This window comes from Galleria mellonella, unplaced genomic scaffold (assembly GCF_026898425.1).
Source record: "Galleria mellonella isolate WM207_F2 unplaced genomic scaffold, CSIRO_AGI_GalMel_v1 utg789, whole genome shotgun sequence".
NCBI lineage: Eukaryota > Metazoa > Arthropoda > Insecta > Lepidoptera > Pyralidae > Galleria > Galleria mellonella.
In genome coordinates, this window is record NW_026442155.1 from 1 (window position 1) to 58,011 (window position 58,011).

At 34.6% G+C, this 58,011-nt stretch overlaps 1 protein-coding gene and 1 pseudogene across 1 annotated transcript; both read left to right on the top strand.

Moving 5' to 3' along the window:
- The first annotated feature begins 15,611 nt into the window (after nt 1–15,611).
- On the top strand, nt 15,612–23,744 carry LOC128202218 (fatty-acid amide hydrolase 2-B-like; annotated as a pseudogene).
- A 5,632-nt stretch (nt 23,745–29,376) lies between these two features.
- LOC128202222 (G protein alpha q subunit-like) lies at nt 29,377–36,638 on the top strand. The gene is made up of 3 exons (XM_052901724.1): nt 29,377–29,623; nt 29,685–29,885; nt 36,455–36,638. Exons 1-3 carry the CDS (start codon nt 29,598–29,600, stop codon nt 36,636–36,638), a joined length of 411 nt encoding a protein of 136 aa, XP_052757684.1. The 5' UTR covers nt 29,377–29,597.
- Nucleotides 36,639–58,011: the final 21,373 nt, after the last annotated feature.

Genomic DNA, 58,011 nt, shown 5'->3' on the forward strand with positions numbered 1-58,011 from the left:
AATTTGATAGGATATTAGTAGCGCATGGGTTGTTAGTCCCCATTACTAATAATTCTTCCTTTCTCCTTCCTTCCTATATGACATAAATATATAAGTGTTACACTCAACTCAAATAATGCCTATTCACTCGTTTGAAAGACCACGTCTTAAAATAATAATCTGTTAATACAAGACACAACAAAACAAACGCAGACATTTAATTAAAATTTAATTTTTACAGTTATAATAAAAGGGAATCCATCCTTACACATTAGAACCAGAATGGTCACGCACAGTGCGGTTTCAGAGAAGCTTCCCTGGTGAGTCTGACATCCCTGGTGTAACAAGCGTCCATTGGTTACGTAACCCTGCTTACTATCCGACGAGCTGTATACCTGTTTGCCACCATAGTAGTGTATAATAAAAAATTGAGCGACTTTAAATTTCTAGACTGAGCGAAATAAAAAATAGCTTACGCCTTTCTCCATCTGTGTATATATATTGATGAAGCCACCCCTGTGTCAATTGGTTTAGCAGTTAAAAAGCGTTAAAAGGTAACAAACAAACTCACATACATCTGACAGTGTATATCAATCAATACATATAATAAAATCGTAATCCGTCACTGTCTGTACATGGAAGATATGTAAGAAAAACTGTTATGAGGGGCTTTATGAACGCAATAGAACCCAAAACAATATTTTAGAATTTTTTATCTGTTTGTCTGTACGTTTATACACGCTAATCTCAGAAACGGCTTTGAAAAATTTTGAATGCGGTTTTCACTAATGTGCTGCGGTTTGCTCCATTTAACATACATAGTGTTTGTTTTATTACAGTCGGTTCATAAATAAAAAAAGTATATCAATCTGAACAATCACATATAAAATGCTATAAAATAACCGATCATTTGAATTGATTGGAACTTTATGAAGGTATTAGGTACATTATTGTCATTTAAGCATGTAATACAATGAGGAGTTATTATGAGCTTAGAGATCATAGCGCTAATGCAAGTTAAGCAACCCCGGCCGTGGTTCGAACTAGGATGGGTGATCACAAATGACACAAAATATATCAAGTAGCTCAGTAATATCTGTTTGCAGAATTGATCATCGCCAAGCGCGACCTGTATAAACGGTGGCTGTTACGCTTTCACGCCTTAGCTACAAACAAATAATAAATTTGGATGTCTGATATACATAGAAGCACATAGGGTGTCTTATGTCCCTTAAAAGTTATGCACCTGAGAGATTTACTCTGCAAAGTTAATATATTGTAGTAAGCCCAACTAAAAAGTTTTCTGTGCTGTTTAGTTCAAGGCCAATTCCTATGAGTGATAGGAATTTAAATGTTTTTGTAGAAATATCAGGATATAAAGTGTATTTTCTAAAGGACTTACTGACCGACTCGAGCCACTGCCGCGTAGAGATGTTACATCTCTGTACATCTTCTACCGAATTTATGATTAATAAAATTAGTTATTGATGACAATGTCTCTGAGAAATTGTTCTACCTGATACCTGCTGCTAATTTTCACCACCGTACAACTTGCCACAAACTAAAGTTTCATCCCAATCATCTGGACGAGTGGCGGCCTTCCACCGTGCGTTTTTCAAGGCACTTTCTTCCACGCACAACTACTCTTTGGAATCAACTTCCAGCAGCAGTATTTCCGAACCGATACGACAACATAACCTTCAAAAAAAGAGCATAATATTCCTTTTTTAAAGGCCGGCAGCACACCTGCAATGCCACTGGTGTTGTGGGTGATCATGGGCGGCGGTAGCTTACCGTCAGGTGAGCCGTTTGCCCCCTGTGTTGTAAAAATAACTGCTGTCTGAAATAAATTCCAGCAGCTATATTTCCGAACTGATACGACATCATAACCTTCAAGTTTTATAAAAAATCTAAAGGAGATATCGTTTATCAGAGTGGGCTACAGCCACAAATTTATTTCACCTATAGAAAGTTATATTATAAAGCGAGTAACTATGTGGGCTATATATTACTTACAGTACCCTATCTATCCATGCAAAGCCGGGCGGGATCGCTAGTAATATATATGTATATGTATATATCAATAATTTATAGAGCACCGGTTAAGGTCACTGCTGTTACTGGTGCATTGACTGTAATATTTTGTAAACAAATTGTATCAAAAGTAATATTGATAATCGAATTTAAATAATCTATCAAAGTAATGTTCTTTACGAAACTGTATTTGTTATCAAATAAAATATGAATTTAATAAAACAAGAGCATTCGGGGCAAAATATTAAGCGAATACGAGTATATGAGTTGGTAATTTATATTTAATCTATTAGAATTACAAAATACACAAAACAATTTTATTTTAAGCAATTCATATATATTCAACATATAGGATTATTGAATAAATAATATATATAATTAACATATTTTTACATAAACATAATTTTGTATCATGAATAAAAATTACTGCTTTAACGTTTTTCATTCATTTATTTACGCAATACTTTAGAGTAAACTTACAAGAATAAGAAAATCGAGTCTCAATATTACGTACGCATTTTCTACTCGGAATCCAGACAGGTTGGTACTCGCTTATGGACAAATGACAAAAAATTACAAAATAAACAAGTCAGCTGAGTTGGTCAGTTAATTTCGTATATCGTATTCAGTCCATTGTCCAAATTATTCCTTTAAAAGACAATATAGGTGGTATCTACTATAAAAGTTTACGTAAGTATACGTTAGTAAAACTTTAAATTTGCCAGTCTTAAGATTTACTAATACAAATTGATTTTGTAGTAAAAAATACTCATGATCCGAAACAGGATTTTTTAGTTGATGATAATGAAACGATAATAGATGACGATAAAAGCAAGTCAGCCAATCGTGACGAATTCCACAAGGATTAACCACGATGGTTTCCAAGGGGAACCGCGGAAGACGACCTGGATAAAGCAGGTTGCTGGCAATGAGGCTAATAGATCTAATTCCTAACAACCCCTTTCTCCTCAGAATTAGGTTGAAAACCAGATATTGCTCAGTAAACAATCATCATTAAAATATAATTCGGGATCTCACTCGGCTCGAGTTTACGAATAGCACGATTTGTCATACGATATATAAAGCCGAACGATAGAGTCCCTGGATACATCAAAATTGATAATATTCAATTTGTCCATCAAATTTATCGATTCGACAGTCAAGTTGATCACCCGAGTTGGTCAGTTAAGTACCCAAATCAGCTGAATTAGTTAATTGGTTTATTGTTATCATATGGAAATGTATATCTTAGACGTTAGGGTATACACGAGAAAGAATATGAATCCGAATTTTGCCATCCTGTTCTCTCTCATGCATACAGTGGCAATAACATATCTATCGATACATCTGTTTGTCACTTATCTAGGAAAGCTGTATCATTGGCATATATGGACAGCTTAATATTTTTTTTTGGGTAGTTTTGAGATGCGGTTGAAGATTTACTTTCATTCTTCGCTTATTAATAGTAATTATTTTTTTTATTCATAACATTTCAGTGTCAGAATAAAATTTACAAATTTCCATTGAATGAAAATATTTTGTCTGTATTACGTAAGTTATATAATTGTAATTAATTTATAATAATTCTTTGCGAATGTGTGAGAATTACGTTTACAAAAACCATGACTATATTTATAAATTCAGTAGATATCTATATTTATACTGTTCGTTTCGTATGGGCCCATGAAAGTCCTTATCATTTTGTGGAAAGCAAAATTGCGTTACGACACTGGTGACGCTGACTAAAATTGTTTCTATTAAAGACAAATATATAATTTAAGTACTGCAAAAGCTTATTTAATAACATAAATTGATAAATGTATGGATTTTATAAAAAAAAATATGATATTTTTTAGGGCTTTCATCAAACCAAAGCTAACCTAACCTCACTTTTGGACCACAACATCAGCACCACTGACTAAACATATCTTAATTTTATGTTTATTTTGTCACATTTACAACGTTTCTGATGTCATCATCATATTATATTAGCCGCCAACTGTTCACTGCTGGACATAGGCCCCCCCAATAGAAGGTTTTGCCAGCATGCTTGGCACAGATTGACAATAGGCACGTCAGGTTTTAGTGATATTTTAAGAAGGACGATGCTACCATTCCTTGTCCATAAGTTCCTTTAATTGCCTCTTACGACACTCACGAGACGGGGTAGCCCATTCTATGCCGGGACCACACAGCACTCTGATGTGAATATAGAAATTTGTAGATTCACAGGAGTTCGAGTTTTTACAGTATACATAATTTTACATAATATTTAAACATATTAAGGACAGTAACATAAATACTCAGCAAATAATATCTAGTAATGTACCACAATAATAACAATTTAATTAATTGGCAATAAAGAGGATCTTTCATTTAGATATCTTTAGATTTGCAAGGTAAAATGGAGACGATCGGTTGAGAAATAGACAGGATCAACCAGTTTTACTTGGAATAGCCTGAACTTGTTGCATAAGATCATTATAAAAGGAAGATCCTTTATTAACCAGTCCCATATCCTTAATGAGGATAATAAACACACATATATATATATATATATATATATATATATATATATATATATATATATATATATATATATATATATATATATATATATATATATATATATATATATATATATATATATATATATATATATATATATATATATATATATGACAGAAAATAGATTCTGAGATTCATTTCTCTATATTTAATTCTAAAATTAAATTTTAATTTGATATCACAGTGAAGTGTTTATCGTAAGGGCCAATATGAACTAATATTCTAATAGATTTAAGTCAAAATTATTATAAATTGTTTATACGCAAATATTCACAAAAAATAATAATTTTGCACGAAACTATCGAATTAAAATAATACATTAGAAGATAAATTTATAAAAAAATGGCGCCACAGAATAGACCCCAATATCAGTCGTCATAAAATGAATATATAATCGAATCGGGATTAAACCAAACTCTGATAATTAGTTCAAATTTCGTAACAAAATCACAAAAACAAATTATACACAAATTGAGAAACTCCTTCATTTTGAAGTGTTGATACCGCTGAAATTGAGGACGGATTGTTGAAATTATCTTGACTTTCACCTATTTCGTACAATTGACAAGTAATAATAATAAGAGTTATCTATATTTAAAATATATACTTAAAAAAATACGCTAAACATTCCAAATACTCTTAGTAGATTATCCAGCATAATAAACTTTTGCTAACGGATACTAATACAGCTATCCGCAATACCACTATCTACTTTCTTAAAGGCGGACTTGAACGCAATCTGTAATAAACCCGGCCAGAAGCCGTAAGTCGATCGCGCAATTATAGCGTGGGAGCGCACGCTATCGCACCGTTACATTACGATCGCATAATTTTAAGTGCACGGTGAACAGTGTTCAATCGTTTGACCGGTAACCTGTAAATATGTAAGTAATTATCATGTCTTACGAGATAATAAGATAATTATATAATTAAAGTTTGTTATAACAAAATTAATTTTAAAATAGATTAACGTATTGTTTTTAAATCATTTATCTATAAAGCTTTAGAGTAAGTATAGATCAAGAATAGTACCATAAAGGTATATCAAGCTATGTCTCTCAATTAATATTTGAATTGATAATTTTTGGAAAATTAGTTTTATATAGATCCCATAACAAATTTATAATATTGACATAAATCTATTAGCGATTTAGATTGAAAATTTCACTGTAAAATAATATAATTTTAATTTTAGACATTGCTCTAGAAAAATAGCACTTTAGAATCGATCCAGCTGTTCATATCCATATATGTCTGTAATAAATTACTAAAAAAAATCTGTCATATGTATCGCTCTATTAAATTAAGATTTAATATAAATACTTGGAAAAATAACAATTTAGGCCATTTTAACTGTACCTATTTTTAACTGTATACAAATAATTGAATTAATAATAAAACAGTATTATAAAAAAATCATGTGAAATTTGCTAGTATAAATTCTGCACTTATTTTACATATTTTAAACAAATTATCATTAAACAAAATTTTAATCATCAGATAATTAAACCTTACTATTTAAATACTTAACTACATAATATTAATTTATAATATTCTCTTTCATTAGAGATTTATTAACAAAATTAGTACTAAATGCCTACATAAACCCTTATATTCCACTTGTAAAAATATTCCAAAAGATTTACATACATATTCAAGTATAAGTAAAATAAATAGGGTAACAAAAGTGTAGATAATTACCTCCACACATCATCAGATCAGAAAGTATGTAAGAGTCGCACGCCGAACAGAAAGTTCGATGTTTCACGAATCGTGATACGACACTTCGACCATTTCACTTACTCGTAAATAAATACCTACTTGTCGCCAACTAAAACCATGACTAAACCGAAACAGTGGTAACAATATCACCGTCCAAGTCATTCATAGGCTATAATGACCTTTACGATTACGATTAACTATCTTACTACAAAATAATTTAAAACACCTTTTATTTAAAAACATGTTCAACAAACCAATATCCAAATCATTGATTGATAGTAGATTTTTTTAAGTTTTATTAATTCGGATTTACTTCTGCAAATAATGTCTAATGTATGTTTTTTTTTTTTTTTGCAGTAAGACCATGGGTATTCATTGACCATATAATTATCTCTTACAAGAGCAACATTTACGATTTTTCACAATATTGAGTTGGTTTGAATCGCTCAGTTTCGTAATAATTAGTTAGGTACTTAAAAATGCCGGTTAATGTTCCAACCTGAATAAAAATTTAATTGACGCCTAATTAACTATCTGACGTCGCAGTTATGCGACTGAATTTAGAATGCAAATCTCATGAAATATTGTTGCAAAGGAGGAATTCCTTTGACATTATTGGATATGTAAGGGTAATATATAGCAATATCTATGTTTTTTTATACAACTTGTAATGGCAAACAAGCTGACGGCCCACCTGATGGAAAGTGGTAACCGTCGCCTATAGACATGATGATCGCCCATGGACATAACAGAGTATACTGTTTCTCCCATGATACTCCCCATGCGTTGCCATTCCTGAGGACTCAGGTGTTATTCCTCTGTACCCAGTAAATTCACGCCATATCCCACCCTTCAAACCGAAACACAGCCATGCAAACACAACTGCTTCACGGTTGAAACAGCCGGGACAGAGGCACCCAAGCACCGACTTTTGTACAGTTACAATATCTATATACATATATGCCCAATAACGATATATAAAATATATAAAAACAAATCCAATATATAATATTAAAGTGCAGCCGATCAAAATTAGACATATCCAACCAATGTAAACGATGTTAATGATGACCTGTTTTCCATCATCAATGTCTAAAGAAATCCAATATATAGATATCAGAGCGGTAATTATATTATCCATGCCTAGTATTTATAATTGTTACTCAATATTTTAAAGTATTCTAATGCATAAACTCAAAACTAGTATTTAAGCGATTTTAAAAATTCTTTTACCTATAGAAAGCTATAATTATTAGTGAGTAATTTAGGCTGTATATTATATTTTTGAAAAGTGTATCTACCTGTATGAAGCCGGGACGGATCACTAGTGTTACAATAAACTATTAAACGAAATATAATGTATAGTCTAAAGTTCACATTATTCTTGTTCAGGAAAATATATCTACATATATAACGTCAGTGAAACGAAATATAATTTATTTATTTGTGAAAGAAAAATCTAAGGTTTATTAAAAATAGTAACAGTTTTTATGAAAAAGTAGTATAATAGTACTCATAATAGTACTATAAAAATCACTCCTGCCGATTCAATGAGGTCCGGCCTCTGCCTCCATAAAAAAATAAAAACAATAATTTTCAGCATAAAAATTAAATCGTACACAACTTATTAAAAAAAAATTACATTCATCTTTATTGTTAATGAATGATAACTGTATTTGCTTTCATTTGTGAATTTATCTGTGGACAATAAGAGATCAATTTCACTTACACACTTAGCTAGTCGAGCGTAAGAGGATGTAAACACTATTTACTAATGGAACCCTATTGTAGTGCCAACCATGTCTGTCTCTTTGTTTGTCACGGGCTCCTAGTAATTGCCGGACCAATCTAAAGGCGACTTTAAATTCACAGGATTATAACGCACAATACTCTGACCCAATGCTGAAGAAAGTAAGAAAATCTTACTAAATCGGTCAAGTGTTAGTGAAACTAGTGTCTAGAGGGTTCTGTACCGTTGAGAATTTAAAATTATTAATATAAAATAAAAAAATTAAATGTAACTTGCGATTTTCTCTTGTTGAAATAAAATAACCTGTAGATTTACAATGAATGCTTAGAACATACATAAATAGTATTAGTAAAACCTTTTTTTATAATTTTAACAGGATTTTTTATTTTATTTCCACAAATATCTGACTTTTTTTTTATTTATCACATCAACATATCATAACATAATGTAAAAATATAAGCTTAAAAAATAAATTTGAAGAACGTTCAGATACTATTCACGATCCTTAACTAATATTATAAATGCGAAAGTGAGTTTGTTTATTTGTTTATTACGCTTTCACTTTTAAACCTAACTAATGAATTTGGTATAGTGATACTGGTCAGTGTCGCGCGTAAAAGCTAGTTTTTTTTATTATAAAGTTAGCAACATTGTATGTTATGATACCTACCTATATTATGAACATGACTTTACATGTATTTGTATAACTTAAATAAAATTATTAATTAACGCTATCTTTTATTGGTGAGTAGGTATATAAACTTTAACCCGTTGAAATAAATAAAATTACACATTCTATAAAATCGAGAGTTTGTCAAGCAAATTTTTATTAATTTCCAAGACTAGTGATATTATATATATTTTTTAATGTATGATGATGGAATGGTAACTCGGCCTGTGCTAACGGTATACACTGGAAAGGCATCAGTGAGGGATGATAGCTGAAATGAAAAGAACAAGCCAGTTAGTCCATTGTGATGTATTGAGACCTGGAATTCAAAAATAATGTTTTTTCAGAGGAGGCCACGTGGAGGTTGACCTGACTGGGTATATAACAATGCAACTAGTATACTGCATTACAAACAATTCCGCCCCTATTCTCATACTAGTACTAATTGAGATTTAATGGTTCATAAGACAATAATAGTTAGAATCGTGTTCAACAAAAAATCACTTCTATTGTGGCAAAACCAGTTATTTTAATTTAAAACTAAACGACTGAACAAATTTTGATGAAAATTTCTATAGGATCATTTCTGTAAGTAAATTCTTTTAGATAAAAAAAATCCAAATCGGTTTCCTACTAACGGAGATGTGAAGTAACAACATTAAAAAAGAACAACCGAATTGCGAACCTACATTTTTGAAGTTGGTTGAAAACATGATGCTACGTAGTTTTTTAGATATGATACAAAATGTGAGTAAGAAGTCATTTCCTTCCTTTATCTCCAAAGTTTTTGAAACAAAAAATATGAAATAATTACAATTTATAAAAGTATATGTTAATATTACTAAATAAATAAAAAGATATTTCTAACAAGCACAGTTTTTGAGAAATTATTAAAACCTTCAAAAACAAACTTATTTATTTATTTAACTATTTATTACACCAGAAACATAAAAATATACAATGACAATTAAACAATTCAAGTGAAATACAGTAACATAAATTACAGATTAAAGCTATATATATGTACAAGTTGTACAAAAAGGCGCTCTTATCGCTAGGGGTAATCACTTTCAGACAACCTTTAGTTACGCGATCCAGTTTTTAACCACATTTATGTCCAAAATAAAGATTTAATTAATTGTAGTATCATTAATAATAGCTAGAAGTATTTCATTACAAGAAATGCATTAAAAGTAACATTTATGCTATATTTATATACTTATGTACGGAAGTTAAACTTGCACCCGACCAATTTTTACTAGGTAAGTTTAGCTAAGTTTTTCTATTTACTAGGTAGGTATCAGTTCATATATATAACGAAATTTAAAGCATCCTTTTTGTCCTTTTTTTATGGAGGTGTTCTATCAGGAAATAGAAATAGATCGAAAAAATGACAAGAAAATGTTATACACTCGTACACAACACATTTACGAGCAATTTCATTAAGACAAAACATCCTTTTAAATTAATGCTAATTATTTCAATTTCATAACTAGACTAGATTTCTAGACAATTTTTAATATTTAATTCAGTGGTGTTGTATGCAAAAGTATTTTGGTAATGTTACAGCCTTTACAATAAAAGATTGTTTCGTGTTATTTTGTATTGGCGAGGTCAGTACGTATTACTTTTCGCATACGGATCTCATCGTTCATTATAAAGAGATGTCACAGGGGATTGAACAGTTATTTTTAAGTGTAAATAACGTATATGGTAAAACAAGGTAAAAGAGGATCTATGGGTAGAGAACCCATGATTATCTTTATCAATTATTATTAGGTAGCAAGTACTAATTACTAAGTAATATCATAAATAGACATCCCTGCAGATATACAGTATGAAAATAACATCTGAGTCCCCAATAATAGGGATTCCTATAAAAAAATATAGATGTCCTGGTACAAAAAAATAATTTGCTTTCCAATGGGATTATTTAAATAATTCGATTTTAATTTGGACTGCGTTTTCTTCTGTGTAGTCTGCATCTAGAGACTATTTGAAAATACGAAACTGGCTGTAATTATATTAAGTGCATTTGATTTTTTTTTAATTAGATAAGGATATTAATTTCATCCGATAAATTAGCATCCTCTGGCAAAATTAAATGTCAGCTCATTACAATGCCTGTTTTTTATAATTGCCTTTCTCTTTTTTCTATTCATATGTTATCTTATTAAATATTAATAACATCAAATACAGAGTTACAGAAAATTAAGTTTCATTACTTAATACGTATACGCAGTAGATCCCTAATGCAATAGTACACCTAATACTATATAGAAATCAATCAGTAAAGCGTGTTTGCTATATTTACTATCAGTAATTAACTGTTGAAATCGCATTAATTTACGTAATATATGTAGTATAAAATTTATTGGTGGCGGGAAATATGGCAAAACGGTTTCAAGGATATAAATCGCATGACCTTGAGTAGTGCACATAACAATATCGCGGCGTGACCATACAGAATTTAAAATATGGACAACAACCCATTTAATATAAGATACTACCTGGTATTGAGTGAGTGATTAGTAATGAAGGTCTAAAAACCCCCATATAATATACCCTATCAGGTCGACCGCAAGCACTTGAACGCATGATTAATTATTATTATATTCATTACGATAAGTCAACTGACCTGCTTTCATCCAGCACCGATGCCCTGGCCAGGAGCACACCAATAGCACGGGCAGAGTTGTCATTCTATTTTCACCCTTTAAAAAATACCTGACTTCGTCCGTAAGCGGGATATGTCATAGTGGATCGAGACAAAAAGTAACATACCATTTCCATACCATATACCAAGCAACTGTACTATATGTACCTATATCAAATTTAAAAAAATGCGGATACAAGAATTATACTTTTTGTTCATTATCAAAATGGTATGAAAAATTCATAAGTTTTTTTAAAGGATGCTTTTTATTAGGGAATCCTAAAAAATCAAACATTAATAAGCAATTAAGACCAGGAAAGTAAGAGAAATTATAAAGTAATAACATAGATCTAGGATATACATTTTAACTTTAGTTTACGGTGTTTAAGGCCTCTCATAAAAGCATCCTGGTCCTTAATACGACATGTCTTAGCTATGCTTAATTTTATGGCGATTGGTTGACGTTAAAATGTAACTAAACAAACTAATAAGCTCGCAGGTTTATAATATTATTAAAGAAGGATTAGTGGACTAATATATAAGAATAAGTATATATCTAAGGTGTTTTTATATTATATATAAAATTTTAAATTCTATGCTCGTGCAATACATATATTACATAGTCACCTGCGTACGTACCACATAGATATATGTACTATATTATATCACAATGGACTTACAATCCTAAATACTTACTTGTGTATGCTATCAACAAACCAAGAATCTGGCTTCAAAACTTCAAGTAAGTCGAGAAACGCCACAGGTGGCGCAATTGTCATCTTGAATAACCAAAGGTTCTATTGCCACACAGCCAACAAACTTCGTAACATACCTATCTACTTATTTCCATCCACACGGTACAATGGCCATGGAGGAATGCTATGTACCTACGCTTACTTCTACTTAAATAAACCACAAGACTATATTGTATACTAGTTTTTACCGCAACTTCGTCCTCGTGACTGGGATATTGTTTGATCGAGACGAAAATAGTCAAACATTACGTATATTTAATTACATTATGATTGGTCTATAGGTTAGGTCGAGAGGTGAACAAACAAAATGACTTTTAGATTATGAATATGAGTAAAAAGTAAGAATTGTTTTATTAGCTAAAGTAATAACGAGGACAAAGAATATAGGTACACAGTTAATACTCTATATTGTTTATTCCAAAAAATTACAATAGTATTTTAATTTTATTAAGATAGGAATACAAAAAAAAATCAAGAAGTCACACTAAGAAAACAATGGGCGGCCTTACCACTAAAAGCGATCTTATCCAGGAAACTTTTAAATCCAAATATCCAAACTCTCGAAACCTACTAATAGTATTCGTTAAACTAAACACCTTTCCCAAGAAACTGAATAGGATGACAATTTTTTTTTATTATTTATTAAAATAAACAGGTAGGTAATACAAACATTACCAGACTTTATACTCGTACCTTTTGTACAATACCTAGTGGCAATTTGTCTATTTAATGCACTGTTATTCAAGCAAAGCCGATATTCCAAGATTTAACGCAAAATACATATAATACTGTCACTTTCTTTGAAAATCATACTTAATAATTCAACAAGTCCGTGCACTGTTATCATAATATCAAATTACTTTTAAAGTGACCAAATGGCTATTTCTTTATCATCACGTACAAAAGTATGGTAAGTAAAGAATAACATTATCTATACCCTTAAAAATAAATCATACCTAATTATCTATACAGAAATTGATATCATATATACCTATATCGTGTATCAGAGATTAGAGGTAAAATTAGATACTGATCTAAAACAATACAAAAATGTTTAAGAATATTTTCAATGCATATCTCTGTATTCGAAAATCTAGTAATAAGTAAGTATTCAATTGAATAATTTTACCGACAGTTCGAACCGATACTTCCGATGGGATTTTTTTAATGGATGATAATGGAATGATAACCCTGCGCTAACGATACGTTGGCGGAGCACCAATGAGGGATGATAGTAGAGACAGGGCGGCAAATGGGGTTAGCTTACCGTGAATACACACCAATACAATTGAAATTCAGCACGATGGTTTGTATGGACCACGTGGGAGTTCGACCTGATAGGGTATATTGCTAGCAAATGGGACTGATAGTCCGTACTAATTAAAATCCCTTCCCCCGCCCTTCCCATGGGATTCAAACCCACATCTCTCAGCTATCCGGGTTTACGATCGAGTCTTAAGATCGATAATCATCCTAAATTAATAAATAAATCACCACTAAATTTTTTTTCAGGTTTTACGACTTAAGAATAAGAACTTGTTATATTGTTCCATTGCCTAATTTGGACGTCTAGACCGGGTTATTTTAAATATATTTAAATTAATTGACTTTAAAATAATCGCCGAGACCTCGCGAAGTAAAGTACCCCAAAACCTCATAAGGCCACTATTATTACGAAAACATAGGTATGTTAATTATAGTAGTCAGGTACGTTCCGTTCTACATTATAAACTTTAACGTATAAAAGTTATCATTATTATACAACGTAAAAAAGTAGACGTGTCTAATAAAATACGTTTGTTATCATCATTATTTTCAGAAATGTGTATTATTTAAAATACATACATTATAAATGCAGATACAAATGCAAAATACTCATTTCTATTTTGCATTTTTAAATACTTTTTAAATGTTATTTTTCCAATTTATTTATGTAAATTAATGTGTACTATAAGTATATAAAATCCAGTAATACTTTATATAAATATCCAGTATTTGTAAACGTAAAATGGTTTTGTAAATTTTTTAAATCATCCTCACTAATATTATAAATGTGAAAGTGAATTTCTTGTTACCTTATAGCGCCTAACCGCTTTGCCAATCAATATAAAATATAGCTACCTTTGATCCCGGTCAGTAAATATTTTGATCACAACGAAGTTACAGGTAAAAGCTTCAAATTTACTTCATGTAATGAATGTTGGCATTATTGTCGCATGGCAGCAGGTAGAAATATAATGCCTTGGTATTTATGGCAAGCAGGTAGAAAATCAAGAGTAGTAAACAATCACAGCACAGAGATGGAACATGAAAAATGACCTATTTGAACATATATTAATTTTAAACAATGAAATAAGAATGAGGTACCTATTTTAATTTGCATTTTTTGTACTGAAACTAACTAAAAAAATCAATATATAAAATGGTTTTAAAAGAAAACCATTTTATATATTGATTTTTTTAGTTAAAATTAACCAAGCTTTTATATTTTAAATTAAAAATATTTTTAATAAAACTATTTTGCACATCTTTGACCTTACCTTTTCATAATTATTATTACCAATCTAAATTGGTTATGTTAAACTATAAAAAAAGGTATAAATTCTGTTCTTATATATTCATACATACTTAAAATAAACTAAAAATTGTATTTGTATAAAATCGTGTTTCTTGACCTAACAGTATTTTCTTAATAAATCAGTCAAAATTTATTTTATCATTTATAATTACGAAGTACTTATTTATTATAGACTGTTTTCAGTTACTGTGTGACTAATTGTTAATTATCATAAAAATTTAACTACGGTTGCCATCTTGCCCGCCAAATGCCATGAAGTACTGCGTGGCAACTACTACTACTACAAAACTGCCCAAAAGAGGTCTATGTTCACATTAAACAATTAATGGCTAATATAATGATGTAATGTTTCGTTACTTCAGCCACACAAAACCAGTTAATCTTTTCTGCTGTTGCACGCTGAAGTATTATATAATATATATACATATATATATATATATATATTTTTTAGGCTTCGAATCATCTACTGAATAAAACCGGCTTCTTATTAAACTATTGTTTTCATTAAACTTAGTGTCAATAGGAGAATATAATAAATAAAATTAAAAGCCTAAATACTGTATATGAACACAGCATCCTATAGAAATTAACACAAACACAAAGTATTTCCATTGCTATAAACAATGGAACTGAAACTAATATTTATCTCCGATAATAATGTAGAATACCTATGTAATTATTTCTATATTATTATCATTTGTTTAAGTAAACTATTTTAAATCTCCATTTTATCTGTTTGACCCTCCTACAGTGAATTCTAAACGTCATATCGACGGGATCTCAGTTCACTGTCCTAATGGAAAGATATGGACGCAAACTCGTTTATAATTAAATTGCTCATAATAACTAACAAAATGGATTAATAAAATATTTAATTATTTTAATGCAAGTGTCAATATATGCACACGGGCTGTATTAATAATTATAAGGCAATTATATATCAAACGTTTGTTATAGCCATGTTTTTTATAGTTTCAATTTAGTCTACCCGCCGTATTTAGCGAAACCTATTGTATTGATGCAGTCTACAGTTATCGACATCCTGAAATGTATATTAAGTATATTAGCCTATGAGGTAAATATTATAAGTTTAAAAAATAAGAAAGTTAACTGCATGAATAATAACGATAAGAGAATGAATGACTATACTTTATTTAATTAGTATACAATGTAATGAGTAAAAGTACATAAACAAGATGCTTGATAATCGAAGCTAGAGTTGCTTATAAAATTGAAATTGGTAACTATGTAACAGTGATAGAGCTTGTAATGATGCGGTTACTTTTGATAACGAAAGTGTTGTTACTTATACACACATGCCTAACAGCTGGCTTAATAATTTTGAATGTGAATTTGAGAAAGTAAGATATAGGACCCAACTACTCACTGACACAGTTTTCTTTTGTTGCGGGCTCAAAATCTACTCGATGTTTAAAAGGAAGCGGTTCTAATACAGCTCCATTATGTTCTGTATGTGACCCGATATCTTCACAAATTGTGGACAGATTACGTTTTGGCCACGTACAATGATTAACCAAAAAAACTCGATTACTGTAAAAACTCAAAATATAGGAAAAAATCTTAATTCAGCGTTAATAGATAAATTAATTCAAAACTATACCTTATTGGAGTTGTCAGAAACAATACGATGCCCTTCAATTCTTATTATTATTATTACTTTGATACTCACTTTCTCATTATACTATCGACAGCGAGTACACCGACGTTCGAATCAAGCAACCTTTATAACCAGTTTATAAGACAAACCATGAAAAGAGTTTAAGTAAGGACAGTAAAAAATTTAGATCATTACTAATTAATGTTTATTTTTTTATAAATCAATTACTTTATTATTGTACCTAGAGCATCCACGACGTCGTCTATGTGACTAGAATATATTCATTGGCATATCAATCTTAGAGGTAACAAACCAACTAATTTCATATTTATGATATCGGTAAAGATACTAATGAGAGTGGTAATTATAGGATTGAGTTCTTTGTATTTATTTATCCATATGTGCTCCGTTTACCTATACGTCTAAAATATCTTAAAAATGTACACTGAGTAAAATGAGATATTAAAATTTGTCATATATTTATTTCCAGACAGCCATGATGAACGGCTTCGTAAGAAGACTGGTTTATGGTGTCTCTATTGGCGATCATAGTATATCCACTAACATTTTTCGTAAATATCAAAACGGACTAGAAAATGCCCACCACCTGTAATCCTATACTGTTCAAGTCGGCTACAACCTTAACTATGATGATCAGGAATAAAGAGGTAATTATTCAATATAATATCATAATGTATAAATAATTTGTAGTATATCAAGAATATTATCTATCTATTATTCTATCAATTATTTTTAATATGCCAATATAAGTGCGTTGAAACAGCGCTGTAAGCGCTATAGGAATGCTTAAATTAATTTGTTCTCGCTCAAATTAGCGACCCACTAAAATGAGTGTACACATATTTACAAGTCTAAACATTTAATGTTTACACATCATCTGATGATATCGGTAAAGTGGACGATTATTAAGGTAAATACAATAACGTAAACTATTAGAGATGTAATACAGAACCTATAGCGTAACTGATAGAATCTGTATTAAAAAAAGAATTGAAATGCTGACTGACTGAAATAAAAATAATAGCGCAAAAATCTTAAAATTTATATATAATGCAAATATGTAATGAAGAAGGTTTTTAACGTCTGTGTGGTCCCGGCATAGAATAGGCGACCCCTTCCTTTCCTTAGGTGTCATAAGAAAATGACTAAAGGAACTTAATGCAAGAGATGGGCAACAGCATCCCTCATAATATTTCTAAAAGCCCAATTGCGGTTGCCAACCCGCCTGTCAAATGTGGCAACTACTAATAAAACTCCCCTTCTTTTACGACATGTTTATGTTCAGCAGTGAACAGTTAACGACCGTAATGATGAAGGTTCTGAAACGTAATTTCACTTTCCTTAATTTTATTTTCTTTATTTTAATAATAAGGGTTTTTAATGGGTGTAAATAGATCGGTAATTTCGCCCAGGCTAATGACTATTTGGATGCAACTATCGGTATACGATGACGAGGCACTAATATGATAGGTGAGGATGAGTTCAGACCATCGTAATAAATTATCACATGATATTTATGGGTGATAACGATAGTTTCCAGAAGATCCACATGAAAGTCGACAATATGACAAGGTGTATTACTAGCAATGAGACTATTAGATCTCAGAAAAACCTTAGAAATAAACAGGTTAGTTTACACAAGCAAATACTTCTATTAAATAAATAAAAGTATTCAGATATATTTGAAGCAACAAACAAATTTTATTTCAGATCACATCAGAAGAAATAGTAGCGGGCTTACATAGAAAGATGCAAAGAAGTCAATCCATAGAACGCTATAGTGGAGCCTCGGTATGAAGCGGCGATACGAGAAGCTCGAAGCATAGACAAAATGATAGCTTCAACAGACAAATCCGCCGAGGAATTAGCCAAGGAATATCCCCTAGGCTTACCCATGACTGTAAAAGAAAGCATTGCAGTAGAAGGTAATTCAAATAAAAGAATACTTATTCATCAATTTAATAAGTATTATTTTTCAATTAACGTACTTACTAAATGGTGGTTTGATTGGAATATAAAAGACTGGCTTGAAATTTAGAATTTTAAGTCATATTCTCTATTAGTTTTAAAAAGAATGACACTGTAATTTAATAGAGTCAAAAAGCATAAGGCCTGTGAAAGTATCTATTAAGACTGTTTAATTGCCTAATAAACAATTTCAACTTGAACTGAGAGAAAGCCTTTAGTAGTAGACTGTGTATCACGTTTAATGAAATTTCCTAGAAATTGTGATGATTATCATCACTGTTTATTTTAAGTATAATATAAAAAAAGAACTCATATTAGACATGTCACCAGGTATAAATTAATCTTAATTATCTCTTATGGGATATACAGTCCTACAGTTGTAGCAAGATGATTTTTCTTAAACATTAACCATGAAAAACGCATATAATTTGATATAGTAGTATTTGCGTAATACTGGAATAAACATATTTATAAACAGATAGACATTTCTAAAAAATATTGAGTTAACTTATGAAATATAAGTAAGAAAAAAATCCTATTCTTACGTATAGGTAAATACGTACAATACTGTTATGCTACGTAGGTAAGTACAACTTACGAATCATTATCACGTAAGAATAGAAACTACAATCATAAAACACTGCGTAATTTTAGAAAATGCTCATTTTGTATAATTAACTGTGGCTGCTGGCCGCATCCAGTTGAATGCCAATTAATTAATCAGGATAGCTGCCATGTAACTATTTAAGGCACCTGATTTTTATTACATTCATTCATTTTACACTGTGTGTTGTTGATATAAGTTATTAAATATTTCGCAGTTACATTTGAAGTTTGCGTCTTGCTCCTTCATTCAGACAGTAATTTTGATGTATATATACCTTGTATTATAAATGCATATTTCAATTATTAGAAGTTTGAAAACAGGTCCATCTTGTAGAATGTAATATTTATAATCTTTAAACAAACTGATGATGAAAATTAGTAGCCCTTACCATTCTTCTGGAGGTGATTAATATATTGTCTCTAAGATCTTAGAAATATAAATTATACTCCCATTAAGTTAATTTAGTACCTTTATATGTAAGTATTTCTGGACTGCAATTCTTGGATGGCTCTCTAAAACAGATCACAGGCTGCCCAGTAACCACCAATTCTGTAGAATCTCAAATACACGTTAATTTCAGGAGCGGGATATGGTACAGTACTATTTAATTACTGATATCTATATAGTCCATGGCAAGGTGCTGTCATATTTGTTGTTACAAAATTTTTTCCATTGCGACATATATAAAAAAAACACACAATACATGGTACTTTTTAAAGAGCGTCTCATGTCGATGCACCACTAAATACAATAAATCAATTATACACATTTTATTGCTTACATCTTTTTTATTCTAGTATTATTTCAATTACAGGTATGAGTAATGATTGGTGGCACGGTATACCCATACAGGAACCCAAAGCAAATCAGACGCATGACAGGTAAATTGGCGCGATGCCGAGCTATTCCTATTGCTGTAACAAACACTCCACAACTCTGCATGAACTGGGAGACATATAATAATGTATTAGGACTAACTACCAACCCTTATGATCAACAACGAACAACAGGTGGATCATCTGGTGGCGAAGTAGTAATCTTTTTATAATTTATATAATACTATTAAAATGAGGTGTAGATATTATTAGAATGAATGTTCATAGCCGACGGTTACCACTTTCCATCAGGTGAGCCGTCAGCTTGCTATTCCTTCTAAGTTGCGTTAAAAATATATAAACTTAACAGACACTCATCTTTTTTTATACCTGAAACAATACATATATTTTATAATGCTAATATTTCAAAAAAAGAAAGATCTTTGCTTTTTAAACTTATTACAATCACGCTCACACTAGCTATTCTCCTTTTTTTAATTAAATTTTAAAATGGTTGATCGAATTTGAAATGTTTACGGTAAAGATAAACATTACAATGAACACAGATTATCTTTTAACTTATTTCACGTGACAATTGTGGGCTGTCAGTAGTCCAATAAATAGCAATTTAGCGGATAGCTTGCATTTATTTATTAAATAAATGTTATAGGTAATAAATAATTGCTGCATTTTTCTAGATTGAATTGATACTGTAATTAGTGGTGTTTATACCTAATGTTACATACATTACTGATAGATACATATTACCGATGTTTTAATTAACTACAAGATGAACATTTACAAAGTCATCTCAAGATCTATGTCAAGAAGCAAATATTTCTACCTCACATCCATGTCGAAAACTATATATTATTTTGTTTGTAATTTCGATTTATAGTAATTAATCGTTTCTATCAGCTACATTTTGTCATTTTGTACGAATAATTGAATATATATTTTATAACCACAAATACAAATATCGGTAATAAAAATGTGATATAGGGTAAAATCTAAAAATAACGGACTCCTATTATATTATGATAATAATTTTCTTAATTGATTTAATCAATCAAAAACCAAATGATGACTTGTTGATACAAACATAAATAAAACAGACTGAAATGTTACTATTTTTAATTTCATAGTTGAATTACAAACGATAATTAGCGGAACTATGTGTTAATTTATTCATAATATTAGTAGCTGATTATATGTTAATTACTTTATTAGTAGTGAGATATTTCAAATTACAATTACTGTTTATCTTCTTTACAGAGTACGACAGCTGCTATGCTTAACAACAACTTAACTAAAGTTGCTGTTTAGCAACTGATATGTATTTTAATCACATTCTATTAGGATCCCTTTTAATTTTTCTAGGCGGCATTGATCTCGTCAGGTTCTCCAGTCATGGGAGTCGGTTCGGATATTGCTGGATCACTAAGACTTCCTCCCATGTTCACTGGAATATTTGGTCATAAGCCCACACCTAAACTGTGGTCAGTAGCAGGTAAATATTTTTTGTTATCATCTGTAGCAGGTAAATGTTTTTTTGTTAGTCATCTGTATTGGAAGTTTAGCAAAATGAGTATGTTATTTTGCAGTTAACTCACCTAGTGGGGACAAGGTTACTTTGGTTTCCAATAATCTGGACGAGTAACCGAATGTTCGTTCACAAAAATGGAATGAAACCATTAACAGATATTAAACTGTTGCAGTATTTTTAATTAAGTATTCTACATAGCAGGTATATTTGTGATTTATTAAGCATGAAACTAATTGAGAATGTTCAGTCATTTTTGTCAAGTTTGCTCAATAGGAGGGATTTTAGTTATTTTTCTAAAAGTTTCTGACACAAACTGGGTACACTTACTTGACATTTTTACTGCTACTTAACAGTAAAAAAGCTGTATGTAATGTTATATACTATATCAGCCGTTAACTGTCCACTAATAACTTAGCCACCTCCTTGGGGGGTTTGCCAGTAGTTGCCAAGCTTGACTGACAGATTGGCAACCGCCATCAAGCATTGATGATGTTTTAAGAGGAACACTACTGCCCATTCCTCTACCATATTTAGGTTACCTTAGTCGTCTCTTACAGAAAAGAACGGGTAGCTAAGACATCTAATATAACTGTGCTTAATAAATGTTTAATTGAAAATTTCTTAATTTTAATTCCAGGTCATGTACCCGATTGCTTAGATCCAGATTTCGAAGAGTATTTTACACTTGGTCCTATAGCTACGCTGAGGACTTATCTTACTTTAAAGTATTGAAACAGCCTGGAGCCCTGATGCACTATCTGATAAACCTGTAAGCTTAAAAATATATTCATAAAAATATCTTATTGATTCATTCTTTCTTTCCTTTGAGTGTCGTAAAAGGCGACCAAGAAAATTTAATGGTCAGAGGATGGGCAGCAATGCCCTTCTTAAACTCCTCCAAACCTTACTGTGGTTGCTAAATCGCCTGCCAAGCGTGGTACTGGCAAAACCTCCCAAGAAGGAGGCCTATGTTCAGTAGTGGACAGTTAATGGCTGATATGATGATGATGATGAATCATTATGTACTGATAATGTACTGTTGATTAATAATTTCGTTTACAAATTCATGATTTGTAAGAAACAGGAATTAATGCGATCTTTAGGTAAACTACGGTAATTTACCTAAGTTATCTCGACGTTTCGACCAGAGTGCATTGGCCAGCAATGGGACAACATAAGATAAATAATAATTTAAATTTATTGTTATAGGTAGACATAACAAAACTAAAATTTTACTACATGGAAGGTGATGGAAGTAATGTATCGAATTCTATTGGATCCGATGTTAAGAACGCAATGAACAGAGCTAAAAAGTTATATAAAGAATACATACAAACATTGAAGTTCAAGAGGCAATGTTAAATAATAGAAGAAAGGTGCTGGGCACAATATGACGACGAAAATACTAAATACCTACTGAATTAACATCTTTTAATTTGAATAGTATGAGAATTGAATTACATTTTTTGTAAATGCTACTGCTATCACATTTTATAAGTGTATATAATTTTTTCCAGCTTAAAATTAAGAACATCGAACATATGTGGGAAATAGAATCAGAGTCCTCTTGAACATTAGAGATGTTCGTAATATTTACACGGATCCAGAGAACCGGAAAAATGGATATCAATGTGGCCTGACGTTCTAAAGAAATGTCTGGATTATCCAATCATAACTTTTTGGCGTAGCATACGGCCCACTGAAAAATTTTCGATGCTTTGCCAAAGAGTTATTACAAAAATTTACTTACCATTTTTGATGAAATTAAAAGTGAATTTGAGGTAAATATATATTGTACATATTCTAGTTTTATAAGTTGTTTGATTTAAAAAAAAACATTGTGTCTTTTTACTTTATTCACATTTCAATCTATCTTTACGTCTCATAACTGCAAACTCATTTTTCCTTCATGAAATAAAAAAATGAACTGAAACTAATATAAAAGCATATATTATAAAAATCGAAAGTTCGTAACAAAATTTTAATTATTCATGTATTCTATCTTATTTTTTATCTTTAAAAAATATTTTGTATTTTATAGACCATTTTATCTTATTTTTCTGTGTATTTTTACAGAAAAGCTCTATCAGACAACGCAGTACTATTATTCCCGACGTTTCCATATCCAGCTCACAAGCACTACAGAATATATTACAAATTTTAAATTGTGGCTATTTAACAATATTTAGTGCACATGCACGAAGACTGCTTGTCCGTAGAATTAACAAATAAGGGACTACCAGTTGGAATACAAATTGTAGCAAATAAATGTAATGATCATTTGACGATAGCTGTTGCTAAAGAATTTGAAAAGGCATTCGGTGGATGGGTACCGCCAAATAAAGAACTTGAAGGTTACATCAAGACTGCTTAGGGTTTAATTAAGTAATTAAATAGATACGATTAATTTATTATATAAGTCGAGTATGTATTATATTTATGTTGACATTTTTATATATAGGGTTTAATTTTGATGTTTCTAGCTAAGAATGTAGGTACTTACATAATTATATTAATACTTCTGTGAATCTGTACAAGATGTTATAATAAAGCGACATTTTTTTGTATCATTATCTCGCCATCAATAAAAAAAGATAAAAATTGCATTGTAGATCTTTATTAATATGATTTTATTACGACTTCATTTAAATACTAAACTATAAATTCCAAACATCATGCTAAAAAATAATGTATAAAGAGCTATAATAAATTCAATAATACCATTTGGTTTTAACATGTGTAAATGCTAATTACTGTACAAATAGTTGATTCTATCATTAATAATACCTGAGGAATTTAACACTTGTACCAAAGAGTTTTGTGATGTAGTGAAATTCCGATGTATTGTAGAGGAGCTTGATTCCTAGATGTTCCCAAACAATAAGTCCTATAGCTTGTTCAGGTCTAGAACCTTTTGAGGTAGTCTTAACCTAAAGATAAATATAGCTATCAGACATAAATAAAGCTTAAGGGACTCTTTGTATTTCAGACCTGACTTACCAATATAGTGTTCAATAATGATCCATATTCATTAAAGATCTAGCGTTCAATTGAAATATTAATAAATTAAATAAAGGTATCACTGTAAATAATTAAATAATTATTTAAATAGAAACAGGAGGTAATCGAGGCATATATTTAGAAATATGTAATTTCGATGTATGATGTAAAATCCTAATGTTGTATGTTATGTAAATTTTGTACTTTATCACATTAATGGGTTATTATTATGTAAAATACACTGTGTAACTATTAATTTAAAATCTCTTATTCGTATTACAATGACAAAGTACTAAAATATTAGGTTATTATTATTTATTTATTAAAAATAGTAAACTATTTTTAATAAACAAATATATTTAATAAACTTAACCGTTATTGCATCTAACATTTCGTCCAAAATCTTATTTTACAATTTACTTAGATAAAATATTTGATGACCATATATAATTAAATACTCTAACGTTAGTAATAGGTACATATGTATACACCTAGAAAAATTGCTGTTAGTCCTATTTTTTAATTCATAACTAATGAAGCCATATGCGGTTTTTTCAAAATAATCATATTCCATCCCACCTTATTTTTGGAAACAACAATCTGAATATTTTATTCCAGGCAATTTAGCAAGATATTATGACATGACTAATTAAAAATTGTGATAATTGAGCATATGCCAATATAATTTTATTTTTAATATGTACTGATAGTTTTATTTTATCTAGACTCGTTCCAAATATGTAGTCAATTAATTACATATAAATATACAGCAACGTCCCCCTTAAAACTTCACCGAAGCCTAGCTACGGTTGCCAACCCGCCTGTTAAGAGTGGCAACTACTAGCAAAAACGGGGTTCAGGCGGGAGATCTATGTCCAGCAGTGGACAGTTAACGGCTGATATGATGATTATGATATAAATATATATCTATAACGAGACTGTTCTCCAAAGAATATAAAGTAGCAGTCTAGTCACTGAACAGTACAATACTAGGCTCAATAGCGATCGAGTTATGGTCTGATAATGCTTCATTTAGAAGCGAAACGTATGGCAGACTAATAATATATAAAGATAAGCGTATACTGAATAACGGTCAGAAATTGGATAGCTAAAAGGTGGTAACCTATAGTCTCCACAAATAGTGGTCAAACTATAAATGTTGGTTTTTTTTTGATACGTGAAAATGGTATGGTAACCCTCTGCCTGCGCTAACGGATACGCTGGCGGGCATCACAGAAGGGTGATCGATGAGAATGAAAACAGGCCAGTTAGCCCATCATGGTGAATTCATCAGAATTAACCACATAGTTTCCAACCGCGAGAAGATCAACCTGGTTGGGTATATTAGCAATGGATTCACAGTCTCCATTACTAACAACTTTTCCTCTATAAATGTTGGTAGTAGCGCGCGTACTAATGACAGTGAGACTTAAAATATCTTCCCAATCAACTAACCATATCACTAGTTGGACTTCCTCAAAATAACACCTTATTCAGTAAAATATAAAAAATACACAAAAATATTTAAAACCAGAAAATGCTGTAAATTGCTGTACCTGTAACACTGTAACAATGTGGTATAAAAAATAAAATTCGCAACTTATAATCACATAACTCAGGAGAAATCCAGGGTTATCGAATAATTCAGGATGAAATATTATGTTCTGAATGAATGAATAATCTACTTACAAGAACATGCAAGAAAACTGTTAATTTTTTTCAAACAAATGTTGAGTTCTAAAAAAAAAAATTAAAAAAAAACAGATTACATTTAATGAGTATCACATACGTCGTATTCATAAATCTTTGCAAAGCTAATGAAAATAGCGTACTTAAACAGACCAATCAATGTAACAGAGGAGCTGTGCCCATCTTGTTAAACACAATTCAACCATATTATAGGAATTTCAAAGATCAAAAATAACCACGCCGCCACTCAATCTGGACATTATACAGGTGACTTACTTCATGGTATCTACACAACTGCTTATACTTCCAGCTAACTTACGGATAATGAAATATCATTAACTTAATTTAACTGAATTATTCCAACAGGACTGCATACATCTTCGATCACGTTAAATTCAAATATGTCTGGAAAATATTCACATCAGCATAGTAAAATTAATACTTATATTTGATTTCAGTCATAGTAAGTATGGTTTCAAGTTTGGTTACAACACTACTATAATACTTTTTTCAAGGCTAATCCCATGTCTAGGACATGCACGCGACATTGTACGGTTCAACTTGAATGGTTTCCCATACCTAATTATAAATACCTAAGCTATTATATAAATTAAATAACTTGCACATATCAACAGTCTCTGCTTTTTTCACCGATGATTACTCGATACAAGCATACTACATGCTCATCTGTGATGTATCATATCATCAGCTGGTGTTTCTCTACATGTCGTCATCATTTATCATTTCAGCTATTAACTGTGTCTACCGTCACCTATGAACACCTGCAATACCAGAGGTATTACGTGCATAACCCTGAAGAAACCTCTTTACCCTAAACTAGATGAAGAGATCATTTCAAATATGTTGCTGGAATTAATGAATGTAGGCGGACGAAGTCTTTAAGAGATAAACTTGTGTTAAACAACAGACAATTAACAGTTGAAAAGATACATACTTCAGTGCAAGATCTCACTGCAAAAAACAATGTATTATCCCAAATAAGAGAACTTACGCCCTTAGAAACAGATCCAAAGTTTTATCTCGAAATAGACTCAAACTGAAGTCTACAAATACCTACATTAATGAAAAAATTAATACTATGTTCACGTATTAGTAATAAAATAATAATATTCATAAAAGAAAATTTTTCAAATTGATATCACGTACTAAAAATATCTCATTGCCGTAATAGAGTAAATATAAAGCATCCACTATTACTAGATACTAGTATAGTATTATATGGTATTACTAATTAAACTATAATATCGGCTGTACTATTATATTAATAATATCGGCTGTGAAAATTATCAACCCATCTTGACAAATGAGGGCCTACTGTGAAATGTTTTGGGAAATTTTGTCGCCAAATGAAAAACAAATTAATTTTTTTATTACATAAATTATTTACATATTAAATCTGTTAAAATATCATTCATTTGGACTTTTATGATAGAATTTATGACGAACAAAATGTTAAGGTCCATTTACTGGACCGATTTCGGCATGAACGAAAACACGAAATTCAGTCGAGAATACAGAATTTTATTTCATGGTAAACACCCCCTCCTTTTTAACCCCGGATTTAACCGATTGTACCGCGCGGGGGTGAATTTGACAGGTATATTGCGAGCAATGGAACTACTAATCAGTCATTGTGTGGAAGATTGATATAATTTTAACCCAGACCCATATTACCAAGAGAAGCAGAGGGGCACACACATTGCTAGCAATATACCCTGGCAGATCGACCCCCAAGTGATACCCCCTGGAAACTATCGTGCTGAATTCTAGGTGTATTCATCACGATGGGCCAACTGGACCTGTCTTTCATTTTCACCTATCGTCCCACACTGGTGCTCCGCCAGCTTATACCGTTATCATTAGAAAAAAACTTAGATTATGAAGTATATACGCTATACTAAGTCTATGAGTCTCCATTGCTAACAATTTTTTAGCAATCCCATTGCTAGCAATGTAGCCTAAAAGGTCAACCTTCATGCGGTCCCCCCAGAAAATCATTTTGGTAAATTAATACCTGGGCGAATTAATCACGATATTTTCAAATGTTATTCCTTATATTTAACGTAGTTTTGCAGGTTTTATGGTTTCGTTTGCCATAGGTATCTCACTAATGACAGGCTATGTTGGGTTTAAAACATAAGCGTGCTTATATTTGGATTTTAATATATATATGTTTTGGTCAACACAGCTGTTTAATGACACATGAATGGAACCAAAAACACTTTAAAGTACATAATTTTAATACAAAGTTAATTTGGTTATATAAAAAATAAAAATATTGCAATTGAAAGTTTTTCATTAGAATACCAAACAGTTGCGATAACAAAATTATACTATGATGTCAATCTCTATTTTTAAAATGTTTTATATGGTTTTATGTTACATACGAGCAACCATTGATGCTGTCTCTCCAGAGCAATTAAGGAACTTAAATTACTATTTCAATCAATTTATCTAGTGATTAGAAAACCATGTTATATAAAACAATTTTTTTTTAATAATTAGCAATCATACACGACTGTTCACGCGTTTCATGTTATGGGAAATCACACAATAAATAGTTTAATCTTTGAACTAATTCATAAGTTTCATTACAGTAAGTACAAGCCATAGTGATACAGTATTCTTAGTCTACGAAAATAACCATGTAGGGATACAACCCTACAACCAGCACCATAAACAATATAAAGGTTTTTTTAAATATTTCTTGAACAATGTTATCTCGCTATCAGCCATAATTTAATAAAAGTATACAGATATTTCAAAGCAATATATCAATGTGAATGGGAGTATTCATATTACTGTCTAATAATTCAAAAATATATGTTTATACATGCAACTGTAAATGCAACTATCCAATATAGTAATTATTTGCAACGGACTTCTCGTTTTTGGTTGAATGACAAGACAACTGACAGCTCAAAACTGTCATTTATTTTATGAACATGAAAATTAAATTTGATGCTATTTTCATATTTGATTAGTTAAATTTGGTACTTAATTATTACTTTATAATTTTATCTGTTTTATAAAGCCACACACAATTTCGGTTAATTTTTTTTTTTATTTGCTAAAACTCGTATAACGCACGCGCAGAACATCCATCGCCCGAAATCTCCCAGCGCCATATTGAGAGGCGGACGTTGTATGACTTGAGTGATTAATCGTGGTTAGTGCAATAAATTGAGGCGGAACCGTTGATCGTGCCCTATGGATATACATTTGGGTACGTAACAGGTTAAAAATGTAACTACAGTGCCTGTTTTTTGGTGTAATGAGCCTGACAAATCCATCGTAACCTAGACATAGGCCGTTCTAGTTATCAGTAGATTACCTAGGTATCATCAATCCGCTGTTTGCTCACAGTTTTAATCTTATTAATAAACACGTGTGTGGTGAATAGCCATAGGTTTCTTGAATCTAGTTACTTTAACAAGATTATACGATCACTTTGCAAGGTTCCACGGTCGTATATAAGCGGATTCCGAAGTGTTTATGTCGGCAGTTGACAGAAGCGTTTATGTATATGACCGATCATAAGTCACCACACCCAGTGACCGCCGGATTGTCGGTTTTAGTATTTAACAGTTTCTAGTTCGGATGATTGTTCGCGCGTCGTCGCGTTGGTACGTGATACAGTGAATTATATCGTGAACTATCGTGAAATGTGAGTACACACGCCAACAGGAGTGGTGTGCCTCGGCTGAAAGGCCTGCCGAAAGGACAGGGCTCCGCGCTCGAGGACAGTTTGCGGCCCTCCGCTCTGAGAATCATGGAGTGCCGCATGTCAGAAGAAGCCAAAGAACAGAAAAGAATCAATCAAGAGATAGAGCGGCAACCCGAAAGGACAAAAGAGATGCTAGAGAGAACTCAAACTGCTCCTGCTCGGTAAGTTTACACCACCTTTCTATGCATTTAAGCTTTACATATATATATAACCTCCATATTAATGTTCTAATGTCAGTGAGAGGTTAGTAACAACTTTATAAAATGTTACCCTATGAAATATTTCTATTTAATTGAAGATGGTTTATCTGATTGACAACTTTTATTAAGAAATAGTTTTGCCATTGATAAGATAGTAATATGTATTATATATCTATATCTTAAATAGTATCAGATTTATTTTATTCTTGATAAGAAAGATAAGCATCTCATTAAATATCCAATTGGTTCCATTATATTCTGATTTAAAATATACAACAAATACTATATATATATATAGTTACTATCTCATAAATAATTAAAATTTTGGTGTGGTTCAGACCTCTGTTTATTGATATTAATGGGAATATCAATGTGAATTTTTATTTATTTATATTGAGAATACCAAAAAAGTTGACCATTTACTTGCACCCTAATACAATTTATTTATATATTGTATTATCATAAATATGGATATAAATAGATGCTGCAACTGTAGTGAGTAATATTGTTAGTAGAAATATATTTTAGGGATGCTCATGGAAATTATTAACTGTCTAAATATCTAGACATATAGATAAACAATATCACAGACAGACATTAAATATAAATATATATTCCAATAATATTTGATATTTCTGAAGAGTAGTGTGTATTACATATCCTTCAGACAGACTCACATCATGGCTCACATATTCTTTCTTCATAGCAAAATAGATAAGACATTAGTTAAGTGATCATAAAAATTCTTTATAAACTTTACATTATGACTAGTCTAAAACTGGTCAGATAACTATATGAGACAGATAAAAGAAACACTAGGTGTCTTATCGAATAAGGAGGTTAAGGATATGGCCTGGGGATAGAACTGGTTGGAGGAAGATGCATGAATTAGTTGCACCGACAAGAGGGAAACTCTTAAATGAAAAGAAGACTCTTCAGTCATAAACTAACCAAACTTTAACCTAACTGCCCCCAGTGACAATATATTATTTAGTAAAATTTATTTGGCAATGCAGTAAAGGGATACGAAGATTTGCATAGATTTGATAACATTGCCTTGCATTGTTTGAAATTTAACAATATTCAAAATTAAAATTAATAGCTTAAAGATATTTTATTTATTATTACCATTTATTAGAATGCATATTGATTTAACACATCTAGGTTCTATAGAGCATCTAGATATTTCATGAATATTACTTTCCATGATTTGTAAGAGATGAAATTTAATGTAATAATTTTCAATAAACTATGATAATTTTCCTTGATTCTCTTGATGTTTGGATCAGTTTACACTAGCTATGGTCATGAGTACTAATCATAAATAAACCATGCAATGCGAAAGTCTAAAAGTTAATACTCCTCATTGTCCATGTACTTGTATATATCTTAATGTAATTGTTTTTTTTTATATATATAATTGTATGAATATAAATAAATTTGCTATTTATATTATTTTATGTTTTTTTATTTTTATTAAATGAAAAAAAAATATAAAGAGAGATATAATATGCCTTATTTTCTGCACATATAATGCTTTGGTATTTAAACCATATCATAATGTAACCAAATTTAATATGAATGGTTTGAAAATTATTTTCAATCTCCCAAGAAAGTTTTTCAATTGCATGAATGAATATTAACTAGTACATATTTGTATATAGTGTTTTAAACCATTTTTGACAACTATTGATTGATGTTAGAGGAACAACAATCAACAATTGTACAGTACAGTACAATAGAAACTGCTCTGTAGGTAGGTACTAATTTCTAATAATATTATGAGTGTGAAAGTTTGAATTTACATAGCAGTGAGAAAGTGTTAGAAGCTGCCACATATTTGGTGGATTTAAATTTGTCCAGTGAAATTTAGACAAACCAAATCCCATGTTAACCAAAATGTTAACAATCTTCCCAATGTCTCTGCCTACCTCACCTAAGAATATAATTGTAAGCATTTTCTATATTTATAAATGAAATACATGTGAAAAGATCAATAACATATTCTATGGTGATAAAATATTTTTATCATTTCGTATGATAAATTTAAAACAATATATGTTCTAAAATTAATATTTATTGTTGTCACTTTTTAATTTGATAGAGTTCATTGTTTTATGTGTACATAAAATTCAAACACTGTAACATAACATAAACAGTAAGATTATTTTTATTTATTATATTTATTTTTTTGATTTATTATTTTTATAGTTTAGTATATATTTATTTATGTATATTTTAATACAAGTACATGGAATGTGTAAAAAATTATAATCATATATTATTTTTCTATGTAATAAATACCCTTATTATTTACATTACTTCACTATGCACTACAATTAACACTAAACCAATTAATCTTTGCAGATTTTGCCAAATGAATGAAAAAATTACCACTCTACTTTGTATGTTCTTATATTCCATTCGAGCACAATAAAATATCTCCCTTTAAGAATACACATTAAAAAAAAATGTTTTTTATTCAAGTAAACTTAATAGTAACCATAAACATTTTTGAATCGTCTTTTTTATGAATCTACCATTTAGTTCGGAATACATTTCAGCTGTGAGAATGGGCAAGGAATACACTCTTCATCATAAGCAGATAAACAGCATTCTTTAATTTTTATCTGCCGGTAAAAAAGTCCGCCTTTCAATTATCCTAAAATTTCTAACAAGACTACAGATCTACAGGTTGTGATAATAGTCAAAGATATATATAAAATAAACACATGTTCACACAGAGGTGGCATATGCGCATGCCTTGTCTTGTATAGTTATGCCGCAATCCTCACTTCGTTTTTAAAGACAACCATTTCGGACTTGCGCAATAGACAAGCGCAATGATACCAAGCACTAGGCCGTGTATAAATCTACATACCACGCGTTAAAACTCACACAAACTCGTATAATTCTCATGGATATCTCCATAAACACTTTCTATATATATCCAGATTTTTGAATCGTTGCAACTTCCGTACAGTTTCAATGTTTCCTTCCGTCTACCGTGTTACCATACAGAGTAAGGAACAAATGGTAGAAAGCGTTTTTAGTGGTATTTTGTTAGCATTGAGATCAACTGGTAAAAATGCCTTTTGTAGCATTTTGTACAGTTTATATGAGTGTATATGACCTTTATTCTGCATTTTCATAAAATTATTTGAAATTTGAAAAAATATAACGCATGAAACGAAACAGAATCAGTCATTAAAAGAATGAGGTCCCCGTCTTCAGTTTTCCGTTTACTATATAATATATATTATCAAAAAATGTACCAGAAACATTTAAAAGTTCGGTAACGCACAAGCAACTCCTCTTGTATTGCAGATGTTCATGGCGGGCGACTGTAGTCCTTTTTCATCAGGTAGACCGTCTGCTCATTTGCCCGTCTAACAATAAAAAAGAAAATTCATACAAAAAATATAATGATATATTTTCAACTTACTAAACAAATTTTGTTTTTTTTTTTCTTTTTCTCTGAAAACCTTCAACGGATTATTATGGCATTTAAAAAATAATATGAAAACAATGTAACAGTTTTCGTTTCTTTGTTCAACGAATAGTTTTTTTTGTCCTTTTAGGCCACATTGGGTTATAGTGTATTATATGGATTTACATACATCTGAAAATATAGAAGAAATTAGCTTTTTGCTCACTACTTCGTACGCGTGTATTTCGGAAGTAGGAAAACCAATGAAATCTGTATAAAACATTAGTCTACTTCTAGGTGCCCGATTAAAATGAAACATACACCATATTTTAAATTAGACCTTCAGGGACACAACTATAAAAGCTGCATTAAATTTGGTCTATTCGATTTTTGCATGAAACCGGAAAAAAAAAAACACAGAGACAGACAAAATTTCTAAAAAATATTGTTTTAACATCTAATTGTCTTATTAAGGCCCCTCATATTATTTTTTCTTAAATATCTTCCATATAACTACAATATCTGTGTCTTGTTTCAATTTTATTACGTTAGTAAAATAGAAGCAGGAAGATTGGTTACGCTTTTTGTTTTACAACTGTCTGCAATCAACTCTTATTGAAATCCCGAATTTTTAGAATTCTTCATCTATTAATCATTTTGATTCATATCAAATTATTAATAGAGAGATCGGATTATACTTTGATAGTTTAGCTAATTAGGTTTCATCAATTTCAATCCTACGCTTTCAGCAAAGCTCAAGCTGGTAAACAAGGTTTATCTTCATAGCTATCCATACTCAGGTAACATTTGAAATTGTGATCTATCAACTTTACGTATGGGAATTTGTCACTTCGTAATGTGCACGTACTTAAATACATGCTTGCATAGGAACTTGATAAGAGTGATGAAATTGTCACAGTGACATATTCTACGTGCGTGCTAGCTCTGTAGATTTAACACGCAACGTACCTATTATGGTAAATATTCCATATGACACTAGCTGCAATTCATCTAAGTTTAATCGTGAACGTGAACTAGCAGCGAGTGTTGCCACTAAAAGTACACTTTTGAACAATGGACAAATCAAAGAACCGAATCAACCTGTTATATTCTGGCAACTATCACGCATTGCTGCCATAACTGACACCAAACTTGTGATGAGCATAATTAATAAATAAATATAATATAGTATCGTACATTTTTATGCATAACTGATTAGTTTCTCCAATAATTTGTCTAATCTATAAACCTGTTATCGACCCTAGGAGCACGTATGGTTCCTTCTAGTTTGTATTGCTTTTTGGATAGCGTCCTGATCCTAACTGTATGAGTCACTTCCGTGTGTACTTATCAATTTCTAAAATTGGAATTTTCTACCGACCGATAATAAACGTTTTACATAAGAGCGCAGATTTATAATCATATTCGTACTGTTTCTGTACCTTCTTGTGATAAATAATGAATATTTAATATGTACCTTATACCCATCATTAGGTATCTCATCTATACACATTTCTACAGGATAAACATGGAAACATAGATTACACTGTCGCCTCCTATTCATGTATCGCTACGCCCAAAGATTATCTTCTGTGGATATCCTCTAATTTCCACCTCATAATCCTTTCCATGCATGTGGTCCCGGTATAGAATGCTTATTAGTAATAATAATATTCCTTTCCCGTGGGTGTTGAAAGAGGCAACTAAGGGAATATAATGTTCGAGGGATGGGCAACAGCGTCTCCTCTTAAGACATCACCAAAACCTAACTGCGGTTGCCAACCTGCCTGCCACGCCTGTCTGCCTGCAGCGTAGCAACTACTGGCAAAACAGTTAACGCCTTATATGGTGATGATGATAAATCATATCCTTACAATTGAAACACAGTTATACAAATACATTTGCTTGAAGCTGGGCAAGAACTAACATAGGCCAAAGTTCATTTGTTTATAAAACTGGAAGAACTGGAAACTAAAGAAAATTTTTTTTTTGTTTGATACTTTATAACTCCGTGGGGTTGTAAACCGATTTGGAAAATTATTTTTTTATCTGAAGGATATACTTACAGATTGTTCCTTTTTCATCAAACTAATTTCATCAAATCCAGATCGGTATTTAGTTTTGAAATCAAAGTAACTTGTTTTGCCATAAATGAAGTTCATTTTTTGTAGAACACAGTTGCAATTTTATATTACTAAAGTGATAAACAAGCATACTGCCCATATGTTGGATATACATGTATATTTTAAAATTTTTGCTTCAATTTTACTACCAGCTAGTTTTATTTTAAATTTATTTATTATTTAATATTTGCAGATAAACTAATACTAATAAAACTGTCATAGTTGCTAAATAAAAATATATTATTTAGGAGGGGTAGAGAATAAAATAGAGGAAAATATAAACCAGTAATACCTGAATATTTTTGGTTCACAAATTATATTTTATTCAATAGAAAAAAGTCAAATGCTGTCTTCTCCATAACACCAATATTAAGTAATGCATATTGTTTTATTTCCGTACGGTCCCGACATGAAATGGACCACCCTATTCTTTCCCGTGGGCGTCGTAAAAGGCGATTATGAGAACTAAATAGTCGAAGGATGGGTGCAACTTCCCCTCTTAAAACATCGCCAGTAAAACCAAACTGCGGTTTACCAATCCGCCTGCCATACGTGATAACTACTGGCAAAACCTCTCAGTGGCATATGGATAAGGCCTATGTTCAGCAGTGATCAATTAACAGCTAATGATGATGATTGTTTTACTTATTAAGTAGGTACTTACTGAACTCACCACATAAACTCGTTATTGAACAAAATAGAATTGTCTACCTATTTCCTGCCATGTCATCTCAATTCGAACATAGTTTCCGTTAGCTTACTCAACAGTAGATAACTATTACATTTTAAACTATTAATGGGCAAAGCATACGGCCCGTACAATGGTAATCGATTACCGTAGACTGTATACGCCTGCAACACCACTGATTGTCAACTGTATTACGCCCTTTTTAATGGATTCCATGCTGTAGTCTCTAGGGGAAAACTTGGTAGGAAGTTCATTCCGCATTTGTTTATGATTCAATTCTATTCAATAGGTACTGGCGAGTCAGGCAAGTCAACATTTATCAAGCAGATGAGAATCATCCACGGCTCGGCTACAGCGACGATGACAAGCGTGGATTTATCAGTCGTCTATCAGAACATCTTTATGGCGGCGGTTATGATATGATACGCGCTGTGGATCTGCCAAAATACAATACGGGAATCCGTCCAATGTAGTGAGTATTTATATCACATTCTAATATAATTTTATACATCGCGCTCTTGCGGTTTAATAATATAAATACTATATTATCCTATGTTTTAAGACCCCTAATGGTTGCCAGCTCCAATCTGTCTAACACTGAAAATAAAGACTTAATCAGTTTACCGTTATATTTAACTCTCCATTTATGATAAACAGCGTTAACATACCTAATTAATCCGAGAATAAACCTCACCTTTTTTTACTTGCGAATATATTTGTATCAAAATACAAATATATTCATCAGAATGCAAAGTAAATCATAAGCATTTTAATTCATCTTTTTAACTTTATAAAAATATTTGGCAAAACACAGTAGTAAAATCTAAAACAAAAGTATTGTAAAAACCATCGCAACTCATCATATATCAATAACAAACCCAAATCCAGCTCTCAAAAAATGTAAATATCAAAATGTTATGGTCGTAGTCACCCGGAAATCGGCCAAATACGAGTAAAAGTATGAACACGCTCATGATCCATATAATTCCTACAAAGCAGATGTTTACAAAATATATGATGCCCTGACTAAGATGTACAGTGTATAGTAAACACTAGTAAATTAATAAACCTATAATATGTGTTTATTTGCATATCACAATGTCACATTAATAGCCACGTGCATTAAAGTTATCAACGGTTAAATTTGTGGTTAAGATCAAAATTGTGATGTTTCTACTTTTAACTGTTAACAGTTAATTTTACAGAAAAAGATAATTTTTGACTAGTCACATTATGTGTTAAATTACATTATTACCAGTTAGTGTAACTGTTAACTGTCAAAATTGTTGTAGATTTGATTCACTCAGCTATTAGAATCTAAGCTACTGAGACGGTTACTGCTATTATTTATTGTAATTGAAAATTTAATCTTCTCATTTCTTTTCTTGAAATTTTTATAATTTTATCGATATGTATGTGTAAATCGTGAAAGTACTTGGTCCCAAGTCTATTAAGGTGGCCTGCCCATTGTACCCACAACGGTGGATTCGCGCTTGATCAATGCTAAATCTAGTTTTGAGCATTTACTTATATATATATATATATATATATATATATATATATATATTGGAACGGTGTGGACTGCCGTTGGTGAGCGTGGACTGTAGGGGCGTTGGTTCAGGCTGTGAAACACGGGGATTACTATTCACAAACCTCCGGTACCGTCTGAAGAGAAAGTATTTTTTTTTCTTGTCCTATTTCTTCTCGAGTGTAGTGCGTCGCTGCCCGGAAGCGAATGCCGCTCGACGAGAGGCGGCCTATCTTTATACCCGCCCGCTCGCACGATAACGTTTCCAACTCGCGATAGCGATCTGTGCGAGCGGGACGGGGCGAAAATGAACGAGACGCGTGTCTCTTCAGATCGGTACTCTATAGCGTCTATTTATTTATTTTATTTCAATTTACAATTTCTTAATTCGGTTTATTGTTACAATTTCCTATTCGTAGGTAATAATGACAACACGCAAAGAATATTTTATTTAACTTACACTATCTTAAATCTATGTAAATCTATATAAAATAACAGAATACAGAAACGATTAACTAGGGACTTAACAACTATAAATTACGATATATACAAATAATGTCGCGAACATAATCTCCCGCCGCAGCTCTCGTAGCTGGAGTTAACTCGTGTTCGCGTCGCTCGATGTCGATGTGGGCAGTATGATCAGCTTCTTAGTGGGTCGCCGTAGGATGCCCTTGTTCGTCCGCACGTCGACTGCTCGGATCTCGCCGTCTGGTCCAGGGTAGGTCGCCACCACCACGCGTCGCGGCCACGTGTTGCGAGGCAAGGTCCCATCAGCTATCAGGACCAGGTCGTCCATTTTGTGGCTCCGTGTGTAGCTCGGGCTCCCGCCGGTGTTGCAACTCGGGTAGGTACTCCTTCACCCACCGGTTCCAGAAGCAATCAGCTAGCCTCTGGCTGGCACGCCACTCCTTGTGTCCCGCCGCGTCGCTCTCTGTGAAGCTGCCTGGCAGTGGGACGCGCGATGGACCGCCCAATATGAAGTGATTGGGGGTTAGGGCGCTGTCGTCGTCTGCCGATGTTGACACGTGGGTTAGCGGTCGACTATTGAGGGTGTGCTCGACCTCGACCAGCAGAGTGTGGAGGACCTCTTCCTTGGGAGCCGCTCGTTCAACGTGGCGGCTAGTGCGGTCTTCACGCTACGCACCAACCGTTCCCACGCACCTCCCATGAAGGGTGCGCTCGGGGAATGTAGCGCCACCGGATGAAATGAACTGATGACTCTTCTTGGATGGCTTCCTCGGCTGCTTTCTTCAGTTCGACGTCAGCACCTTTGAGGTTGGTGCCTTGGTCGGACCATAGCTCAGTGGGACACCCTGCGGCTTATGAAGCGCCGCAGGGCCATTATGGCGGAGTCCGTGCTGAGGCTGCCGGCGATTTCTAGGTGGACTGCGCGTCGTTAGGCAGGTGAAGAGCACTCCGTATCGTTTCTGGTGAGTGCGGCCCACTGTCACGGTCATAGGCCCGAAGTAGTCTAGGCCGGTGAACGTGAACGGTCGTTGATGATGCGCCAACCTGCTCTGTGGATGGTTGCCCGTTGACGGCTGCGCCGGTCTTGCTCTTCGTAGGCGGCACAGCTGACACCTCTTCAGTTCACTGCGGACGGCGTGTCGTAGGCGCAACACCCACAAGTGTTGTCGCACCTCGTTCGTGGTGATCTCGAAGCCGCCGTGGTGAAGTTTCCGATGCACCCATGCGATGTATAGGCGCACCCAGGCGTGGTTTCCGTCGACGATGGGGGCTCTCGTTGCTCGGCTGACAGATCGGCGGCGGCCGCTATTCTCGATCGAAGTCGCAGAATGTCGTCGTTGTCTATGACGACCGACAGCTGTATGAGTCGACTGGATGACGGCAGCTGTTTTCCTTGTTTCAATACTGCGATTTCGTCGCCGAACGCCTCTTGTTGTATCGCGCGAATCCATAGCCGTCGCGCGCGATCTAGGTAGTGTGTGTCTATGGGGATGAAACACACAGATGGACTATTGCTGTTCTTGATTTTCATCTTCGTCTTCTCTCTATCGACTTTCTTCGTGCGGGTCCAAGTGGGGTCGGCGCTCTCTTTCTTCTTGTTTCTTTTTCGGATGGCGGTACAGCGTTGACTGGTCGGTCGCAGGAGGTCGATGAACTGCAACACCCGTGCTGAACTGCGAACAAGTTTCAACCAATTAGAAAAACGTGACGGATCGGGCAATGCTATAGACAACTGCGTCGCGTTCTGTAGCTTGTGTACGCGTTCTTCTCCCGTTTCCGCTTGACTATCGTCGCTCGAACTATCTTCACGCGGCCACTGTTCTTCGTTTTTGTCGAATTTCCTTTCGACCGGTCGGAGACGTCGCATCGTCGAGTCGTAGTTGTCCGGCGGCACAGGGTCGTCCTTCTTCCATAATAACCCCGTCTCGTATCCTCCCGCCGGTAACGGACAAGTTTTCTCCTCTAAAATGCGTAGGGCGCGACGTTCTTCTTCGTTGTAGGACCTCTTCGGTGCGATCCCCAGCGATTCGAGCGCGAAATGTTGCTTCATCATTTCTTCCATCGATTGTTCCTCTTCATGTGTCGTCACTATGTGGCTGATTCTGTGCACCTGCTGTCTTGTCCTGCCGCGACTCGTACCGTGCAGTACCCATCCCAGGTCGGTGAGTGATGCGACCGGCTGCGTGTCGGATCCTCTTCTGACTTCGTGGGCCAGCAGTAGGTGCCAGTTGTCTTGCCCCAGCAGTACCGTCGGTTTGCCCTCTTCGTAGACCAAGTCCCTCTCTCTGTCCCGCAGATGTGGACAGCCCTTGATGACGCTGCGCGGTACCGACTGCGGTGATAACTGCAGTCTGTCCATCGTCCGTGCCCCCACTGTGTATTCTTGTGAATTCCGCCCGCGGATCTTGAAGTGAACACGCGTCGATTGAGCTGCGTTGATCCGTGCCCCGGCCACACCTTCCATGTAGAATGGTGCGGGGGGACCCGTAGCACCGATTCGCTCCGCCACCGTCGTCTCGATGATGGTGCAAGTCGACCCGTCGTCCAGTAGCGCGTAGGTGTCGCACGTTCCCGTGGGACCGGTGACTCGTATCGGCAGGATCTTCAGGAACGCGATCTTGTCGTTTTCCCTTGCCGATGCGGTGACTGCGGCGGACTTGTCCTCGACGACGTGTGTTGTTACTTCATTCTCCGGCTGTTGTCGCGTGGTGTGCAGCAGAGGGTGATGAGTCTGCGTGCACTCATCTACTCCACATCTCTTGCTCTTGCAGGCGTGGCGAAATCTTCTTACTTTGAGGCAGCGGAAACACAGCCTATGAGTCTTCGCTAACTCCCATCTCGCCGATGTGTCTGCTTCCTTCATCGTCTTGCAGTCCGATGGAGCGTGTCCCTCTCGTCGACACATCGGGCACGGTGGTGTAGCGGGTTTCTCCTGCGTCGTGTATGTCTTCGCCGTCTTCCTAGGAGCGGACTCCCGCCGGTCTTCGGACGGTATCTCCTCGGCGGGGGCGAAGTTTCCACATCGTGCGGCGGTCCTTTGCAGGAACTGAGAGAGTGTTATGAGGTCCGGTTGTCCCTCCGGTTGGTCGTTGGCGAAATCGTAGTACTTGAAGCGTAGTACCGACGGCATCTTCTCTGTGACGTTTCTCACTATTTCTTCGTTGTAGAGGTAGTGGCTCTTGTTCAGCGCTCGTATCGTGGCGACGACGTTCTGCACCTTGCTTGCGAAGAGGCAGACGTCTCTTGCGTTGTCCGAGAGTCGTGGTAGCGCGCGGAGTTTGTTCAGTTCGGCTGTGACGAGTGCTCCAGGGCGGCCGAACCTCGCGGCTAACATCTTCATTACTTCTTCTGCGGTCGTAGACCCGACGAATAGGGAGCGTGCCGCGTCCTTTGCGGCCCCCTTCAAGCTTCTGCGCAGTCTTGCTAGGTTCTCTTGTTCTGTGAGTTGACTTGCGCTCTCTTCATAGGCCATCTTCCATGGTAACCACTCGCTCGACGATCCATTGAAGACTGGCAACTCGGTGACTCTTGACGCTGTGGAGGGCAGTATGTTGCGAGCGGCCATCTGCATGGCGATCGCAAACTCATTGCAATCGATGCCCACCTTCAGCACCGGTTCTTCCTTCTTCATCGACTGCATCGCTGCTGCTATCGTAGGCATGGCGGCATGTGGGTCAACGTGGCGTGCGTGGTCCCGGTGAAGTGCGTCGCTGCTCGGCTGTGGCGGCGGCGCTCTCGAATCCTCTTCAACGGGTCTCGATGGGACGAACCCCTGACGCTTGCCGGTGACTTCTTCTATCTCTGGTACATGCGGCTCCATCGTGAGTGCCAGCGTGCTTCGATGAACCCAATCTGACGTTCGTTCTCTTCTGACGGTAGCGTCGTCGTCTTCTATTTCCTCGTCGTCCTCTGATTCGGCTTCCAGGGCGGCGACACGTGCGGCGGCCAATTCCACCTCCTTTCGAAGTAGCTCCTCCCGTGCCTTGGCCAGAGCCTTCTTCTTCTGCGAGGCCGTGGTGCGAACCGTGCGTGCCGTGCGTGCTTCGGTTCCTTCTTCCTTGCTGTCTCCTCTGTCGTTCCTGTGGCTTCGGTAGTCTCCGTGGCTCCTGTGGTCGTCGTATCGCCGGACGTGTTCGTAGTCGATGTGGTGGCGGCGGTAGACGACGTGGCAGCGACAGAAGGCATTCTGACAGCCGCAGACGACGTGGTGGCAGCAACGGACGGCGTGGCAGCGACGGACAGCGTTCCGGCGGCCGTAGTCGATGTGGTGGCGGCGGACGTTGTGGCTTCGGTGACGGCGATTTTTTGTTGCGACGACTTCATGTTTCTCGTAGTCGGCATTTCAGCGATCCGGCTTCAGAATGGTCTTCCTCCAGCGATCCGGCTTCTCGATGTACCAACGGTGTTCCTCCAGCAATCCGGCTTCTCGAAGGACCACGATGAACGGTGTGGACTGCCGTACGGTGAGCGTGGACTGTAGGGGCGTTGGTTCAGGCTGGAGTGAAACACAGCGATTACTATTCTGAAGCCTCCGGTACCGTCTGAAGAGAGTATTTTTTCTTCTTGTCCTATTTCTTCTCGAGTGTAGTGCGTCGCTGCCCGGAAGCGAATGCCGCTCGACGAGAGGCGGCCTATCTTTATACCCGCCCGCTCGCACGATAACGTTTCCAACTCGCGATAGCGATCTGTGCGAGCGGGACGGGGCGAAAATGAACGAGACGCGTGTCTCTTCAGATCGGTACTCTATAGCGTCTATTTATTTATTTTATTTCAATTTACAATTTCTTAATTCTATTTATTGTTACAATTTCTATTCGTAGGTAATAATGACAACACGCAAAGGAATACTTTATTTAACTTACACTATCTTAAATCTATGTAAATCTATATAAAATAACAGAATACAGAAACGATTAACTAGGGACTTAACAACTATAAATTACGATATATACAAATAATGTCGCGAACAATTGTGTTGAATATTTTTTATACATAACAAGAAGATATCATAAAATATATTTTTTTTTTACAACACAGGGGGCAAACGAGCACGCGGCTCACCTGATGGTAAGTGACTACCGCCGCCCATGATCACTCATAACACCAGCGGCATTGCAGGTGTGCTGCCGGCCTTTTAAAAAGGAATATGCTTTACAATAAAACAGAAAAAGTATGAAGTAACAAAATAATCAATAATAATCCTAAAATAAAAAAAAAATTAAACAAATGTCATTAGTAAGGCATAGTGCATATTAAAACTGCGTGTTCACGCTATGTTTGAAGGATTCGAGGTCCAATCAATTACATGACATAAAGATAGAATTTAAATAGTGTACATGTATGTAGGTACTGCCCATGTCTATAAGCGACGGTTACCACTTTCCATCAGGTGGGCCGTCAGCTTGTTTGTCATTCTAAGTTGTATAAAAAAAAAATTTATGTGACTAATCGCACGTAGCCCACACGTAAGCTATTGGCCAATGAGATAAGATCATCCAAATTTTTATTTATTATAAAACAAATTATCAAACTGATAAAATTATATTGTAAATTGTAAAAATTGTATGAATTAATTAATTGATACTGTTCGCAAACAATGATATGAGTAAAAATTGACAACATTAGTTCCTTCCACAGATAATAAAATCAATTAATCATTCTCATCTATAAATATATAAAAATTAATGCCACTTTTCGTTGTAATTTTATACAAACCGCTTACCATCAGGTGGGCCGTACAGTTGTTACCTGAGTGGTATAAAAAATAATTTGAACGATTGGGATTAAAAGTCTCCTTTCTCATCCCAAAGCTCGCTTTTAGTTTTATAATATTACTAGCTTTTACCTGCAACTTGGACCGCGTGATAGAGATATGTTTACTGCCCGGGACAAAAAGAGATCTCCTTCTCCACCTCATATAGTACATGTAAGAAATTTTAGGGGGAAGGGGGAAAGAGATTGTTAGTAATGGGTCTTACTTTGCTAGCACTATACCCTATCAGGTCGACCTCCACGCGGTCCCCCGTGGAAACCATCGTGGTTAATTCCTGTTGGATTCTTCACGATGGGCCAACTGACCTGCCTTTATCCTCATCTATCATCCCGCACTGGTGCTTCGCCAGCGTATACCGATAGCGCAGGTGAGGTTACCATTCCATTTTCATCCATTAAAAAAGAACTTAGTTGCAGCTGAGAACAACCAATCCGAGCGCATTATGTTTCATTTAAACCAAGTTTCATTAAAAAGATTTTTACATGCAGAATGCAGCGGCGGGATTTTAAACTAAAGGATCACAGAGTATTCCCTACTTCTCCACATTCAGTTTTCGAACTCTTATGGTTTTATTTTAAAGATGAGGCGAGAAGCTGCCCCGCAAACCTCTGACGGCCCCCTGAAGAAGACTTCCGCTTGAAGTCGAAGCAATCGTCGAAATTTTATAAATCAAAAGCAATAACATCAACATACATATGTATTAATAATTTATATACATTTAAATTATTAATTGATTGACTAATTTATTGATTAAAATCACAAAAACACAGTGAGTTTATTAATTTCCCATATATTTTTTTATAACAAAGGGGGCAAACGAGCACGCGGCTCACCTGATGGTAAGTGACTACCGCTGCCCACGATCACCCACAGCACTAACGGCATTGCAGGTGTGCTGCCGGCCTTTAAAAAAGAAATATGCTCTTTTCTTGAAGGTTATGTTGTCGTATCGGTTCGGAAGTACTGCTGCTGGAAGTTGATTCCAAAGAGTGGTTGTGCGTGGAAGAAAGTGCCTTGAAAAACGCACAGTGGAAGACCGTCACCTCATCCAGATGGTTGGGATGGAACTTTAGTTTGTTTTTTTATGCAACTTAGAATAGCAAACAAGCCGACTACCCACCTGATGGAAAGTTGTAACCGTTGCCTATAGACATGAGCAGTACCATGGACATAACAGAGTATACTGTTTCGCCCATGATACTCCCAATACGTTCCCATTCCTGGGGACTCAAGTATCCTGTAAATTCACTGCCATATCCCGTCCTTCAAACTGAAACACAGCAATGTAAACACAACTGCTTCACGGTAGAAACACGAATGAGACAGAGGTGCCCAAGCAAACGACTTTTATACAAAATCTCCCTCTGGTAAAATTTAATTTAATTAAATTAAAATTGTGGTGGGTTGTACGGTAGTGAAATGTATATATGTATATAAATGTATTTAGACTCTTATGGTTTGTTTTTAACAGTACAGCTAATTATACACACATGGTCAGACCCTTCATACAAGCCCCCCTCCCCAATAATCCGATATTTAAATTTAAGAGCAATTACGCACAAATGTTAGGCTCTCCCTATTGGTCGAACAAACAGCTATGCACTTAAAGCACAGTTCAATAACTGACCCGAAGAGCTATTGAATTAACTGCTTCCGATAGTGGCGTATGATATCGATATACTATAATCGAATCGATATTTCTATCAATATATCTCTCATTGGAATATTTTATTAACTTAATTATTAATAATAATAATAAATAAATTCTTTAATAAGGTATTAAATAAGTATGATAATTATTGTAGGTAAGAAACCGGCTGTATTATTTAATTATTTATACGTGAGAAATAAAGAATGTTATTCACCAAATTAATAATGGCTAAAAAAGAGAAAAGAAATAGGTACAAAGCAGTGCACATTTTTAATACCTACTTTTTTTCCTACTAAAATTTTTCATTTAAATATTTTTTTTTACAACACAGGGGCAAACGAGCATGTGTCTCACCTGGTGGTAAGTGACTACCGCCACCCATGATCACCCACAACACTAACGGCATTGCAGGTGTGCTGCCGGCCTTTCAAAAAGGAATATGTTTTTTTCTTGTAAGGAAATACTGCTGCTGGAAGTTGATTCCAAAGAGTGGTTATGCGTGGAAGAAAGTGCCTTGAAAAACGCACGGTGGAGGACCGCCACTCGTCCAGATGGTTGGGATGAAACTTTAGTTTGTGGCGGGTTGTACGATGGTGAAAATCAGCAGCAGGTATCAATCCGAACAATTCCTCAGAGCACTCCCCATGATAAATTCGGTAGAAGATGCACAGAGATACAATATCTCTGCGCAGTTTCAGTGGGTCGAACCGGACAGTAAGCCGCCAATCGTCAACAATTCGAGCTGCCCGACTTTGAATGCATTCTAACGGAAGGAGTTGGTACTGTGGCGCTCCTGCCCATAGATGAGAATAGTATTCCATTAGTGGCCTGACTTGAGCTTTATATAATTGAGTAACTCTGAGTAACTTTATATCAATATATTTCACTAGAAGAGAACATTTGATTACCTGAGACATGTTTTTATGTATAATTACTGTGTACAAAAAAGTATTAAATAAAAATAAAATAAACAAATTTTGCTTAGTAGTTTTCACTTCGTAAAAAAACGGCAGTTTCAATCGTCACGTCGGAAAAAAACAACAGTTACTAATTACATCCCAATTAACTAAAATTAAATTAAATCAATGTGGAAAATAATTAGCCATAACGATACAGAATTGACGACGTAATCACATAACATAGTAAAAAAAATACAAAAAAAAATGAATACCTTCTTTTGGGAGTTGCTTAAAAATAAAAACCAAAATATAAGTTTTTTTATACAACTTAGAATGGCAAACAAGCTGACGGCCCACCTGATGGAAAGTGGTAACCGTCGCCTATAGACGTGAGCAGTACCGTGGACATAACAGAGTATACTGTTTCGCCTATGATACCCCCCATGCGTTGCCATTCCTGAGGGCTCGGGTGTTATTCCTCTGTACCCAGTAAATTCACGCCATATCCCACCCTTCAAACCGAAACACAGCCATGCAAACACAACTGCTTCACGGTTGAAACACGAATGGGACAGAGGTACCCAAGCAATCGACTTTTGTACAAAGTCTCCCTCTGGTTCTATTTTACAATAGTTTGAGAGACAAAGTTTAGAGTTTTTCAAAACTCTAAACTTTGTCTCTCTGGTTTTTTTTTTGTTCTGTTCTGTGCATGGTTTCGTTAACAAATATATCACAATATGTATAATTCCGACCTTGAACTTTGATTATCGATATGAACGAGTCGATGTATCGACACAGCACTAACCAATCAAGGGAGCAGGGCACAGCGGAAATGCATACGAATGCATTAAACGACTTACCGAGTGATGAACTGGCGGATGGGGCACGGACTTTGCTTCAAGATTCTAAACTCTTCTATTTTGCAAAACAAACAACCACTCTTTGGAATAAACTTCCAGCAGTACTATTTCCGAACCGATACGACAACATAACCTTCAAGGAAAGAGCATATTCCTTTATAAAAGACCGGCAGCACACCTGCTATGCCGCTGGTGTTGTGGGTGATCAAGGGCGGCGGTAGTCACTTACCATCAGGTGAGCCGCGTACTCGTTTGCCCCCTGTGTTGTAAAAAAAAATGTATGCAGCACAAGTTCTTTTTTTTATGAATGATAATGAATTGGTAACCCCGCCCGCGCTAAAGGTATACGCTGGCGGGGCACCAGTGAGGGATGATAGGTGAGAATAAAATGGCAGGCCAGTTAGACCATCGTGATGAATATATTTAAAATTCAGCACGATGGTTTCCAGGGGGGACCATGTGAAGGTTGACTGCCAAGATACGTTGCTAGCAATGGAACTAACAATCCGCGTTACTAACAATCCCTTCCCCCCAAGCAGCACAAGTATACAAGATGAAAACAAAGTCATCAGCGGCTGCGTATAACTACGAATCTGGTTAATTTTAAACTTACGTTTCATTTACACATATTTTAAACACATTATCGGGACTTAAAGTGATAAAAAAAACCTTTGCAGCCTTTAAATACCTGCTTCATTATTTCCGACGTTTCGACGTCGATTGCACCATATCGTGATCACAACGGGACTGAAGTCTAAGAATCTATCCATGAGATAGAATATACGAAGATTTACTACGTGAATCAAAAACTCAAAAAGAACAAAACACTTTGAGCTTACATTAGAAAATCAATATATATTTTTTTATGCGTGAAAATGGCATGGGAGTACCCATGGTGCAGGGTGCCTGCGCTATCGGTATACACTGGCGGGGTACCAGTGAGCGGTGATAGGTGAGGATGAAAAGGCAGGTCAGTTAGCCCATTGTGACAAATTCAATGATAAATTGATCACGATAGTTTCCAGAGGGAACCGCGAGGTGGTCGACCTGATAGAGTATATTGATAGCAATGGGGGTAAACTCCCCATTACTAACAATTCCTTCCCCCTAAAATCAATTTTTTTTATGGGTGAAAATGGTACGGTAACCCCGCCCGCGCTAATGGGATACGCTAGCGGAGCACCAGTGAAGGATGATAGATGAGAATGAAAACAGGCCAGTTAGCCCATCATGATGAATTCATTAAGGAATTAACCATGATAGTTTCCAGGGGGAACCGCGAGGAGGTCGAACTGGTTGGGTATGGGATTCTCAGTCTCTATTACTAACAATCCCTTTCCCCCCAAATCAATATATTATCTCAATAATATAATAAAATGGTAACTAGTCAATGTACATGAAAGGTCATCATGACCATCGTACTGCCACGCTTGGTAGGGTTAACAACCGCAGTTAAGCTTTTAGTGAGATTTTAAGAGAAAAGAGAAATGCTGATGCCAATCCCTCGATTATTAAATTCCCTTAGCTTCTTCTTATGGCACCCACTGGAAAGTATGATTCCCATTCTATTCCGGGACCATACGATACATAGAAGATACATAAAGGAAAATAATATGAGAGGTCATAATAAGTCCAGAAGCTGAAATTAGAAGTTTTACTGACACTAGGTGTCATGTCGTGTAGGGAGGTCAAAGATATGATATGAATAGAGCTGGCTGGAAGAGAATGAATGAATTAGCTGCACCGACAAGAAGAAGCTCTTAAGTTTTGGAAAGAGATGGGGGAGACCTTTTTTTTATAGGTGATAATGAAATAGCAACCCCACCCGCGCTATCGGTATACGCCGGCAGGGCGCCAGTGAAGAATGATAGGTGAGGATGAAGCAGGTCAGTTAGCCCATCGTGACGAATTCAACAAGAATTGTTCACGATAGTTTCCAGAAGGAAGCACGTGGAGGTCGACATAATAGGGCATATTGCTAGCAATGGGGCTGTCAAACTCCATTGCTAACAATCCCTTTCCCCCATGGGGGAGACCTTTTCCCAACAGTGGAATATCATGAGTTTAAAAATAAAATTGTCGAAATATTAAAGTTCTATCGAGAAGTCACACTTCTGGTTTCTGCTTCGGAATATTATTTTGTAGACTTAGTAAATAAATATTTGGACTATGGAGAGCATAGGCGTATTTAAAGGGGGGAGCCAGATAGGCCATGCCCATCATGGAATTATCTGGCGCCCATCCCAGGATCAGAAGCGGAACTTTCAACAAGTTAGCCAAGAATTTCCCTACGGAAATCGGTACATGTTCGTCCAGAGAAAACCGCAAGAAACAGCCAGTGTTCGTAAGAAAATGCCAAATTACATATTTTACATAAAATACAACTTTAATATTTTAAATGAAAGCTTTAAGTACTTATGACATTGAATAAATCGTTATTGGGCAAATACAAATGAGTTACTGCCATTGTGCGGACTGAAGGGGAGGGGCCGGGGGGAGACCCAGACAGGGGGGTGGCGGCGGCTCACGCAACCGTCTGGAGCTGTTCCATCGAGGTGGAATGGCAATAGTGAAATTTTAACCATAGTGATATTCGACTAAGTAAGAAGTTAAAAAGTCCTATATGAGAATGGGCATTAAATGTTATATAAATAAAATATCGAAGGAAAAAACATTTATTGAACAAAACCTGTCGCACACTAAACGATTACTTGAATGACAAACGTGCATGGTGTTAGTGGATCATGTACGGGCTTTTTAACGACCATGTAATTTTAGACATAGTAAATACAGTCATAATGTTAACAGAGATTTAAAAGAGTAACTGTTGAGTTTCTTGCCGACTTTTCTTAACAAATAACAACCTTTCTTACCCTGCATTCATAAAAAAAAATATTTAAAAGTGCTTATAAACAAGTCTATTTTAATAAAGAAGATTTAAATATAAAATTTTGACTTTGGCTCTAATAAAAAAATGTACAGCTGTCAATTCTCATAAAAAACATGTATGATTGAATTCATTATTAATTTAATAAATTATTTAATTATTCAATAATTAATAAATTATTAAAATAGTGACTTTAATTCCCTATTTAAACTGTACATTAAACTAGCAGCTAGTGGTCACACCAATATAAAATATTGCAAACTGTTTTTTTAAAGTAAACAACAGTCAAATTGCTTGATTTGAAGGAATAAAATTTATCGAATTAAATATTTTATATATGTGTATGTAAATTTGTTATTTATATATGTAATTTTAGTATGTATGTATATCAATAATTACTAGTACCGCATTCGAGTATTCTGACACTTCCCTATGGTTGACTGGGAGAGAATGCTTTTAGCATTAAGTCCGCCATGTACACATATATGTACTAATGAATAAATAAAATAAATATTTTAAATACAACATCACGATACCTATTAGAAGTAATAATAAAATTAAGTCAACTATTATGAAATTCGAGTGGACAGTCTCTCTTGACTCTTTCTAAAAATCAGTTGCCAGACGGCGGGCGTTGCACGAAATATTATTTGCCTTGTAAATTCGAATTCAACACTGAAATCGTAATTATATTTAATGTAATCACAAGAAACGCTTACAATTTCAAAATTTTCACCGTGTTTCATTCGTGTTTCTACCGTGGAGCAGTTGTGTTTGCATGGCTGTGTTTCGGTTTGAATTTACAGGGTACTGAGGAAAAACACCTGCGTCCACAGGAATGGCAACACATGGGGAGTATCATGGGCGAAACAGTATACTCTGTTATGTCCATAATACTGCTCATTTCTATAGGCGACAGTTACCACTTTCCAACAGGTGAGCCGTCAGCTTGTTCGCCAGTCTAAGTTGAAAAAAATAATTTTTTGTCTTTCTTTAGCTTAATGTTTCGTTAAAATTATAGGTTCCTTTGTAAAAAAAAATATGTATTTCATTAATTAATGATTATAGTACATCCACTAATGATAATAGTAGTCAATCGTCAAATATTTGCAGTCGCAAATAATTCTTACAAACTAACTACATTTTAGTATATACGTTTTATACCTCAGTAATGGACGTCACGAGCGAGCCTCGCCGTGTAAAGTTGGTTGCTTGTGCCATTAAAATAGATATCTTGTCATCTGAACTGCCTAAATTGATTTATAATTCGCTTCCAACTTTATCATCTTTCAGTACATTTAACTTGAAATTCATTGAATGTAACGTTTCCGTTTTCATGATAACGTTACGTCACCTAATTGCTTATAAGCATTTATTTGACTTGCTCTGCCATCGACTTCTGAGTTTATTTATTTATTTAACTCTTTATTGCACTAAAAACATAAAAATAAACAATAATGACATATAAACAATTTAACTGAAATACAGTAGCTTAAAGTACAGATTAAAGTATACATATAGAGGTATAAAAGACGGTCTTATCGCTAAGGCAGTCTCTTACAGATTGGTTAAAGGAGAACATATCCTTTTTTTTACAACATAGGGGGCAAACGAGCTTGCGGCTCACCTGATGGTAAGTGACTACCGCCGCCCATGATCACCCACAACACCTACGGCATTGCAGGTGTGCTGCCGACCTTTTAAAAAGGAATATACTCTTTTCTTGAAGGTTATGATGTCGTATCGGTTCGGTATATATATTACGGGTAATAAAGATTATCTATCTATCTATCTATAGAAGTATGTAGGTGGCACAAGAGGGTTTAAAGTATGTTATAAATTTTTAACCGATTTTCAAAAGCATAATTCCAAAACTGGACAATAAAGCTCGTCATCATCATATCACCCTTTAACTGATCACTGCTGAACATAACCATTCCCTTGGAGGGGGGGGGGTGCCAATAGTTGCCAGGCTTCGACGGATTGACAACCGCAGTTAGGCTTTCGAGATGTTTTAAAAAGGACGCCGCTGCCCATCCCTCACCCTCTCTTAGCCAACCGTAGAAACAGTTGTGTTTGCATGGTTGTGTTTTGAATCGGTTTGAAGGGTGAGATATGGCGTGAATTTACTGGGCACAGAGGCATAACACCCGAGTCCTCAGCAATGGCAACGCATGGAGGTATCATGGGCGAAACAGTATACTCTGTTACGTCCATGCTACTGTTCATGTCTATAGGCGACGGTTACCACTTTCCATCAGGTGTACCGTCAGCTTGTTTGCCATTCTAAGTTGCATAAAAGAAATATGCTGTATATAATTTTAATAAATTTAAATGGTGTAAGCATAATTTACAGCTTCCATGGTACGAGTTTAGAAGCTAGTCAAAACAGAGCACAACAAATGTGCACAACCGAGGGTCGAACCTGTTATGGTTAACAATGCCCTGACAAAGGTTACGGTGGGCACGGCAGTTACCTGGCTCGCTGGACAAAGGTAGAACCGTAAATTCAATATGAATTCCGTATAAACGTGGATAGATTGTATATAGATATATATGTAATTTAATAGCGACATAACGATAATAGTTGAACATATAGTATCGCGAAGTTTTTTGTAGTTATTGATATTTTCTTCAATATTGTAGAACATACTTTTGTTCTATCACCAATAGTTTCCGCAGCGCACGCGACCAAAGATATTTCATAGCATTTTTTACACCTTGAGTTACGTTACTAAAGTTTTAGTAAGGATCCCTAATCTTTTCTAGCAATAAATATAGCCGCATACTGAGGGTGAATGTAGCTTTCTAATGGTGAAAGAATTTTTGAAATCGGCAAAGTAGTTTTTGAGTTTATTCATTACAAACATACATACACACACAAATACAAATCTTTCCTCTTATTAATATTAGTGTAGATGTAGATGTAGGTAGATCTGCATCACTTACAGCACACAAATAGCATTAGCTATTGTTACACATTTAAAGTCAGGTGGAATTTGAATAAATAATCGAATCTTAGTTTTTCCGCTTAAATTGAGACTCAGTTAATCTTATTATTTTTATTTTTAATAAACTCATATTCATTTATTCATAATTTCCCGTTACATATGTAATGGGAAATTAACTGTTTTTGCGTTATTTTGACGTTTGGCAAATCACCAAAACGTCAAAATTTGGTTTTCAGATGAAGTCGAAACAATTGTCAGAAACGATAAAAACGAGTAACTGCAGTGAAAGAAAATGGGATTCGACTTGTCCTTCAAACGAAGATAAGGACTGTGCACTCCGTAGATTTCTAATAAATTTAGATCAAAATAATTCTAAATTTAATTTATGATAGTCCGTAAAACAGTAATTTCTCAAAACTATCAATTTAAAATAGATTTAGGGAAATGACACTTCAGAAACGACCGCATAGTCGTACTTGACTCTACTCGATACTAGATGGCGTTAAATGTATAAAAAAAAATAACAAAAAATTATTCGAGATATTTATCTTTAATACATTTTATTATATTAATGCTTAATTATTATAAAATACGGGAATAAAGTTGCGGATAAAGTCAGTTTACAATATTAGTATGACAATCTAATACGTGCTCCACGGTACCCTAATTCCTGACCTTTGTTTAGATGGTAGAACGTGCCACCTCCGCTGCAGCTCGACTTTAATAGTTCAGAACAAAAAAAAAACTAAGTCTCGGAGAAACCCGACCGATTATAAATCAGACCGATTCTAAATGAATTCCTGTTTTATGTATTTTTTTTTAAACGAGCAAGGATATTGTTTGTGTACAACCAAACTATACATTGAACGTATGTATCCAAATAAATGTGCATTTAGTAAAATATCGTTGTAAATTCACTATGTACAACAGTTTTATATGACTCACCTGTGTAACCTGTGCAACCATTTATTTATTTATTTATTTATTTACACTTTATTGCACCAAGTAAAAAGAGAAATAACAAATACAGTAAATATTAATGAGAAGCGATACAAAAGGCGGCCTTATCGCTAAGCAATCTCTTCCAGACAACCTTTGGGTAGAGGACATTGAGAAAGAGACAAAGACCATTTAGTATCTAGTTTTTTTTAATAGGTATTTTTTTTTAATAGATGAAAATGGATTGGTAACCCCGCCCGTGCTATCGGTATACATCGACGAGGCACCAGTGACAGATGATAGGTGAGAATGAATGTAGGTCAGTTGGCCCACCATGATGAATTCGACAAGAGTTAAACATGATGGTTTCTAGGAGGAACCGCGTGGAGGTCGACCTGAGAGGGTCAATTGCTAGCAACGAGGCTATTAGACCTCATTACTAAGAATCCCTTTCCCCCCTTTAATAGGTATTAATGAAATGGTAACCCCATCTGCGTTATCGGTATACGCTGGCGGGATACCAGTGAGAGATACTAGGTGTAGATGAAAGCAGGTCCGTTAGCCAATCGTGACGAATTCCGCTAGAATTAATCACGATAGTTTCCTGGAGAAACCGCGTGGAGGTCGACCTGATACGGTGTATTGCTAGTTATGGGGAAATTAAATCCTATTACTAACAAATCCTTTCTCCCCGTTAGTACCTAGTTTCCTTATGCCGGGGGGGAGTGGGGAGAAAGGAATTGTGAGTAATGGGATCTAACAGCCTCACAGCTAGCAATATACTCCTAGCAGGTCGACCTCCACGCTGTTCCCCCTGGAAACCATTGTGGTTAATTCTTGTTGAATTCGTTACGATGGGCTAACTGCACTACTTTCTTTCACCTATTATATCTCCCCTGGTGCCCCGCCAGCGTATACCAATAGGGCAGGCGGGGCTACCATTCCATTAACACCCATTAACTCTTCTTTGCATGATTTTTTTTATCGATAAAATAAATCAAGGTGATATAATTCATATTTATAATTAAAGGAAAAATGGTTAAAATAATAAATTTGACAGCTATGTTTTTATTTCTGCAATGGACATTAAAAAGGTATTCAGACACGATCAACTTAAAGTGAACTTGTTCTTTTATATAATTTTTCGGCATTCAATGTTATGATGGAAATTTCCACCATTATGCAAAGAAGGGTTAAAAAAAGCCATCCCAATTGCACCCGTGTGAAGCCAGGGCAGTTTACTAGCTAAGTAATTCGTTTAAGAAAAATGGTATGTTAGTTCGTTTGAGGTAGCTGTACCTACACACAAAACATGGGCAATAGAGGTATGACGGGGGAAAGGGATTGTTAGTAATGGAGACTGAGAATCCTATTGCTAGCAATATACCCAACCAGGTCGACCTACTCGCGGTTCTCCCTGGAAACTATCATTGTTAATTCCTGATGAATTCATCATGATGGGCTGACTGGCCTGTTTTCATTCTCATCTATCACCCTTCACTGGTGCCCCGCCAGCGTATCCCGTTAGCGCAGGCGGGGTTACCATTCCATTTTCATCCAATAAAAAAAAATAGAGGTATGACAAGTACAGCTACCTTCAGATTTTCGTCGGTTGATCTTTATGCATAAAGAATATAAGAACATATCACGATTTTGAACCGTACCGCGTACAACATACAGATCAATTCGCGTTAGCACACTCGCTAATCGTTGTTCAAGCTATTCAATAGTAAAAATGTTTACCAACCTTCCAAACAGACGAGTTATCTTCATAAAACCTTCTCAAAAACGTTTCATTCTTCACAAAACAAACACGTAATATAAAAAAAAAGTGTCCTATCTATCTATTATGCAAAAATCACTGCATTGCGGTCGACGTAAACAGAAAAAAAAAACTCCGAACCGCCGGTAATCGCGGACAATCTAAAACATTGTTAAAGATGTATATATATTTTTTTCTATTCTAACCTAAAACGTGGCATTTGAATTGGTTTTTTTTTTACAATACAACGAAGTGACACGGGTTAGACCACCCTTGAAGCTTGACAGCTGACTGGCTGGAACAAAGTGCGAAGGAATCGCGCAGGCGCACTTCGACGCCGTCTCACGGACACGCGCAAAAGGGGAAGAAAACGTGTGCCAGAGAATCACTTGTCTGAATTGATGACTTTGTACGTCATAAAATAATATTTATCGCGTACATTTTAGTAAACTAGCTTTTCGCCCGCTACTTCTTACACGTAGATGTCAAGAATAGGAAAACCATGTATGGGACGGAAAGAACATACAAACAAACAGACGAAATTTCTAAGAATTAGCTTTTTGCCTTCCATTGGTCTTATTAAAGATACTATATTATGTTTTCTTATATATATATATATATATATATATATATATATATATATATATATATATATATATATATATATATACTTTTTCTTAAATATCTTATTATATATATATATATATATATATATATATATATATATATATATATATATATACGTATACGTACAGACGTGGTCTCGTTATAATTTTTTTACAGAAATTTTATCAAAATCGGTTCAGTGGTTTAATTTTTAAATCAACGTTAATAAAATAAAAAAAAATAAAAAAAAAACATCAAAATAACTAACAATTGAAGTCGGCTCTTTCTGTGAGATTCAATATTTAATTTATAAATTAATGCAAGACAACTGATTTCACTTACGTATATTTTAGTCCAGCACGGACGACAAGTTTCGTGACCATCCAATACCTTAGTCATGAGCAGCGAAATATTAAAACATTAACGAACTCATTTGCATTGCGTGCAATTTAGATCAAATCCGCATAATACCAAAGTTTTAATTAATGGCGCTGTATCGATCTAATAAAACGAGTAGTTGATAGGAAATACGGCTTAGTACATGTTCTGACGCACGCCGAGGATTAAATGGTATTTTTCATGCATATTTTTGGAACACTTTTTTCTATATGATAGTAAACTGCAAACATAATGAAGGCCAAACAGATAGGAAATGGTGAGGTTGCAAATGTAAAATCATAAAGAACGGTTAATCAATCTTTATATTAAAACGTGAAGCAAAAACTTTGTACCCCTTTTTACGAAATTGCGCGGACGGAGGATTATGAAATTTGGCACACTTATAGTTTATATAGAGAAGGAATGTAGAATGGTAATAGTTTTTTTTTTTTTTAATATGCTAAAAAAATACAATTAAATCAGTAAAAAAAAAACATTACAAACACTACAATGTATTTGACACACACACGCATATATACTCTTTTATTTATTGTTAAAGTCTGTGGTTAGATTGAGAATAGATTAATATTGTTTGTCTTTAACATTATTTGTCTATAGTCTGTTACCTTGTAATTGTTACTTTTTGGCTGATGGCTTTCGCCAAAGTCACAATAAATGAAAAAAAAAAAATGTCTATAGTCTTCCTGAATGTCAAATAGCCTTTGGCAATAGAACCGTTATAATGTTCAAATTTATAATTTAAATAAATTATGGTCGAATCTCGACCACTGGGCAACCACTAGTTTTAAAAAAATAGTACGTTACTTACTGACAAAGCATAATCGAATTGAAATTTTAGATTTGTATATAAGTAAATTTTTTTTATATAGTTTTGGGTCGCATAAACGACAGAGCGTTTAATAACATCCTTTTTTGAAGTCGGCTGATAACACCCCAATTATGTTATACGGGTTGTGCTTATCACCACGTTCTCATTTAGAATAAATTAATTTAACCATAACACGTTACAGGTACAAATTGACCCCTAGTGGGACATTGTAACTGCTATGAAGGGTTAAATATTTAATTTGGGGCTCTCGGCCCACACGATTGATTAAACGAAACGACGTGGAGTAAAAAA

Excerpts from the sequence above, each read along its gene's own strand:
- LOC128202222 (XM_052901724.1), top strand. The coding sequence starts at position 29,598 with ATGATTGTTCGCGCGTCGTCGCGTTG. Across the intron at positions 29,624-29,684 it reads GTTCGCGCGTCGTCGCGTTG|GAGTGGTGTGCCTCGGCTGA; the intron begins GTACGTGATACA and ends ACACGCCAACAG. Across the intron at positions 29,886-36,454 it reads ACTCAAACTGCTCCTGCTCG|GTACTGGCGAGTCAGGCAAG; the intron begins GTAAGTTTACAC and ends TCTATTCAATAG.